Genomic DNA, 72,089 nt, shown 5'->3' with positions numbered 1-72,089 from the left:
TAAAACCTAAATCTAATTTAACCTAATTACTAAATTAAAACTAATAATCATTACTTACTCATTTAATTAAATTAGCTAAAAAATAAAATAAAAATAAAAACTAAAATTGATTAAAACCTATGTCTAAATATTTTTAACCTAAAAATAAACTAAATCCTAATTTTAATTAACCTAAACCCTATTAAAAAAAATCAATTTTTATTGTGTTTTTAAAATTAACTAATTAAAACAATTGTGAAAATTAATTTGTTATATATAAAAACCTAATTTCAATTATGTGTTAGTGTTTGATTGTATAAAAAACATAATTAGTGATTAATATTGAAAAAGAAAAGAGAAAATAAAAAACAAGTATAAGAAGATAATAATAATAATAACAATAATAATAAAAAATTTAGAAAGAACCAGGCGTTTGGTCTAGTGCGGAAGTGCTCTAAGTGTTTACGGTGGACTAGCGTCTAGGCGCCCTTGGATCTGGCTCAGGTGAGATCATGCGGTTGGTGATTGAGGGCGTCTTGTGGACTCATGTGCGCTGTAGGTACCTGATCTGCAACCAACGAAAAATATGAAGAAAAAACCCAAAATGTCTTTACTTGGAATCGACCCCAAGTCATGGTAGTCACCAAATATGGCCTGGCCAGCTGCACCAACACATTAATCCGTTAAAAATACGCTTGCAGAAAAATAAATACAAAATTTAAATCATATTGGAAAAGTCATACAATTCAAAACCGGGTCCCACATCTCCACACGTTCACCAATAAAAAGGAGAGAGAGAGATCACTGCATTGACTGGCCAATGGATATACGCCATGCAGCGAGTCAAAGATTCCAATCTCCACGTCGTCGTCATCTACCTCCGTACCTATGGAATTTGTTGCGAATTTTATTGCGGATTTACCTGCGGATTTTTCCGCAGGTAAATTGTTTTCCATGGCTGCCTTTTGGTACCTGCGAAATTACAACTAAACAAGGCCAAGGCTGCCCAGATCACATAAATAAGGTGCTACGAATTCATTAGCATCGTTGTTTTGGGCTGAAACGCACTGTAACGTGGGATACGAAGCAACATGAATAATATGCCCTAACAATGGCATGTGTTCGTTCCTACACCAAACCTTAACAACGATGATTCTAACAGACTCTAAACACCACGTTGATCATAATTACATGCATAAAACTCAATTATATTTCTTGGATTAAAGGTTTGAAGTTTGAAAAATGCATACCAACTTGTGACGGCTAAGGGAGGTGACTGAACGAGCTTCGGGCTTCAGTGGTGGTTGGGACAGATTCCTGGGATCTCCAGGAGGATAGCTGAATGCTTAGCTTTGGCTGAAACTTGCTGAAGTCCCTCTTGCGTTGTGCCCTAGTTTTAGAGAAATATTTGTCTTGTGGAACCCTATTCCTCTTGGCCTCCTCCTTGATTTTTTCGTGTCCCTTGGCTTCTGAGAATGTGAGTTTATATAGGGTGAGAATTAGGTCATTTGGTTTTAGAAAGAAATCATATGTTGGAGAGATTGGAATTTGATTAAAATGTGTGTTAAATCTTTCTATTATTGACTCAATATCATTCCAATATTTTTCACGTACTAGGGCCTCTTGGATTATGATTTTATTTTTGATTTAAATCAAGGAGAAAGATTGGAATAATCACCATATAATTATTTTGTGATTTTATTTGTTTTTTATTTGAATTTAAGTGAATAAAATCAAATATAAATCAAACAATATCATAAAAATAATTATGTTTGACTAATGGACCCCTTTTGGGCTTAATATCACGTGGGAAGTTCAAATATTGAGGCCCATTTGAAGAAAAATCAAGATTACTCAATGTTGGCTTCATGCAGTTTTCTCCAAAATCACTCAACTTCGACCCTGCGTATCTCTCTCAATTTTAACCCTATGAGGGTGTTTTTGACCATTTTAGAAAGCTCAAGATGTCCTTTAAAACCTCCTTTTAGTTTCATCTCAATTGAGTTTACCATGTTCATGTACCATTCTTCGAGAAAAAATAACTTTTTGTTGACTTTCAAAAGGACCTATAATGTTTTGATCCATATATCTCAAATGAAGCATTTTTAGCCTTGGCATGTGAGAGACAAAGTTGTAGAAAATTCAATTTCCTTCAAAATGAGCTTTCTATGGAGAATTTCTGATGTTCCATGTGAAAGTTATGGCTGGTCAAAGTTGGGTTGACTTTCTCCTTAAAAAGCCTAATTTAGAAACTCAGGCTCTTGATGACTTTGGAGCTTTTCTTGATGAATCATGATCAATCCTTGATCAAATGATGAATGATACTTCATAATGAGGATATTGACCAAAAATCAAAAGTTTTGACTGTGGTTTGACCATAGTTTTACGTTTAGGTCAACCAGTCGATTATTGATCGTTTGGGCCATTGGGCGAGCAATCTTTTTGAATCAGAGCTTGAAAATTGGCATGAGGATCCTTTGAGGCATATAAGAGGTTATGAGGTCCACTTGAATTGTCAGAACTTGATTTTTCTTGAAGAGGAGCAAAAACCCTAGTTGTGGGTTGTTTGTTTAGGAGAGTATGCATCCCCTTAGATCTTGACCTGTTGATACTTGGATGAGCTTGAGTATTAAATGTGGTGGGAAAATTTTGGGGTATGACAACTATGGAGAGAATTGCTTTAGGCACTACGGTTGCATGAACCCAGAATTCTTTCACTTAATCTGGATAGACTGGTCCACACATATCATAGAATAAAGGTCCCCAACCTAGAAAAACCATATTCTCTGTAAGATGAATATCATGTTTTTCCAGATTATCAAAATCTACCATCAACTCGCAGATAACTTCCAACTGATCCAACGGAATCAAACAGGTTTTCTGGGGAACAAGTGGTTGCTCTTGATCTTGTTCTTGTTGATGTTGTTGCTGAGAAGACGAACCAACATTTTGCTTTGAAGGGGAAGCCATTGTAGCACTTCTGAGATTACTGGGTTTCTTTTTAGGGTTTGAGAAGAGAAAAAAAATGAAAGAAACGCATAAAACTAGAGAATGATGAATGTGTGAAAAAGAGTAAAAAAGATTGTGAGAGGTGTTTAAATAGGCACGGATTTGAAACAAAATGTAATTAAATTCTGAGAATGAACAGTTACAGAATGCAGAGAATCAAATGCATTTAATGTTGAGTGACGTTAGAAGAAAACGTGAGATTTGAAGTGATTTGCACAGTTACCTAGGACGGCGTCTCATCAACTGCACGCATACTTGTCCCTTCAGAATGAACACGTGTTCATCATCTGGTATAGCTGGTGACAGCTGTTTTAGTTTAAAAGAAATTCTGAATCATCTTAGACATATGAAACGTTAGCAATAACAGAATCAGAATATCTAAATGATCAATAAATGCAGAATATCTGATAAGAAAAAAAATAAGCATTTCAAATCTAATCCATATATCAGATCTTCTCATCCTTTCATTCTGGGCATAAATCCATACTGATATTCTTTAGAATGAACTTAAACCTATCTTCAACAAGGGGTTTTGTGAAGATATCAGCCCACTGATGTTCTGTATCCACAAAGTTTAAAGAAAGAACACCCTTCTGAACATAGTCCCTAATGAAGTGATGTTTAATCTCAATATGTTTAGCTTTGAAATGTAAGATAGGATTCTTAGATAAACAAATAGCAGAAGTATTATCACATAATATAGGAATGTTACTCTCATATATCTGATAATCTTCTAGCTGACTCTTCATCCAGAGCATCTGTGTACTACATCCAGCAGCAGCAACATATTATGCTTCTGTTGTAGATAGGGCAATTGTGGCTTGTTTCTTGTTGTACCAATAGATCAGATGACTTCCCAGAAACTAACAGTTTCCAGAAGTACTTTTCCTTTCAACTCTATCTCCTGCGTAATCAGCATCACAAAATCCTACTAAGTTGTATTCTTCAGATATTCTGTAGACTAAACCAACATTAGTAGTACCTTTCAGATACCTTAGAATTCTCTTAACAGCAGTTAAGTGAGATTCTCTAGGATCTGATTGGAATCTAGCATACATGCATACACTGAATAAAATGTCAGGTCTAGAAGCAGTAAGATATAGAAGAGATCCAATCATACCTCTGTAGAGCTTCTGATCTACCTTCTTACTTACCTCATCCTTACCTAATACACACGTTGGATGCATAGGAGTCTTTGCTTCTTTGCTTTCTGAAAGATTAAACTTCTTCAGAAGTTCTTTCACATACTTGGTCTGATGAACATAAGTTCCTTCAGAAGTTTGATTGATCTGGATCCCCAAGGAAATACTTGAGTTCTCCCATCATGCTCATTTCAAACTCTGCCTGCATAGACTTAGCAAACTCCTTTCCAAGTGTAGCATTAGATGTTCCAAATATGATATCATCAACATAAATTTGGCAAATTAAAATATCTTTTTTAAAGGTTTTATAGAAGAGAGTTGTATCCACTTGCCCTCTAGTGAAACCATTATCCAGAAGGAAAGAACTTAATCTTTCATTCCAAGCTCTGGGAGCTTGTTTCTGGCCATATAATGATTTCTTTAATTTGAAAACATGTTCTGGAGACTTAGAGTCTTCAAAACCAGGAGGTTGGTGGACATATACTTCCTCATCTATATAATCATTTAAGAAGGCACTCTTAACATCCATCTGATACAGAGTGATGTTATGTTGAGTGGCAAAAGAAATTAATAAGCGAATAGATTCTAACCTTGCCACTGGTGCAAAGGTTTCTGTATAGTCAATGCCTTCTTGCTGACTATAGCCCTGAGCAACCAGTCTGGCTTTGTTTCTTACAACTTCTCCTTTTTCACTTAGCTTGTTTCTTAAGACCCACTTAGTTCCAATGATGTCAAATCCTTTTGGTCTTGGAAGCAGATCCCAAACATCATTCCTTGTAAACTGATTTAGTTCTTCTTGTATGGCAATTATCCAGTCAGCATCTTCCAGAGCTTGATCAACAGAAGTTTGCTCAATCAGAGATACTAGACCAAATTGACATTCTGCATTGTTCTTAAGGAATGCTCTTGTTCTGATTGGATCATCTTTCTTTCCAATGATAACATCTTCTGGATGAGTAGAGTTGAGTCTAGAAGATCTTCTGGGTGTTGGCTCTTCAGATATGTTGAGATTCTCTAAAGAGGCAGCAACTTGATCTTCTGAAACTTTGCTTCTGGTTTCTTCAAGATCTGAGTTAGAGATTTCTATATCTGCAAAATTCTCAAACTGCTTTGGCTTTTCAAGACCAAGCTTATCATCAAATCATATATTGATTGACTCTTCCACAACAAGAGTTTTAGTACTGTATACTCTGTAGCCTTTTGAGCGTTCAGAATATCCAAGTAGAAAACACTTCTGAGCTTTAGAGTCAAACTTATGCAGATGATCTTTAGTATTCATAATATAGCATACACATCCAAATGGATGGAAATAAGAAATGTTGGGCTTTCTGTTCTTCCACTATTCATAAGGAGTCTTATTTAGAATAGGTCTTATGGAGATTCTATTCTGAATATAACATGCAGTGTTAATTGCTTCTGCCAAGAAATGCTTAGCCATATTGGTTTCATTGATCATGGTTCTGGCCATTTCTTGTAGAGTCCTATTCTTTCATTCTACAACTCCATTTTGCTGTGGAGTTCTAGGACAAGAGAAATCATGGGCAATACCATTTTCTTTGAAATAAATTTCAAAGAATCTGTTCTCAAATTCACCACCATGATCACTTCTGACCTTTATGATTTTGAATTCCTTCTTAGATTGAATCAATGCATATGGTTCTAGAGCAAATGATCTTGCCCTTCTGGTTCCCTCCAAACTTAACTTCTCCATCAGATTTAAGCTCCAGGTCTTGGAACATAGACCTTCTTCCTGTCATATGTCGCGAGCACCCAGAGTCCAGGTACCATGACATGTTTTCCTTTGTCTTTTGAGCCTTGAAGGAGAACTGCAACAGGGATAATATTTTCCTTAGGTACCCACATTCTTTTGGGTCCTTTTGGGTTAGTTCTCCTCAAGTTCTAATTGAATTGAGGTTTAGCACAGGATTTATCATAAGATTTTCTGGTGTGTGCAACATATTTCTTGGTGTGTGTTATGTGGAAACTCTTAGCATGTGATGTGTGCCTAATATCATGAGAATGGCCAAACTTGAACTGATCATACTAGGGTTTATATGTAGTAACCATTTCATCAACTGGTTCAAGTTTATGTGGGGTTTCATCCTCATAGCCTATGCCAATTCTCTTGTTTCTACTTACACCATATATCATAGAGGCTAGCTGACTTTTGCCTATACCTCTAGATAGAAACTTCATGAAACTCAAGTCATATTCCTTAAGAATATTGTTTACACTTGGAATAGACTTTTCTGAACTTGAAGATGATTCAACATCTTTAGATAGTTTTAAAAAAATTCTTTAAGTTCAGCATTTTCTATTTCAAGCTTCTTAGTTTTAGATGCAAAGAGCTTCCTCAGCTTTTTGTATTTGATACTAAGTTTAGCCTTGATTTCCAGAAGTTCAGTTAAGTTGGAAACTAGCTCATCTCTAGAAAGTTCAGAAAATACTTCTTCAGAATATGAGTCTGATGTAGATTCTGATTCATCATCAACAGTGGCCATCAGTGCTATGTTTGCCTGCTCATCTTCAGAGTCTGACTCTTGATCAGAAGAATCTGAGTCATCCTAAGTAGCCATTAAGCCTTTCTTCTTTTCAAACTTTTTCTTGGGCTTTTCCCTCTGAAACTTTGGACATTCATTCTTGTAATGTCCAGTTTCCTTGCATTCATAGCATGTCACCTTCTTCTTGTCAGATCTTCTGTGTCCATAAGATTCTCCTCTTTCAGGCCTTTTGAAGTTCTTGAAGTTCTTGAACTTTCTCTGCTTGCTTTTCCAGAGTTGATTTACTCTTCTGAATATCAGAGATAGTTCATCTTCTTCTTCTTCTTCTGATTCTGACTCTTCAGAATCTTCTTCTTCAGCCTAAAAAGCGTTAGTGCATTTTTTACTATTAGATTTTAATGCAATTGACTTACCTTTCTTCTGAGGTTCATTTGCATCCAGCTCTATTTCATGACTCCTCAGGGCACTGATCAGCTCTTCAAGAGAAACTTCATTCAGATTCTTGGCAATCTTGAATGCAGTCACCATGGGTCCCCATCTTTTGGGTAAGCTTCTGATGATCTTCTTCACATGATCAGCTTTGGTGTAGCCTTTATCTAGCACTCTTAATCCAGCAGTCAGAGTCTGGAATCTTGAGAACATTGCTTCAATGTTTTCATCTTCCTCCATCTTGAATGCTTCATACTTCTGGATTAAAGCTAAGGCCTTTGTCTCCTTTACTTGAGCATTACCCTCATGAGTCATCTTTAAGGATTCAAAGATATCATGAGCAGTTTCTCTGTTTGTTATCTTCTCATATTCAGCATGAGAGATATCATTTAGCAATATAGTTCTAGAGTTGTGATGATTCTTGAAGTCTTTCTTTGGAGCATCACTCATGGCTTGTCTTGAAACCTTGACACCTTGAGCATTAACAGGATGTGTGTAACCATCCAGCAATAGATCCCATAAGTCACCATCTTGACAAAGAAAGTAACTTTTGAGTCTATCTTTCCAGTACTCAAAGTTTTCACCATCAAAAACTGGTGGTCTATTATAGCCATTAAAACTATTGCTTCCATTACCATTGTTGTTTTGTTAAGGAGTAGGAGTATATGAAGTTGTTTCAACCATTTTAACTTTGTGTTTTTCTCCCTGAATCTTTTGTCTAACACGGTTAAGTGCTTGCACCTAGAACCGGTGCTCTGATGCCAATTGAAGGATAGAAAAACGCTTAGAAAGGGGGGGATTGAATAAGTGTATCTCAAAAACTTAGAAGATAAAAACAATCAACATAATGATTTTTATCCTGGTTCGTTGTTAACCAAACTACTCCAGTCCACCCCCTTAGAGTGATTTACCTCAACTGAGGATTTAATCCACTAATCCAACTTATTACAATGGTTATCCACTTAGAAACACTCTAAGTCTTCTAGAGTATCCTGATCACAACTTGATCAATTTAGGAAATCTTTTACAATCAATGTAAAAATAAAGTTTACAAGAGTTTGAATGCTTCTAATAAAGCTGTAATCACAACTGTGATATTACTCTTAAGTTCTAAACTTAACACTCACTAAATATTACAAGAGTTTGTGAGGTTGAAGATGAAGTTCGTAAGCTTTTGAATTTGACATCAATTCTGTATGTTTGCCCAAGTGTTACTTTTGCTTCTGATCAGAACTTCTATTTATAGGCGTTGAGAGGAAATGACCGTTGGGAGTATTTAATGCTTTGCGTGAATAGTACAATGCTGCATTTAATGTTTCACACTTTTGTCAACTACCTCAAGCCTTGCTTTTGCTGCTTTTACTGACTTTGTCTTTTGTAGCTTCTAACGTTCCTTTTGTCAGTCAGAGATTAGACGTTACAACCTTTCATCTTGTACTTTCTTCTGGACTCGGATTTTGTAGATAATAACGTTTGAATATTAGAGCCATCACCTTTGGGGCAGAGCATCTTCTGTCTTCTGACTTTGAAAAGCTTTGAGCGTGATACCATCAGAACTTCAGAGCTTGTTCTTCTGACTTCCATTCTTCTGATGCTTTCCAGTTCATGTTCTGATTTTGCTTGACCATCTTCTGATGTCTAGCCAGAGCATGTTCTGATGAAGCCATCCTGAACCTTCTGAGTCAGTTGCTTCTGAGCGCTGATTTGTGCATACTCTTTATATATTTCCTGAAATGGAAAATGCAAAGGATTAGAGTAACACATTATCTTATACAAAATTCATATATAATGTTATCATCAAAACACAGAATATTGATAAGAACAATTCTTGTTCTAAATTTTTTTTGTCAGGAGCCATATCTTCAAGATAAAATCCTCAAATGCAAAAAAGGTTCCAAAGTGGCTTGTAGAAGACATCTTGGGCTTTCCAAAAAGTCCTATAAAACCTTCACATGATAAATATTGAAGGAGTTATGGTTTTCTAAAGTTGGACATTTTAGAGAAATGCACAAAAATTAACTTGAACAAAATTGTTTATTTTGACTAATGGGCCTAGGATTTTAATTTCAAACAGATCCATGACATGAATAGAAACTCATAAACCCATCCATTTATTTTTATAGTTCTTATTTAATTTATTTGAATTTTTTATTCATTTAAAGGCCAAATTAATTAAATAAAATATGAAAATAATGAGATTAAATCATGGGGTTTTATTTTAATCATGTGAAAGCCCAAATAACATCACAAAAAACATCCAAATTTCGTTGGTGCATGATGGAGAGATCTTGGCCAAAAATAGGAAGAAACACAAGAATTTTTACTCAAATATTTTGCAATTCAAATACTTGAAGCCCAAGACCAAAAACTAACCTAATTTCTCCCTCCATATATACTGAGCCAAAGCAGACCATTAGGGGACGGATTCTTGGAATAAAAAATAGGGTTTATAATTTGGAAAAAACAAAGAAAAGAGGACGATAGAATTTTGTTTATTTCAGCAAGTTCCGAGTGAAACTAGGGGGCTATTCATCATCCTGAGACCTCAAGGAATCGTCCCTAGCCATTCTTGAAGCTTATATCCTTCCCTACCGTCGCCACTCGAATTTCACCGTGAATGGTAAGAGTTCTGATATCAAACTTTTTTTACCGCATATAAATTGATTCCACGCGTATATTCATGCTTGTTATCGTGTTTAGGATTATTTTGAATCATTATTTTGAAGCTTTGGTACAGGAACGACCGACTGCCATGGTTAGGGCATGAAGGTCTTTATTGTTCGTATTTACGTATGCAGGCCGTTTCAGGGCAAACAAACACGTCCATGAGATTCGCAGCCCCTTAATTAGTAGGTATAGGTTATTCGCTTGTTGGCTTTCACGTTTTTTTTGCAGGTTTTGGAAATCTCCCTCGTCGGAGAAGGAGACCAGAAACTGTACAATTCCGGCGGTGAAAACTTTGACTGTTTGACTCGCCCAGGTGGCCTTTCCATAAAACGTGATTCACCAGTTCCAAGAAGCGGGACCACGCTGACTTAATTTCGTTTGAATTTTTAATTCCAAGTTTTTTCTATTATAATATGTTGAATGCGTTTTGTTAGAAGCAAAAACGATTGGCTCAATTGGTGGAGAAGGCGTGCAACCCAAAGGACCTGGGTTCGATCCCAGCGTCCTGCTTTTGTTTGTAATTTTTCTGCTTATTGATAGTTGTTGACAGATCCGGTACACCCAGTCTGCAAGTGTCCAAAGTATAGCCTCGTGTGCCAGCCCTCAGATCTATCAAGGGTCAGATCTAACGCCCAGGAAGCGCACGTCCATAATGCACACTCAAGGCTCTGCAACATACGATCCAACGCCCCAGTTTTTTTTCTTTTTCCCTTTCTTTCATCTTTTAGTTTTTATTTATTTGTTTATTGTTTGCAATTTTTTTATTTCTTTTAAACTAAACCATTGAAATTAACATGACAATTAGAGTTAGAACTAGGATTAGTTTTTTTATTTATTATTATCTAGTCAATTTAAATACAATAATTAGGATTTAAATTTAATAATAATAATTTGGATTTTTTAGAATAGTTTTAATTAATTAGTTAATCAGTATAACTTAGTTTTATTAATTTTAGTTAAATAATTTAGTAATTATAATTAGGATTTGATTTTAGGCCATATTTTTAATTAGGTTTTTAGGTTAGCCTTAATCAAACATAACCATAACCTTAGAAGTTATCAATAAAGTAAGAGTTGTCTATTAACTGTAGCTTTTTTAACCCTTAGGTTTTAACCTTTAGGATTGTCTAGATATTTTAGTCATAAGGTTTTTTAACCTTGATTTTTCATTTGTTATTTTTATTCGCAATTTCTGTCCTCGTCTCCTACTCCAGTGTATGTCGCATGCCTTTAATTTGTTTACTTATTTACTTTCTGCCATTTAAATTCTAGAAACAATGTATAGGTCGCAAAAAGTTTTCTTGTAATAGTAATTAGGGTTTATCTTTTCTGCATTTATATCCGCATTTTAATTTCTTTTTCTCGGGTTTTTTTTGGCTATGTATCCCCCATCCCGAAGCCTTGTAATAGCGTAGGATTTTACTTTCCGCATTTTATTTTTCGCAAATTATAACTGCTATTATACTGCATGGTTAGTAATTTAGGGAGTGACAACAGTTAATAAATTTAGTTTGCCTAATACAAGATAAATATCTTAATATAATCACGTGATTGTTGCACCCACACACCTTTAGGGTAATTCCTCTTATGCTGCCTTCGATCAAAAATAGTCAAGTCCCTCGGATACGAGGATGCCTTAGCAAATGTTGCCCTCAGTTCATTATCATCATCAAAGATCATAAGTCCCTTTGATGTTGCCTACAAATGTATATGATCTTGTCCTGCGAGGTTGCCTACGATAAGATGATGGTTGTCCCTTTCGAATGCTAAGGTATCCTCATTGGTTTCCTAAATGACTATTATATCCTTCCCTAAGACTTCCTGCCTTTCATATGGTATGGATAGACTTATGGCGAACGATAATTCTCGATGACCCTTTTCACATCCAATGAAAGGACTACCTGCCCTCTTTATGGTATGGATAGCCCTTTCAAACAAAAGACTTAAAGAACAAGAAAGACAAAATTAGGATAGGTGGTTATTAATTGCTTGCTCAAACATTCAAAAATACTTTTCATACCCCTCTTTTCAAATCAAATCAAAAAGTCTACGCTTATTTACAAGCCAAAGTCCTTATTCAAATCTTTTCAATTCACACACGACACTCTTTAAAACAATTCAAACAAATAAGTGAGCTAAGCAATTAAGAGCCCATGGATAGCCATGGATACAAAGGGTGCTTACACCTTCCCTTTGTATAACCTACCCCCCGAACTTAAAATCTTTTAAAAGGCCTTTCCTGTTCTTTTTGCCTTTCCAATTGGATAAAATAAAAGTCGGTGGCGACTCTTGCTATCCGCAACAATTCTCCCACCGTGTTACACTCAAGAATCCTTTTTCTCAAATCTGCAACATCCGGGACAGGAACTCGATCACGACACCTCATGACACCATTTTCATCAATCCGAAAGTCACCACCTTTGCCTTCATTAATCAATGTCATAATATCGACCAATCTCAAATCTGATTTCTGACCTTCTCTAATCTCATCAAGAATGCCACACGTAAGCTTCAACATACCAAGCTTAACACACGAAGACGTCGCTTCACAAACCAAACTTAAATCTCTAAATTGTTCCAACAATTCCAACTCTCAAATCATCAAAATAGATATATGCAATGATTTCCTACTCAATGGATCAGCTACAACATTCGCCTTTCCAGGATGGTAATTCAAACCAAAATCATAATCTTTCAAGAATTCCAACCATCTTCTTTGCCTCATATTCAACTCTTTCTGATCAAACAAGTACTTCAAACTCCTGTGATCACTATACATATCAAATCTCGATCCAAACAAATAATCCCTCCAAAGCTTCAACACAAATACAAAGGCGTCCAATTCTAAATCATATGTTGGATGATTCCTCTTATGAACTTTAGGTTTCCTTGAAACATAAGCTACCACTTGTCGATTCGGCATCAACACACCTCAACTCGAAATCACATATCCAAGGAAACTCACTTCCTTCACTAAACTCACACTTAATAAACTTAGAAAATAACTTCCTCTCTTTCAACACCGATAACACAACTCTCAATTACTCATCATGATCATCTTCACTCTTAGAATCAAGATATCCACAAGAAATGTTACCTCATAGAACCTTCTTTCTTCTTAATAGACAAACAAGTGCACCTTACGGCTAAACACTCAGGAGAATGAACCTCTTCTCAAATAACTCCTCAAATTAACTTTTCAACTCCTCCCTAGCTGCTTTACACACTACCAAGTTAGTAAGACAAGTCTATCTCGTCCAATACGATTCCGTCTCCTATCAACAATAGATTAAGGGTGATCAGTTCCTTAATTTGTTAATAGTAGTCGACAACCATGATGGAACATAAACCTCCAGTACTAAACTATAATAGTGTTCCTTCATGACTTGTACTCGAAATCACCTACATCACCAAGACCCAAAATCTCCCTTAAGATTGCAATTACTTGCTTTAACTCTAGACAGTTCATACCAAGATTTTCATCAAATTGGTCTAACGAAAACAAACTAAATCAATTCCCAAAATCTCTACCAAAAATACTCAACAAACAATTCAAACACACAAAAGAAGTAGAAGTAGAACCCATAGCAGGTGTATCAATAACCATACTTCTACGCATATCAGATAACACAAGATCCAATCTCATAGCGCAATCCAAAGAAATGAAACAATGTGTTGCACCAATATCAATAATAAAGCACGTACCTCAGATTAGTTTATCTTTAGCAGTGGTCTCAGCACCAGACAATGCAAACGCTTTTCCTTTCGCTTGCTCCTTCTTTGGGTTGTTGCATATGGCTCTAATATGTCCTTGCTCACCACAACTGTAGCAAATCCTACATGAACCAACTCCACAATCATCAGCTTTGTAATCCAGCTTGCCACACCTGTAGCACTTAATCAGAGTAGAAGCTCCTCCCCCACTTGGCTTCTTGCCAGAACCAGATTTCTGTTTTTTCTTATTATCATACGATTTCCCACGGTATTGTCCTTTTCCTCGTTTCAACTCTAGAAATCTCACTTCTTTCTTTCCACACACATCTTCTGGAAAATAGTTTTCCAAAAATGCATCACGGAAAAGAGTCCAAGTAACTTCAATACCTTCCTCATCAAATCTCTGCACAGTATTACTCCACCAATCCTCAGCCCCTTTCATCAGCATGTGAGTACCAAACCGTACCTTTTGTACATTAGTACAATTCATGACTTGAAAGATCTTCTCAATTTCTCTCATCCATACTTGTGCTTTGTCCGGTCCATACTATCCTTCAAAGATCGATGGATTGTACCTTCGGAAGTCTCCAAAAGCACGAAACTCATCCTTTCCTCCATTACTAGCACTCTCGTGCGGCGCTTGTCCAATTGTGCCATCCAACCTCGTTACTGCCTCGACATTAATGTCACCATTCCTTCCTGAAACCATTATCCCAAGACATACAATAGCCAAAACAGATAAAACAATATTGATCGTGTCACATATGTGGTGTCGTTTTTTTTACCTCCCCGTTTCACTTGGGAGGATGGCACGCTAGACCCTTCACGCAAAATTTGGAAGGAGAATGCGCCCGGGATGGGATGAATTTTGTTTCAGTTCTTCCTACGATATCACCCGAACTTTCTTATTGTCCTACGAGTAGGAAAGGGAAAAAAAGATCTCAACTAAATCCTAGGAGTTTGCTAAGTGTGGGGATTTCACCTAGACTAGAAATTCTAGAGTTCGGGGGGTCGGTTATACATAGGGAAGAGTTTAAGCACCCTACATATCCGTAGTACTCTACGGGAACCTTCTCTGTGTCATTGTGATTGTGTTTACTGCTAATGATTGGGAAAGTTTCTCCTTTGTGTCAGGAGAGAGAATTGAATTGATAAAAAAAAGATAGACAGACAAACAAACTGACTATTTTTGGTATTTTATTAGCTCGTTGAGATTCCTTGTGAACCTCATGCCTACATATCCCTAATGGAAGTCAGAGCTTAATGTAGTTCGGGGAACTAATTAGGGAAATTAATTATTTTTGGTGCCTTGCTTGAAGCTCAAGGTTGAAGCTTTAAATTAAATCTCTGTTTACAGTAAAGAGACATGAAGTCATCTTTATAGAGATGTATTTCTAATATTCCACCACAAACATTTTAGAGTGACAGAAAAGCTGAATTCATTTCATTAAGATAGGGACCTTACTTGTATGTTTGCAAGTATGCCAGTCGCGTTCTCTTAAATGAAAGAAGGATTCTCATCCAAATTAGGGAAATTGTACAAGTCTGGGTTTGTTTGCCTCAGAACATGCCTTTCAGAGTCCTAAATGGGAGAATGTTTGAAATTGAAATTGAAATTGAAATTGAAATGTTTGTTTGAATGTGGTGAGATAGGAGAAAGATCTCTTTATAGAGATAAGCTATGTTTATCTATTGTTTGAAAGATTTGATTTTTAGCTGGCTTGTATGAGGCCCAAGCTTGAGGCTTTTTATTATTTTATTTTGACTCTGGGAGATAACTCTACTGGGGATTAACTATAGGGAATTTGTGTTCTGTACAAAGCCCAGAATTGAGGCTGACTTTAGTTGGAGAGTGTTTATTTGATGGATTTTATTTGGTGTTCTGTACAAAGCCCAGAATTGTGGCTGACTCTTTTTAGGGAGACTCTATTTGTGTGTGCCTTGTACAAAGCCCAAGGTTGTGGCTAACTGCTGAGGATAACTGAGTTTTTTAAGACTATGAATGACTCTATTTTGTGTGCCTTGTACAAAGCCCAAGGTTGTGGCTAACTGCTGAGGATAACTGAGTTTTTTAAGACTATGAATGACTCTATTTTGTGTGCCTTGTACAAAGCCCAAGGTTGTGGCTGACTCTTAACTGTGGAAGTTATTAATTTGTGCCTTGTTTGAAGCCCAAGGTTGTGGCTACTCTAGCTAGGGAAAGATTATTTTCTGCCTTGTACAAAGCCCAAGGTTGTGGCGGACTTTTAAGGAAACTGAGTATGGAAGACTCTATGGGGAAAAGATCCTAGAGATTAGGAATCTTTGACACAGGGAAAATATGGTTTATCTGCCTTGTACAAAGCCCAAGGTTGTGGCTACTAAAAATGAAAGACTCACTGGGGGAGTTTTATTCTGCTAGAGGATTTAACAAACTAATTTATTTTTATGTTTTTTTGGAAGCTAACCCTTTCCAGGGATTTTGACTCAGCTGGAGAAATAGTCTATTAAAAGACTGGATTTTTATCATGTTTTTGGAGGCTAACCCTTTCCAGGGGTTTTGATTCTTTTGGGGAATTTATCTTTTAAAAGAGTGAATCTTTGGATTTGAAGAAGTGATTTTGGAGGCTGACCCTTTCCAGGGGTTTTTGTTAAAATGAAGGAATGTGTGGAGGCTAACCCTTTCCAGGGGTTTTTGTTATGGCAGAAAGATTAACTAATGGAGACTTCTTGTTTAAAGCCCAAGATTAAGGCTGACACTTGCTGAGAATAAGCAAATAAAGATCCTAGACTCTGCTAAGGAAGATTGATGAAGATAAGGGTGACAGAGACTGTCCATGTCTCTCATTCCAAAAAGTGTACTCAATATGAGATTGAGACAATCTTAGCTTGTTTAAAGTCTGGTTTAAAGAATGGAAGAAACTCACCAGGATAGGCTAAAAGGTAACTAAAGACCTGTTCTTATGTTTATAAGAAACCTGATGGGTCCTTGTATACAAGCTCAAGAGGAAGCTGGAAATGCTTTTAAGAAGCCTGTGAGTCCTTGTACAAAGCCCAAGAGGAGGCTAGTCGAGGGTCATCGAGGGTTCTTGTTATAGCACAAGAGAAAGCTATGTGGTTTTGAACTTATTTTGGCTTTAAGCAAATGGGTAAGAGGTTTCACCGGGAATAATTCCTCTTTGGGTGGATGTGTCCTATTTTGGGTTCTAAGGCTTTTGCCAAGATGTTTCACCGAGAATAATTCATCTTGGGGGGTTTGAACTAAAGATCTCTAATTAGGAAAGAGCCTTCACCGGGAAGACATTCTCAATCCTAGGCCATATTCCTATAATATATATATAGTTTAACTGTCCTAAGGTTTATACTCAGACGTAGTTCTAAACAATATATAAACAGTTCTATATTTGACAGTAATTTAAATAAAGACTGTAAATTGAAAGCTATAAAGCCTAACCTGGATGGAGTGAAGGCCTTTGAAGAAGTATGTACAAAGCCTTACCAGCAATTTTTGTTGTTTTATTGATGACAGTTGAATATTTATTATAAACAATTAATGGTTTTAAAAATAGAAGAAGTGAAGATGGACAAAGGTCACATAGGTATCTGAAGAGTTTCACCGGGAATAATGCCCTTCAAATACCAGAAGAATGTTTTGAAAACAGAAAGGAGATTTTGTAAATACAGTTTTTGAAAACAAACTAAGAAAAGAAAAAGGTGCTGGGACTTACACTCTATTAGAGGCCCACTTGAAAATGATTTACTGTTTATGAAAACAGTTGGAAAAAGATTGAAATGATATAAGGTTTTGTTGTTTGAAAACCTTAATCACTTGTTTAATCGGAGATTGAAAACGGTTTTAAAAATTGACAAAAGTCAACTTAATTAAGGTAAAGATAAAAATCTATACCTAATTAAGACCTACATGGTTAGGGTTTTATCATAAAATTATTCACAAAGTAGTTAGGTCAAAACAAAATGAAAATGTATATTTAAAGTATTTAAGAAAACACTTAAAACATACTATTTTAAACCTAATAAAAACACATGAAATAAATAATATTTTTTTGATTTTTTTGATTATTCACAAAATAGATATATTAAATGACAAGTGTATAAAAAATGAAGTGAAAATGATTTAATTTAATAGGTTAAATAATCAAGAGAAGTTGTGAAGAAAATAAGTGAGAAAAGTGATAAAAAAAATAAGGATTTGTCTCCACCAAGGCTTGAACCCACGCTCCCATGGTTACCACACAAAACAAAGCCAACTGAGCTACACGCTGAGTGTGACTAAAGAGGGATTCCATTTGATTATATGTGAAACACGCGGGGGGATCGAACCCCAGACCTAAGGCATGAGAATGTGAGAGGCGCATGAAACCAAGTGAGCTGAACGATTTAGTCGTTCAAAACACACTTCCATATAATTATATTTTAAACTTGCTTCTGAGAATTCAAAAAAACGCGCGCAAAGCAACTTCATCTTCAACCTCACGATTTCAATTTCTGGAAATCCTATCTCCCTCAATTCTCAACTAAATTCAAAGATGTAAAGATGGGTTTTGCTCGTTTTTGGACGAGGATCATGATGGTGTCCTTCAATTTCATTAATTCTAAGTGTAACATAAAATTCGCAAGCATGAACACTAAGAACCCTAAAACTGAAATTAAACATGAAATACTATATATGCATGATTTGATGCAATTGATTGAGGGTTAATGATCTATGAAGGTGCAGAAACCAACTGGTAACTTCATTTTAGATTTATCATGCGTGAATCATAGAGTTTGAAGCTTTTGAAACTTACCTGAAAAATGAAGATTTGGCTCTGATCAAAGTGTGTTGCAGAGTTGTTGCAACGATCCAGATAGCTTCAGTGATCCTCCTGGAAGGTGTTGAGATGCTTAACTTGGATTGAAAGTGCCCAGAACCTCTTGCTCGACCCCAACTGCAACAGCTCCAAGTGAGAGGTGAAGATGATGATTCTCCACGTACAGAAGTGTTTCAGAGGTTTGGATCACCTCTAAATGACTCCCCTAAGGTGTTTGAATACTTAATTCCAAAGGAAGAGCTCTGGTTTGAAGAATCCGAGTCTTCTTGCCAAAGAACCTTTGAAAACCTTAAGTATGAAGAAAGAAGAGAGAAAGCAAGAATTCTGTTGCTTTGGTCTGTTTTATTACTGAGGTATGCACTTGTATTTATAGGTAAATGAATGCAGAGCAATTGGACATCGTGAGCTTGCTTAGTGAAGGAAGTTTGGTTTCTTAAGCATGAAGGAATTCAAAGAATATCCCAAGTGCAATGATGAGCTCTTTGATACCACTCCCTAGCCATCGGTTTTGCTTGATCTTAGGGGACAATTCTGATGCAGAAGTGAGCTCCAATTGGTTGGGAAAAGATTCCTTTGGTGATTCATCAATTTGCCATAAATTCCTAAATGTAATCATTACATGATCACATGCCTTTGTTTTTGGGAATATTCTTCAATCCTTATGCAATGATGGAAATTGATGTATGGCATGCTTGGAGATGTATTAGAGGTCGTGTAGCATCACTTAGTGAAGCTAATTGCACAAAATTGCAAAGTTCCAAATTGTACATGACCTATAATTTCACTTCATGAGGCCAACTTTGAACAAGCATAACTACTAGCTCAAAATGAATTTGGAGAAGGTTGAGCACAATTTGGAAAGCCCTAAACATCTACTTCAAATCATTAGTTTGGGGTTTCTTCAGAATCATTTGGGAAAATTGTGAAAAATGAGCCCAAAGTTGGATGAAAACTAGGTTTCTTCAGAATCTCTTAAATTTGAGAAAAGTTGCATTGTAAGATGTTGTTTTATTTTGCAAGATCTACAACTTTCATGTTGGAAGTCTTTTTGAGTTGTGTAGGTGAGATTTTGAGTTCCCACAATTAGGGGTGGCAAAACGGGCCGTGGCCCGCCGGGCCGGCCCGCCACCCGCCAAAAAATGGCGGGTTGGGTTGGGATTTTAGGCCCGCCGCTCGCTAAAGCTCGCCCCGCAAAAACCCGCCGCCCGCCATACCCGCCCCGTCAAAGCCCGCCGCCCGCCAAAACCCGCCTCTCCTCCAAAATTCACTCTTTTTTTAGTTAATTCTAGTAATTTTAATTCTTGATTGTTTATTTTATACATTTATTTATAAATATATGTAATATTTTTTTAAGTAAATTTGTTAAAAAGTTGCTTTTATAAAAAATTGTTTTAAAAAATAAGTGAAAAGTTTAATTAAAAGGTAAAAAAAGCCTATTAATCTATTAAAAAAATATAAATAAAAATAGGCGGGTAAGCCCGCCGCCCGCCAACCCGCCATCTTGGCGGGGCGGGCATGACTTTTATGCCCATTTTACTTGGCGGGCATGCCCGCCCCGCTCATTTTTTGGCGGGCATAAGGCGGGGCGGGGCAGGCGGCCCGTTTTGCCACCCCTACCCACAATGCCCTCAAAAACCCTAATTCCCGACATTTTGCTCCTTGATGAATCCTCTTGAATTTCTTTGGTCAAATGACTTTAATAACCATATATTGATGATATTGATCTTTAAAAGTCATGGTTTGACCAAAAATCTTAAAAGTCAAAGGTGATCTTATATAGTTGACTTTTTCCAGATAAAGTGAGATTTTGGACTTTTGTGTGGAATCAAGATCTTCTCCTCAAATGAGTGATGTAAATGGATTATATTGAGGTAATAGAAGTCCTTGAACCATGCCTTGAGTTTTGGATCCATGTCCTGATTAAAAGTCAACCATCTAGGTGAATTAGGTCAAAAACCCTAATTGTCGACCAGGTGAAATTGATGACTGTGGATCTTGAATTGGAGTGTAATGCCTAATGGATATTGTTATATGGATCATTTGAAGATGAGTGAAGTCTTTGATAGATGCCTTGGACCCTTTTAGGGTTTACCAAAGGTAATCCCTGATTTTAGTCCTTTGTGGGCTCAAAACCCTAGATTGGTGAGGTAGGCAATCCTTAGTCCAGGTGATGGGTATCTAATAAATCATAGGTGTATAGAATGAAGCTTTTGGAGTCCTATGATTGTGTTAGAGACTAATTCTTCTATTGATTGATCCTTTGCCTGAGTTCTTTTACTTCTGACCATCCTCGATTAAATGCCAGATGAAGAAGTAACTGCTCTTGGGTATTTGTTCTGATCTGATGAAAAGCCTGAAGATATGACATCTCAGGGGGGTCAAAAATTAGGGTATGACAACATACAAAAATTAAATACAATGGGAATAATGACATTAATGACTTTGACCAACTGGTCGACCATGCTCTGATACCACTAATGTAACACCCATTTCTAAAACCATAAATATTTAAACATATAATTAGAGTAAATAAGTATGCATATAAACAAAGGGCGTCACGTCTACGTTTTCAAAAACCAACATCATTCGTCATCAAATATAAAATTATATTTAGTCATCAAGGTAACACCTTTTACTTGTCATAATTCATCAAGAATATGCATTCACAGCGGAAATAATAAATACTCATGTATATCATAAATGATCATGTGTCATACCATAATCATATCTCAATAATAATCCACAAGATAATATAATGTCATATCAAAGATATTCGGCACTATGGCCTCTCAACAACAAATAACAAAACATACTTGTTCACAAGATAATATCATAATACATATCCAAAACAAAACATGAGTTTAATACTACTAATCCTAACCCAGTGTTACATGACCAGAGCATTGACTCACTACCTTATCACTCAACAAACGCGGACGCTCACCGGCTAAGCCTCGCACAAGCTACTAATCATCAGAACCTACACGTTACCAACAAAGGGCAACATTCAAACAGAAAGGTGAGAATTCAAATCATTATGAAGGAAGTATAATAAAGTACAATGATTTAATTAGCAATTATAGGAATTCATCACACCTCGCATAATCATGTAATTAGTATTATCCAATATATTTCACATGTTCAAGTATGAACAAAGTTCAATAGTATAATATTCAAAAGGATCCAATAGTATTATTCCAAATATACACATAAACCATAATTATCACATTTTCACATTTATTACCAAATCATGTATCCACTATCACCAAATTCAATTATCACATCTCATACACACATCACAATCACATAAATGTATATATTCAAACATCACATAACACCAATGTGACTCAATGCAAGACATGTGACTCTATGCATGTGGTACCAAATGTGAACCCAACGTTTCACCGCTTTCCGATTCAATGTCTAGAATCCAAGCCACGCTTCCGATCCAGACAAGATCAAAGCCAATACGCCTATCTCCAATTAAGGATCACGTCTTCTATGCCTATTTTCATTTAAGGATCAACGTATCTTACCATGTGAACCCACAATTTCACCGCTTCCATCATAAAGCCGACCATGTTAAGATTATCTCATCAATCTTAACTTACCGCATACCACACTAATCCAATTCTATGAATTATCCGCCAATTGTACACAACATTCACAACACATATATATCATTCACATAAATAATCAATTATGAATCACAAAATTCCAAACAATGTTATTCTCATTAATCACCAATTCTCAACATATATATACACACACATACATGTCATTTTACATAATCACATAATGATTAAATCACCTACTGCCAACAAAACTATTTTTATTGAAAAGAATGTCACGCTAGCTTTCTAATGGTTCGAACGGTACTCAAAACGGATTCACAGTTTGAACGTTATGAATTTGTAAAGTTTTAACGAGAATGTAAACACCGACATCATAAACTGACAACTCTAAACATGTCAAAGTTACGCAAAATAATGAAAAGTAAGACTCTTAATAAATCAAAACAACTCTGACAACTCTATCGAAATTGAAACCAACTTAAATTAACTCGTTAATCTAATTGTTTATCTCTAATTTCAGAACTCCTAAAATATTATTCTAATAATACTAAATCATTATTATTAATATTATTACTATAATTATTATTCTAAACCATTGACATATCTATATATATTAGTAGAACTGGAAAAAAAATCATACATGATCCAACTAGTTTCATCTACTGTGCAATACATATATACTAGGAATGAACCGCTACACTAACATACCAAACCAATTCAATGCTACAGTAAGTGGCAATTGTTTTTATAGTGTTTTTATGTATCACTGAGTGCCAATAATTAATTCTAGGAAGTGCCGCTACAGTATCGATTGGTATTCTCAAATTAACTCCTGGATGTACCTCGTACAGTATGCACTAATATTAAATTGAATTCTCAATAATCTCTTAATTTCACCAATATACCAATTACTAACATCAAAACATGTTTTTAACCTCAATTTCATGGATTCTCAACAAAACCTAACATGTGAAGAACCTAAAATTGAAGAACAAAATCTCTAAATCATGTTAATCTACCCATTGACCCAATCATACTACCCCTAATAATAAGGATTCTCCCCCTTACCTCTTGTTGATTTTTTAAAACCCTAGCTCTTGTTCTTCTCCTCTCTTAGTCTCTTTTCTCCTCTTTCTCTTCTCTTGAAATTGAACAAATGAAATGATGTCTCTACTCTCTCCAAACCCTTACTATCTTATGTCTTAATGAGCTTAAGAAAATAACGCCCCCAATTTACTTCTACTTCTAATAATTAGGCCCAATAGATATAAACCTCTAATAACTCAATATCTCATATTTCTGGTATAATCTTAATCACTCGAAAAATTCCCAACACGCTAAATATTAACTCATTAATAATTCTGATACTAAAAATATTAAAATTTTTGATTAAATATCGATCCGCTATCCCGAATTAATACCGACTAAATCGTTCCAAAACGCAAAAGTTTCAATAAACATTACAAATGACTAAATTAAGAAAATAATTATTTTTGCGGGCGTTACATTCCCAACATTGACAACTTTGTTGATGTTAACGTTATTCGGATTTTCTTGATTGGGAACCATGTCCCAACCTTGCTAGGTGACACTTACTTTTTCATTCACTTCAGGACTTATAAAGGCCATGGACTATTGTGTGTTGTGCACCCCTGCTATACAAGTGGTTTATTTTTTACTTGCCTCAGTCTCTTGCTTTAAAAGTAAGCAAAAAGTGTTTGAGATGGTCTTAGAGACTAATGTCTCTCACTAATGCTGAAATTTCCTAGTATCCTTCAATATTCTATGATGCTAAGATTATTGATAGTTGCGGGGAATCCTCTAATGTACCTTTTCTTAGTAAACAAGGAGGAAGCAACTATAATTCAATCTTAGTCATACGTCAGATGGGATATGCCTTGAAGGACAAGACTAACAACCTCTTGGTGGAGAGTCTCTTCTTTCTAGAAGGGAAGGATGAACAAGGGTTGAAGAACATATTTATGCATGTTTGGCACAATATTCATAGGAAAGGGAGAGATGAGCTTTGAAGGAAGAACTGTGTAGCCTTGGATCCTTACACAAAATGGGTGAAGGAGAGAGCAACTGAGTTGAAGATGCCCTATGCCTTAGAGAGAACTTTGTTTCCCACATCATTTAGTATTCCTATTAATCATGTTGTTCCTTGTGTTCTTGTTGAAGACTCAGTTGATCCATAGATTGCTTTAGGCCAGATAAAGTATGAGAGAGATGATTGGATGAGGAAACTACATACTTCTGATGCTAAAAAGATGGAATTACTAAAGCAATTGAAGGATAAGGATGAGTTACTTCTTCAGAAAGATGTTTTACTTCTCCATAAGGATGATCAGCTTCGTTAGAAGGATGCTCTAGCTGAGCAAGCAAGCAAGCAAGAAGAGAAGAGTGCAAGAGGATTTATTTTCCTCTAGCATTGTACCACTTCATGAGTATTCATATGTTCCTCCCACATTTGGAACTTGGAAGGGTGTTGTTGATAAGTTGGTGCTAGAGAAAGCTCAGATGCAGATGGATTATTAGGCCAAGATTAGGAAGCTTAAGAAGATGTTATAGCATAGTGTTAGGACTTCTTCATATCTGATTCCTCAGAACCCTGGGATTTAGATTTTTATTTCGCTTTTGTATTAGGATTATTGAAACTATGTAACCTGGTTGTAATCCTTCTTCCATTAATAAAATGATTTATTCAGTTATTCCAAATGCGTTCTTTATGATGTTTGTAATTTGTTTATAATTATCTTAAAAGTTCCTTGAAACTTGAATAATAAAAACAATCATTTGCATTGCATTTCATGTATCATTCTCCATCTTGGTCTTGCTTTCAAGATTTTTCCAAGGTCTTATCCATTGCTCTTCATTCAGAGGCAAACTATCGCACTGGTACAACACCCGAGCCACCTGCAAGAAAAGAACTGAAGGTCTTGAACAAGAAAATAGGGAACTCTGTGAAGAGGTCACTACTCTTATAATAGGTATGGAGCGTCTCACTGCTCTAGTTGAATCTCTGGTTGCTGTTCAAACTTAGACTCAAGCTCCACCTCCAGCTCCTCTTCATTCTCAGGCTCAGACTCAACCACACCTTACACTAATTTCTGAAATTATCTCTACTACAATTCCTAATCTCCCAGTCAGTGCTGCTACTCAACATCATATGCCCAATGTTTATCCTTAGGGCATGCCCTACAACTTCACTCCTGAGGGTTATCAACCAGCTACTGAGTTGCCCCCTCCTATTCCATTTGTCAAGATCAATGCACCTTCTGTTATGCATACCATCTCTTATGCTGAGGAACCTATCTACCATGTTGTTGCGCCAAATGAGAGCCTTGGTATTTATGATAGGATGGAAGCTTTTCATGATCAATTTGAAGAGCTCCGAAAAGAGATGGTGGCTCTACGTGGAAAACAAATTATTCGGGAAGAAAGTGCATAATCTCTGCCTTGTCCCCAATGTCAAGGTGCCTTCTAAGTTTAAGTTGACTGAGTTCGAGAAGTACAAAGGAAATTCTTGTCCTCAAGCTCATCTGGTTATGTACGCCAGGAAGATGTCAACTCACACCGATGATCAGCACCTACTGATTTATTACTTTCAAAATAGTTTAATTGGGGCTGGTTTGAAGTGGTATATGGGCCTTGATAGCACCCATATTCATACTTTCAACGACCTTGGTGAAGCAATTGTTAGGAAGTACAAGTATAATGTAGACACGACACCTGATTGTGATCAGCTCAAGGCTATGACTCAGAAAGATAAGGAATCATTTAAAGAATATGCTCAGAGATGGCGTGAAGTGGCCGCCCAAGTGACTCCTCCAATGGAAGATAAGGAAATGACTAAGGTGTTCTTGAAGACTCTCGGTCCATTTTATTACGAGAAGATGGTTGCAAGTGTGCCAACTGATTTCACTGAAATGGTAGGGATGGGTATCTGGTTATAAGAAGCAGTTTGTGAGGGTCGTCTGACCAAGAATGATAGTTTCTCTAGTGGTGGGATGTAATACAGTGTGTCTTTTCAAAAGAAGAAAGAGTGGGATGCTAGCGGAGTCTCTCATGGAAGACATAATAGATCTAGGGAAAAAGGTGTTTATCAACAATAACAAGTTGCCTCTATTACTCATGTAGTCAATGCAACTCTAGCAGCTCCTGCTTATCAGCCACAATAGCACACTTATCGTTAATAGGCTTCACAACTTAATCAACAGGGTCAATTTCAGAGGAAATCTAATTTTGGCCCCATACTTATGCCGTATACAGAACTATATCTTGCTTTGATGCAAAAGAGCTTGATTTAAACCAGGTTTCCTCCCGCTTTTCTTGAAAAGATCCCTTGGTGGTATAAGGCTGATGCCTCATGTGCTTTTCATCAGGGTGCCCTGGGTCATAGCCTAGAAGATTGTTGGGCTTTGAAAACAGAAGTTCAAAGATTGACCCGTGTTGGTATTCTGTCTTTTAGAGATGATGGTCCTAATGTTCAAAAGAATCCTTTGCCCGCCCATGGGGCAACTACGGTTAACATGGTGGATGGTTGTCGTAGCAACTATTGTGTGTTTGATATGAATCAGATAAGAAGATCTTTGGTGGAAATGCATGCCACTCTATGTGAACTCAACTATTACAAGCATGATTATGTTGCTTGTAGAATCTGCTCTAGAAGCCCTCGTGGATGTTATGTTGTGAAGAAAGACTTGCAAGAGATGTTAGATAAAGGGCTTATCTATGTCACTAAGGCTTTATTTAGATTGATGGGATCAAATGGATCAAAATGGAATGGAATGGAATAAAATGATATTTCATTGTTTGGATAATTTAAAAACGGATGGAGCGGAGCGGAAAGGAGTGGTATGGATTCCATTCCATCACTTACCACCAAATTTATTCCTCTCCGATTTTGGCAGAATGACAATTTATCTTATTCAGCCTTAAAATTTCCAAACAATGGAATGATATTTTCGTTCCGCTCTGTTCCATTCCGCTCCATCACACTCTGCTCCGCTCCATTCCACTCTGTTCATTTTGTGATATCACAATATAGCCTAAGGAAAGAGCTGTTAATGATGAGGTTAATGTATAGTTCCTTTTTTTGACATTCAATAACTTTTTGAAGTTGTTTACCATGGTAAATTTGCTATAACTTCTCTTGTGATCTGCCTGCCGGGACCTGTCTCGTACATTTCTGACAAGGTCGTACCTTACAAATAAAACACAACCATGCTAGAGGACGGTAAATGTAACATCCTGAATATTTTATTAATTATTTAACCGACTGATTATGCATTATTGGTGAATATATGTGATTTTTGTGGAATAATGGGTGTCGAAGCAATATATTGTGGGGTAGTGGTGATATTGCAGGATGATTAGAAATTATTATTTTACTTAAATAATTGAGTTGAGGTTATTTAGAATTGAAAATAATTATCTACAGGTTTATTAATAATCATTTTAGATTAAAAAAAAAGGAGTGGGAATAATAAGGATTAGTAAGGGTAAATGAGGAATATCATATGAGGAGTCTAAGGACTACTTAGTAAAAAGGGGAAAAGAGAGAAAGAGAATCGTCACATTTTGAACGATTTCTCAGAGAGAAAGAGGAAGCGAAGAAGTGAGAAGAAAGAGCTAGAGCTTTGAAGAATCTGTTGTGGGAAGCTTAGGAACCGTCAATCCAAGGTAAGGGTGGGGTTCCAACTTTCTAAGGGTTTGTATAATGATTTGTATGTGGGGAATTGGATTTCCATGGTTATTGTATGTCTTTGTTCATGATATTACATACTGGGTATGTGTGAATCTCTATATGATAACTTGTTGACAGGTTTGTGGTTATATCGATGTAACTGATGTTATGGAATGCATAGAAACATTGGGTAAAATGTGTGTTGGTGATTGGTAGTGAGAAACCTATTTTTGGGATTGAAATTGGGGTTGGAAGGGATTTAGGTTTCTGAAACGCAGTTTTTTTAATTCTCTACTTTGGTAATCGATTACCACATATTTGTAATCGATTACTGGAATATGCATTTTTCGCATAGGTTCTGTGGTAATCAATTACCACATATTGGTAATCAAATACTAGCTTTAAAAATCACTTTTTCTGAAACTTCGAGGATGGTAATTGATTACCATATATGGGTAATTGATTATTACAGTCTAGCAGGAAATGTTTTACTTCGAAAATTCATAACTTTCAAATTGTAACTCTATTTGGGTTCCCTTCGAAGCATTAGAAAGCTAGCACGATATTATTTTAAATAAAAATATTTTCATGTTCTAGACATAAATTTAATTGGTGTGTTATGAGGTGTTGTGGTATTAGTTTATGACGTTGGTGTTTGTAGTTGTGTTAAAACTTTAAAAATTCGTAACTTTTTACTCGGGTGTCCGTTTGACGCGCCGTTTGAACCTACAGGAAGCTAAAAATATTTTCTATCATATAAAAATACTTTTGAAACTAAAGGATGAATATTTATCGAGAACTGACACTTTTTCGTGCGAGACTATGTGTATTGTGTTGATATGTGCATATGCTTTATGTGTATTGATGTTGTGTGTTGTTGTTGAGCTACATGGATTATATGTTGTATGCGTGAACTGTGTAGGAAATCCACCAATATCTATGATGAATTTCTATCAATATTGATTAACAAGATTGTTATCACTCACACAATAATGATGAAAAGAAGAAAGGAAATTTAAAGAAGAAAAGAGATTAGGGTTTCTGCAGAGTAACTCTCTGCTCACAAACTGTGGAAAACTTTGTTATTCACTTGCAACTGCAAATTCTGTGAATACAATTCAATTAACTTTATTACAAAATAATGAGGGTTACTCCCTATTTATAGATTTAGGTTATCTTTCTCCCTAAGCCAAAGCCCAAAACTATAAAAGCCCAAAATACTTATTTTGGAACTAAATCAAATTTAATCTATTTTAAATCTAAATTAAATCTATTTAGATCTAAAACAAATATGTGTGTAACAAACTATTCCCACACAAACAAATCTTTTCGACACTCCCTTGTCTCTGTCGAGCAACCTGCTTCGACACAAGGAATTACTTTCAACACACCTCCTAATTCATTGTGTCTAAGCTATCTATATTCATCATAGCTCTTAGTCTTCTGAATATTTCGGCCTGCACTCCCTTCGTCGTGATGTCTCCAATCTGATTCCCAGTTCTGCAATGTTCCAAATTCATCTTCGCTTTAGCTACCTGCTCTCGAAGATAGTGGAACCTCATTTCGATGTGCTTACTTCGACCATGCGTTATTGGATTCTTCACCAGGTTGATAGCTGACATGCTGCCGATCTTCATGGTAATTGCTCCCTGATTATTACCTGTAATCTCTTCGACCAAATGCACCATCCATGTTGCTTGACATTCACAAAGAGAAGCAGCTATGTACTCTGCTTCGCATGATGATAATGCCACTACTGGTTCCTTTATTGAACTCCAAGCAACTGGTGTACCACCTAACATAAACACATAACCTGCTATGGATTTTCGATCCTCAGCATCACTACACCAAATCGAATCAGTGTACCCAACTAACTTGCATTCTTTTCCTTTATAAGCTACAGGAAATAAAATGCCATAGTTGAGCGTTCCTTTTAGATACCTCAATATCCTCTTCGCCGTTGCTAGGTGTGATACCTTTGGCTTCTACATGAATCTATTTACCATACCTACACTGTATGCTAAGTCAGGCCTTGTATGATAAAGGTATCTTAATGACCCAATAAGTCTTTTGTACTGGGTTGGGTCGACATCATCTTCATTTGGGTTCTTCGACAGTTGCAGTCTTGTTTCAGAAGGTGTCGAAGTCAAGTTGCATTCTTCCATCTCAAAACTCTTGAGAATTTCACTTGCATATCTTTGTTGATGCATCATTAAGCCTATACTACTCTTGTAGAATTTGATGCCAAGGAAATATGAAATGTCACCCAGATAAGACATTTCAAACTCCTTGCTAAGATCTCCTTTGAATTCTTCGACCTCTTTCTTGCAGCTACCTGTTATCAACAAGTCATTGGCATAGAGACATAGTATAAGCAATTCACTATTGCTTCTTCTTATATATACTCCATGTTCAGTTGTGCACTTCACAAATTCCTTCTCCCTTAGGAAATCGTCGATCTTCTTATTCCAAGCTCTTGGTGCTTGCTTCAGTCCATATAGGACTTTATGAAGCCTGTACACCTTTCTCTCTTTGCTATGTTTCACAAACCCAATTGGTTGTGCAACATAGACTTCTTCGTCTAAGGGTCCATTTAGGAATGCACACTTTACATCCATCTGACATATGTGCCAACTGTTTATTTCTTCTAGACCAACAACCAACCTAATTGTTTTGATTCTGGCTATAGGTGCAAAAACTTCATCGAAGTTAATTCCTTCTTTCTGAAGAAATCCTTTCGCCACAAGCCTTGCCTTGTGTCGAGTCACTTCTCCTTTGGGATTACACTACACTTTGTATACCCACTTCACATCAATTGCCTTCTTGCCTTGAGGAAATTCAACAAGTGACCAAGTATTGTTGTCTTCGATGGACTCCATTTCATCATTCATAGCTTTCACCCACTTTGAATCCTTCAATGCCTCATTTGCATTAACGGGTTCGACATCTGCGTAGAAAGCGTAATGTATCAGCTCACCTTCATCATTGACCACATCATATGATGTAATCACATAATATCGCAACCTTGCAGGCACGTGTCTTCTTCTCGAAGGTCTGCTTGTACTTTGTTGATCTCTAACCTCTTCCCATCGAACTTCTCTTTCAACTTGAGTTTCTGGTTCTTCGAGTAAGATTCCCACTGAGACTTACTTGATATTTTCCGTCAAATCCCATTCTTTAAGTTCATCTATGATCACGTCTCTGCTGATCACAACTTTCTTATTCACTGGGTCGAATAGCTTGTAAACTCTAGTCGAATGATATCGTATTAGGATCATCAGACTCGACATGTCATCAGGTTTTCTTCTCAACTGATCTGGCACATGTCTATATGCTATAGATCCAAATACCTTCAGATGACTCAAGCTAGGCTTCACATCAGACCAACATGAAAATTCTAGTAACTCACATGCGATGTCATGTTGGATGTTATGACATCCACAATTACACAGTACAAAACGTTAAAACAGAAACGCATAAAAACAGTAAAGAACACAGCAAATTGTTCACCCAGTTCGGTATACAACAATACCTACTCTGGGGGCTACCAAGCCAAGGAGGGAATCCAATATAAGAAGAATTAATTCGGAGTTAAACTCCCCCGTTTACAACTCCTCACTTAAAACCTACCCAATGTAATTCCAATCGATTCCTAGACCTGAGTATCTCCACTCGCTCCCCCTCAATCATAGCAGTGATTACAAACAAACATTAACAAATTGAGAGAGAAGACACACTTTAAAAACACACCTTGATCTACTTAAAAGCTATCAGATGACGAAACAGAAAGATTCTCAAGGTGCAGAGCCTCGTTGACGGGAACTTGAATAGTGTTTCTAACATTTTGATTCAAAGGAACCTCTTGGGTAAGATTGACACGCTGCCTTAACTCTCCTTGTCCACGGGTAACGGTTCAGATGGCTTCCAAAAATTGACCCATATTAGTCCCTATCTGGACTCTAATCTCTGTCATGTCTGCCTGAATTTGTTCCATGATAAACCTCGAATGTCGTAAAATCAATTTTGCGGTCTCTGATTCCAAATACGAGTTAAGATGCGAATGAGCTCCTTGTAGACATGCATGCCATGTATGAATGATAAACTCATATGATGCTTAATGCAATGGTTTACGAATATATTTTATTTTTATTTGTTGAGGATGCTACAATTTTCATGGTCATGCAATGCAATGTGGCATAGAGTGGGGATTACCATAAGGATGCCTCACACAATTAAGGGATAAACACAGGGAAATCCCCTAAGGGCTTTGGATAATGATAGATAGATGGAAATCCCTACAGGCTAGGGAATGCGTAGAAGAGAGCACATGGTGACTGTTCAAGACAGTCACTATGTCTCATGGCCATCGAGAGGCCAATCAACGTGCGTAAACGAAGATGTCTTTTGTGGGAAGGACACGTAGTTGTAAAAATACAAAGATATAAAAAGAAAATCCCTACAGGCTAGGGAGTGCGTAGATGCAGGCGCAGGGTGACTGTTCAAGACAGTCACTAGGTCTCATGGCCATCAAGAGGGCAATTGACGTGCATAAATGGAGGTGCCCTTCGTGGGGAGGACATGGTTTTGGAAATAGAGTCCCTACAGGCCAGGGAACGCGTAGGAATGTCTGCAAAATTAATACGCAAGACATTCGCAGGATATAAATTGCACACATATAATAAGCACATAAGCCCATAAGCCCTAGGTTCATAGGTTTGACGTAACGGCTTAGGGTGCCTACCCTTCCCACTGGTATGTTCTAACAAGGGTCTCATGGGGTCATTCGTAGCCTCCGAGACTTTTTGTCTCTTTGGCTTTTAGAACAACTCATTTATCCATGAGGTTCGAGTTTTAGGGGTAGGTTCCCAGAGAGATCAGCTAAATACAAAGTCCTGCCCTCAACAAAGTCAAGCCTCGTTTTAGACATTTCTGGATATTCAACCCACTCTGAGTGGAATTATCAATAAGACTCGTAGGCGATTCAAGTCCCCCTGGTCTTAAGGATAATTCCCACACTTAGGTTTTAACGCAATTCATATAACCCAACAAATGCAATAGAAATAACAAATATTCAAATAAATAAATATTTAATTAAATTGCGGTAAATAAATGAAATTGCAAAGGAAATAAATAAATAAATAAAATTTAAATATTTATAAAAAACATAAACCTTAAGATGGCGAATTAGCCAAACCCTAAAAAAAATTTGCCAAAAAACCTAAATAATTTGCCAAAACCTAAACCCTGCCAAAACCTATAGGAGCATAATAATTTACAATTTTGTCGTCCCCAGCAGAGTCGCCAGCTGTAGCAACCTGCCCTAAAAATTAAAGGTTTTAGAGTCGCCACCTATTCTACCAGGGCGAATAGGAAACCCTACGAAGTTATGAGAATATGGGTAAGATACTATATTCGGGTCGAGGGAAGGTGTTAGGCACCCTCAACCCTTTTCTAAGGTTTGCATTCTAAGGTAAGGGTTTGTGGCTAAAATAAAGAAAGGTGACAGAAAGTTAATAGGGTTAAAGGGAAAAGTTTGAACCTGATTAGAGTTTTGAGGAAGGGGACTCGCCTTGTTGCCAAGTGCCTACGTGTGTCTTAGGGAGAATCAGAGTCAACGTAGTTCGGGGAAGGGTTGTACGACTTAGAATTTGATATGAAGTGGTTTGAAGGTATTTTGAGTTACCTTATCGTAGTTTTGAAATGCGAAGTTCGCAAGGTATTTTGAATTACCTTATCGTAGTTTAGAAAATCGCAGTATTGAAGAGACGAGTTTTGAGTGTTTTAAATGGCGTACAACCCTGGTTTAATATGCTACCTTTAATCGCGATGATCAATAGGTTTGATCACCATAATTAACAGATCGAATGAAGGATTGCTAACCATTCTAATTGATAGATTCAATTATCACGAATAGCAAATGAATGTATTTTAAATAATTATTAATTTATCGTTATCCCTCATAATCAATAGGTTTGATTACAAATAATAACGAATTTAGTATGCTAATCATCGTAACTAATAGATTTGGTTAAAACCGTTTAGCAAAATAAATGTATTTTAATTTGATTAAATAGATTTATTGTTAATCGTCGCAACTAATAGGTTTAGTTAAAACAAATAACAAATTAAACATAACCTTATTATTATTCCAAAAAATATCATTAATTAACGCGATCAATAGATATAATCGAATCAATTAACTATTACGTGATCATAATAAGAATAAGGTCATTAATCCCAAAAAAATTATTGTTAATTGTCACAATTATTAAATATAATTAGAACAAATAACAAATTAAAAATTAATTAAAAATTAATTAAAAAATTTTAATTAAGTTTAATTGCAAGGGGTGTATTTTAGTAAGAGGTAGTAAAATTGGGGTGGAGATAGCAATGAACTAGGCCCAAACATGTTTCCAATCCACTGGATTGTGCGTGGTGCAGGCGCATGGCCTTGGATTTGCGCTCAGGTTAGTGTATGGTCAGGATTTGTTAGGTCTAATCTCAATGGCCTGGATGCGTTCTTAGTTGAGTGTCTACGTTAAGTACATGCACCGGATCAAGGTCCCTTGTGCCCACCATGTGGCCAACATGAGGCCACATGGCACCGATCCAAGTGTTGGGGGGTGAATTAAATCAACACTTCTCCTTTTCATTTTTTCACATTTTTCTTCTCCCTCCTCACGTTTTCTCTCTCGCTCTTGCTCTCTCCCACCAGCCCAGAAACCGCCCCTTTCCGCCACCGTAAACCACCGCCCATTCCAGTTTTCCAGTTGACATTCAACCAGAAAATTCATACTTTCATGCGACCAAAACCCAGAAACCCCCAAATTGAACCCTAACCCTCAATTATCATTCAGATTCACATAATAAATCACCAATCAAGCATACAGATCAAGAACATTTAAGCTACATGGTTCAATTTTTAGTACCTTGTGTCTTGAATGTTGGATCGTGTGAGCTCCTTTCGCTAATCCCTTTCTTCTTCTTGGCTTTGCAGGTTCGGAGATGAGAGTTCGTGTTCACGGAGTTCTCAAGTCCTCCTCTCTGAATCCTCCCCCTCTCATCTAATTTTCTCTTTAAATTTATACCATTAGGGTTTAAATTGTTTAGGAAATTTTAGATTGTTAGATTCAATTAGTTTTAGGATTTGATTGATTTTCATATTCAATGTAAGATTCTTCCAGTTGTAATATATTGTTTTGATTGAATAAAATCTTTTATTTTTGTTTAAGTTTGATTTAGATCTGTTGATTTGATTTCGTTGGATCTGGGCTTGGGCAGAAACGAAAATTTAGGGTTTGTGTGACATTGTAGATGCGGCGGCCGTTGGGTGAAGGTTAGGGGAGATGAATAGTACCTCCAAAACCCTAGTTGACCTTCGGTCAACCCTTCTTCTCTTAATTAATAAAATAGCACATTAATAATCACATTATCAAAAAACTATAAATTGTACGATAACTAAAATATTAGTTAACCAATAATCTCAATTAACTAAAAAACGAGAAAATTAGTTTAATAAAACCTAAATAAATAAATTAGTAAAATAAAAACAATACTTAGTAAAACTTAACAGATTAATTAAAAACAACACTAATAATTATACTAATTAATGGTTTAAAATTAGTTACTAATAACCTTAATTTAAAAAAATAAATACAACTTAGATAAATGATAAACTACTACTTATTTAGTAATAAAAACTAAAAAAAAAATCTTGAACAAAACTCTAAATGGGCCTAAAAATCATAATGGGCTCAAAAAGAAATCCTATAAAATACACCCCACTATTTTGACTTTGGATACACCCTTATAAGAGGTCGGATTTAACGAATACAGTATTAAACCCCATGACCCTTATTTTTTATAATCCTGATGAATCGAATATACGTAGATGTATCGGGTAAATTTTGGGGTATGACACTTTGAACATTCATATGATACAATTTCATCTTATGCAATTTCATCTTAGACAAGTTCAAGTTTTATTTGATTCATACTTGATTGGATTGTTATTTTGAACTTTTGGCTTTGGTTATTCATATGCTCAAGTGCTTTGGTTCATCTTATTTTATGCTTTAAGGTTAATCCAAAGGAAGGGAATCCTTGTGTTAAATTTTTTGAATTCTCCTTGGTTAGATCTTTCTTTTCCTTAGCTTTTACTTTGTGTTTTAGGACAGTCCCTTCATCTCTTGCCCATCTTCTTAAATTTTAATACCTTCTCCCTCTTTTCAAAAATCTCCTTGATTTCAAACGTAAACTTTTTGCAATAAACCTTGACTTTGTCAAGTGATCATCAAATATTTTCTTAAATAAATATTAATCATATCAAAACTCTTTAAAAATTAAAGGAGGAAAGGTTCAAGTATCTCTTGCCTAAGAGGACAACTTGAGAGTGTTCTCCTAACAAAACACAAAACTCATTTAAATATTTTGCCATTTGGCTTTTCCTTTTAAAATATTTTCTTAAATATTAGACATGAGTAATTATCATAGTTGAGATGTAATTCTCCTATCCCTATGATATTAATTGATATGGTGTTGATTCTCTTTCACTTGAAAAAGTTAGTGACATACTTGTTAATCTCTATCCAAGTTAGAACCCTTCTTTAATTTGTGACACAAAGATCCATCTGTTCTCATGTTAATGGTTTATCATTTGAGTTTTCTCCTTTGAGATGATAAAGTGTCTCTTTATTTAAAATCAATCAAAAAAATCATCGTGTGTTCTTTGTGAGCATCATTATAAATGCTCTGACCTCCCTATTGCACTCAAGGGGTGTGTAGGCACAAGATGCAACATCTTGCCAAGAATAAAAAAAACCATAAAATTGTTCTTTTCTCTCGCCATCGATCTTTTTGCACACAACTCTTTTATTTCATAACTCATATCTTCAATAAAGTTTCCATGGAGTGCCATGGATGTGAGGGGTGTTAATACCTTCCCCTTGCATAACCAATTCCCGTACCATTTTATCTTTGTTTTATTAGTTTTGTTTTAAAAAACTTCTTTTGGTTTTATTCGCTTTTTTCCCATTCCTTTGGTAACAATATAGATCGGTGACAACTCTTGCTTTTTTTTCTAAGTTAAGTTAATCAATAGCCTAATCTCAATTTTCCTGCAGCGGCAGCATCATTGACAAAGGATTGTGACGACTCTCTAATGGCAAACCTCGTGTAGGCTATTGGTTTGAGTTTTCTTATGAGAAATCATATGATTACTTTAAACTTTTAGGTTTTCTCACATGTTGATCAGTGTATTTTGATACACGATCCTCTATGTTTATACTTTTACATTTCCATGTTTTTATTTTGGTTATTTTCCCCTTTTAATGTGTTTTTATAATTTAGTTTATTTTTATACTTATTTGATTTTCGTATTTTATTTTCAGCTTTCACAGAAACGATCATAACTGGAGTTCGAGGAATCCGATTGAGGCGTTGTAATAATCGCCAGAAAGCTAAGAGAGAGCTACGACTTTCATGTTGGAGTCGAAGATAGTTTCGGAGCCTATAATTCCCATATTTGCGTTTGAAGCTGCAGCACTATTTTATTTTCAGTTTTTGGGTCGTTAAGTAGTGGGCCTGGGTTTTGTAATTTGACCTAGTTGGGTCGAACACATTTTTGGTTGATGTACCTAGGGCTGGCGACTACTGTTCATGACGTTTCATTATTCACAAAATTTTTCTGAAGTTTGTACGAATTCATGGAGAACTAAACACCTTCTTACGGATTCACTGTACTCAGGTTTCAAACTTTGAGATTGTTATAATATTTACAAATTGATTTCAATTCCTTTCAGTTATGTTATAAGATTGTTGTTTGCTTAATTCGATTATCATATAAAGTTGTTGATTTAATTTGATTGATATGTGTTCCCAATTTTAATCGCTGTAACTTTGCTTAATTGTTAATTTGCGTTATTCATAACCGTATGCTTAATACGACAATAGGAACATGTTTCTCATAGTGTCAATCACGCTTGTTGACTGATATTGTAATCAAATAGGATAGAAAATCCGCTTACGGAATTGTAATATTAGCAATCGATGATAAGTAAGAACCGAGTCAGTGGATCTGTTTGCTCTATAATCACTTATTTCATAACAGCTTATTTTATAATCACTTTTTCTATAAATCGAACCTGGACAAAACCCCTCATCGATTTTGATTAGTTGATAATAAACAAGAATCTTTGAGAACGATATTCAAGTCACTTGTCGCTATCTACGGTCTTTTCAAAATAACTCGTTTTTGATCCGCGCGCGACAGGGGATCATATATATCTCTATAAAAGTAGAGATATCATTAGATATCAATCTATACACAAAAAAGTAAGGACTGGTATGTATTTAAGTTGTATTATAGTGATGTTTAGATGAGATTTTGAGGGGATTTGAGTGGGAACCCGAGAGATGTTCGCATGCAAAATGCGGGATTTTTGTAAAACTTCAAAAATTCATAACTTGAGTTTCAGGTGTCCGTTTGAACCACCGTTCAAACCTGGAGAAACCTAGTACAGTGGAATTTTTTGTAAAAAATGTTTCATATTCTGGAAATACATCTATTTGGTGTGTAACGAGGTTTTGTGGTGTCAGTGCATGATGTTAGTGTTTGCATTTTCTTTGAAACTATAACAATTCATATCTTTTGAACCGTAACTGCGTTTGAGTCTCCGTTTGAAGTGTTAGGAATCTAATGCCATATTCTTAACAATAATAATGGTCTTGTTGGTAAAAAATGATTTAATAATAATGTGATAAGGTAAATGACTTATAACTATGTTGTTTGATTTAAGAATGGGTGTTGAATGTGAATAACATTGTTTGACTATGTGTAATTTGTAATGTATTGAGATGGTTAATGCTATGTGAATGCATTGTTGGTGATGATAACATCATACATGTATGTTTGTGCAAGTGGTGTGATAATTCATATGTGATGGATTATTGTGATATGCTTGTATGATTAAGATTGAATGGATAATCTTAATTACATATGTTTGTTGGTATTTGCACATGCATTCATGGGGAGCTTATACTCCAAGTTTTGGTGGTTCTGGTCCTATGGTGCGGATCTGGAACGGTGAACTATATGTTCATATTGGTGGCTCTGATCCTAGTGAGGATCTAGAGCAAGGTGAACCTGATGTACCACATGCATATTGCATTGAGTTGCATTTAAGTCAGGTGAGTCGATGTGAAGGTTGTGTTTTGATATGAAATATGTGATAATGGATTTAATTGTTACATTGTGTTATTGTGGTTGATTATCTTTGGTATCTTGAATTGTGGAGCAATGTTGCATATGTGAATATATGAAATGTATTGGAAAATGTTGAATACATGAATATGTGAAGTGTGATGAATTCGGTTGGTGATTGTATGTTATGCATTACTTATTATTATATATTTTCATGATGATATGAGTTCCCACCCTTCTGTTGGAATGATGTTTTGTATGACATCGCTCAGGTACTCAAGATAGCGGTGCTTCTCGCGAGGACTAGTTGGAGGAGTTAGCTTTTTCTTAGATTTATCTTAGGTAGTTAGTCATGCTCTGATCATGTAACACAGATGTTACTTGAACTCATGTTGTTATTTTGAGAGATACTTGTGATACTCTCTTTTATTTGGTATTGTATTTTGAGATTATATGATGACGTGACTTTAGTGCTAAGTCTTGATACATGGTTCATTTTATGAGATGAAATGATTGGTATCAATTGAGAAAAGAATTATTCCACTGTGATATGCATATGAAACATGAAGTTTAAATAAGTGTTATGATTATGACCAGGTGTATGTTTTTTTGTTTTTGAAAATAAGTGTGACGCCCTTTAAGATATGTATGCTAATTTTACTCTGATCTTGCTACATAATTATAGTATTTCTTTGGGGTTAGAAGAGGGTGTTACATTAGTGGCATCAGAGCATGGTCGACCAGTTGGCGAGGTTATTAATACATTTATTCCCTTTTGTATTTGATTTGTGTATCTGACACAATCTATATTGTTTGTCTATTGGTTGTTTGGAATTTTAGGACGATGGTTGCAGGAAGGAATGATGATGATATTGCCAAGCGTTGACATTGTTGGATGGTACTATTGGACAACCTCTGTAACACCCCCAAATCTATACTACTCAATAAAGCATACATTTGCATAATTCAGAGTAAATAAGCATGTATGACATGAGGGCATTACACACACTTTTACCAAATAACACTTTAACATGCAATGATCACATTCAAATAACATGGAAATGAAGATTCAAAACAAACATGCAAATCCACAACGGAATAATTGTCTCATAAATAAAATGGTAAACTCAGATGATTCCCATACATCATCCGCCATATCACAATATCTCGACTTAAAGGCCACTCATCAACAACATAACGTATTCAAATAGGAAAATACATAAGAGTAAAATAGATGTCTCATGTACATCAAGTCAAAGACAATAAACCCAAAATCCCATGTGTTACATTGACCAGAGCACGAAAAGACTACCTAGTCAAGACACACTAAAAGATTTCTAAGCTTCCAAGCTAACTCTCCTCTGAAGTACCACTATCCTCGGTACCTGAGCGATATCGCAATAGAACATCATTTCAACAGAACGGTGGGAATTCAAATCATTATAAGTAAACATAAGGATAGGAAATGTATAACATAACAACAATACATTTCAAGAATTCATCACGCTTCATATAAACATGCATCATATTTTCTTTAGCAAGAATCACATGTTTATCTCATACGGCAATGATCTCAAATCAAGTAATCATGTTCAATTACTACAATCATCTATCATATCACGAACATATGTCACAACAAGTTTATGTTCACTCATTATCACCAAGATTCACATATATGCATACCCACAACATCATTTCACACAATCATATCACGTAAATCACACAACATTAACAATTCACACCGACACGTGCGACTCAAGTGTGACTCAATGCAATATGCATGTAAATTCCTCCGTTATCATTTCCGGCAAGCCGATTGTCCATCTCTCGAATTAGATAACCACCTCTAAAGCTTCATTTGACGTTAAGCTTTCAAACCCCGTTTCGGCGTTAGGTTTGGGACAAGCAAATAATCTTTGAAATATTACCCGACGTTGCCTCTTTCAAAGACTCATGCTAGTGTAAGTGTGCAACAAAATAAGACTCATGCAAATAAGACAATAACAACCTCTTAAAATACATAGGCATATCACATCCAACATTGCACAACATACACAAACATAACTTTAATCTCAAACAGTGCATCAATTAGCATACATCATCTCCACATCATTCCATTACATGTATTCAAACATAGTATAACATGTATTACATCATCATTCATCAATTCACATCATAGCACATACATATTTCAAGTATTATGTTTCTCATATGAATTCATCCATAAAACATCTGATACATGCCAAATAATTAATCAAAACTCATGATAATTATTCATAAATCAATAGCATGCAAATACATAAGCCAATCCAAGAAAACAAAAAAATTTGTTTTTCAGCACAGGTCGCGTTGCGCGCCCTAGCACCCGCGCGACACGCGCTACCTATTGTAATGTGGTTTACGTGTTTTCCAACAGCGTGCTAAGCGCCCTATACCGCGCAACGCGCGCATTGCGTTTTCTGCAAAAACGCTTTTGCGATAACAACAAACCCTTTTCCTCCATTTTCACCCAAAATCTGTTCCAGTTCAGATTTTACCACGAATTTCATGTTTATATCACATATACAACACATATATTCCATCATAAACACCAAAACATAATTCATCAATCAATTCCATGGATTCTAAGTAATCTCTAAAGTTAGGGTTTTTCCAATTCAACATACATACACTAAATCACATGTTATTCACATACCCATTCATAGAATCACATATAGAAACATCTTAACATGTTATATTTCATATAAATTATGGATTAACATGCCAAATTCAAGACAAAACTCATGAAATAGTAAACTCCCAATTCTAAATCATACAAATCTAACCCCACATACATTACCCAATTATATCCACTTTTAATCATTGGATTCACACCCTTACTTTAGATTAGATGGAATATCTAGTCCTCCCTCTTCAAGAATTTCCTATCTTTTTCTTCTCTTCTCTTCTAGCCTCTTTTCTTCCTTTTCTTTCTAACTTAGGTTTTCTCACATAACCTCTCTTACTATCTCTATTCTTGTTAGACTTAACCCGCCTAATTCCATATTCTAATTAATTAGGCCCATTACTAGGTATTTACTACTCCTCCCATATTTACTTAATTACTTAAATACCACACATATTCAAATAATCACAAAACACACCAAATAATTAATTATGACATAAATAGTAATTAATAAAAATAAACGCCTAATAAATAAATACGGAACTAAAAAAATCGGACTGTTACAACCTCCACATGTGAATGCTGTTAATTGGAATGGTGAAGAGGATGAGTTTCGTGCTTTGGGAAAGTTCCAGAGTAACAATCCTCGAATCTTTGAGGGAGAGCATAAACCTGACAAGGCGCAAGCATGGCTGAAAGCGATTGAGAAGATCGTTCGAGTCATGAATTGTATGAATGTGTAGAAGGTGCAGTTTGATACCCATATGCTTGAGAAGGAAGTTGAGGATTGGTGGGGTAACATTGTTCAGAGGTTTCATGAAGATGGTATTGAGGTTACTTGGGATCTTTTCTTTCATGCATTTTTAGAGAACTATTTTCTACAAGATGCTCGTGGAAAGAAAGAGGTGAAATTTCTTGAGCTGAAGTAAGGTAATGGAACCGTAGCAGAGTATGCTACAAGATTTTAAGAGTTGATTATGTATTGTCCTTATTACAATACTGCAAATACTGAGAGGTATAAGTGTCTTAATTTTTTGAATGGTTTGAGACCTGATATCAATAAGGCTATTGGTTATCAACAAATTGCAAGATTTTTTAGTTGGTTAACAAGAGTAGGATCTATGACAAGGATAGTAGGGAGAGTGCTGCCTAATATAAGAGTTTGAATGAGAGGAAAGGGAAATGTCAATTCTGAAAAAGGGAAACAGAAAGCTGGTTATGACAGGAGCCAAGGGAGGAGCTACTACTCCGATTAAGTGCTTCAAGTGTGGTATCAAAGGACATCAATCTTCTAAGTGCATAAAAGATGATAGGAAGTGTTTCAAGTATGGCAGAAAGGGTCACAACGCTAATGATTATAGAGTTGGTTCGAATGTGACTTGCTACAATTATGGTGAGAAAGGGCACATTAGTACCAAGTGTGACAAGCCAAAGAAGTAGCAAGCTAAGGGGAAAGTGTTTGCACTATCTGGTTTTGAGACTACTGTTGAGGATAGAGTAATTCGAGGTACGTGATTTATTAATGGTACACCTTTGATTGCTATTATTGATACTGGTGTGACGCGTTATTTCTCTTCTTTAGATTGTGTTAAGAGATTGAATCTTAAATTGTTTGATATGCATGGAAGTATGATTATTGATACGCCTATTATGGGATATGTGTCTACTTCTTTTGTGTGTTTAAGTTGTACATTGAGTATCTTTGGTAGAGATTTTGGGATTGATTTAGTGTGTCTCCCGTTAGATCAAATTGATGTTATTCTTGGTATGAACTGGTTTGAGTACAATCATGTTTATATTAACTGTTTTGATAAGACAGTTATCTTTCTTGATTTTGGTGTTGAGAAGGATTTGTTTTTGTTTGCTAAGCAAGTGAATGAGTCTGAGCATGATGATGTTGTGTTGTTGGCTTTGATGGCAACATTGGACGTTTGTGAGAAGCGAGTGATGGGTGATTTACCTATTTTCCGTGATTTTCCTGAGGTGTTTCCCGACATGTAATTGATTTGCCACCAGAACGTGAGGTGGAGTTTACGATCGACTTAGTTCCTGGAACTAGTCTGGTACCGATGGCTCCATATCGGATGTCAGTTTCTATGTTGAAAGAGTTGAAGATTCAACTTGAGGATTTTCTTGAGAAGAGGTTTATATGTTCGAGTGTGTCACCGTGGGGTGCACTTGTTTTGTTGGTTAAGAAGAAGGAAGGTTCTTTGAGGTTGTGTGTTGATTATAGACAACTGAATAAGGAACTATCAAGAATAAGTATCCACTTCCGATGATTAATGATTTGATGGATCAGTTGGTTGGTGCAAGCGTGTTCAATAAGATAGACTTGAGGTCTGGGTATCATCAGATTCGTGTGAAGGATGAGGATATTCAGAAGACCGCTTTTAGGACGAGTTATGGTCACTATGAGTATTCTGTGATGTCGTTCGGTGTGACCAATGCACCTGTTGCATTTACGGAATATATGAACAGGATTTTTCATGAGTATTTGGATCTATTTGCGGTTGTTTTCATTAATGATATTTTGATCTATTCAGAGAGTAAAGAGGATCATGCTGAGCATTTGAAGGTTGTGTTATCTGTGTTGAAAGATAAGAAGTTGTATGCTAAACTTTCTAAGTGTGAGTTTTGGTTGAAGGAAGTGAGTTTCCTTGGTCAAGTGATTTCGAGTGGTGGTATTTATGTTGATCCATCTAAGATTGAGGTTGTGTCTCAATGGGAAGCTGTCGCGACCGAATTTAAAAAAATTACGTTTAAATAGAAGAGTCTCCTCCCACTACTTGTTTTATCCTAATGAAAGGATGTGGAAAGTGGAAAACCCTAAAAATTGAGATATCTCGATAAGAAGGTTAATTAGGTAAAGGGAAGTTGTTAATCACCCTTTACCTCCCTTGTACGCAAGGGGGTCCATTTAGTCTTTAGGTTTGAAAAGAATGGGGTTTTCAAAGTTTTATTGCATGATCAAGATAACTGCTCTAATATCATGTTAGATGCCAAAAGGGAAACAATCACATAAATAAACACATATGAACAAATAGATAAAATTATAAAAGAGGGAGGAGGCCTCATATCAAAGGTTTAATCATCGGCCAAAAAGAAAGGTAAAACCAAAGGATTTTGAAAACAAGGTTTTGATAAATAAAAGGGGGGCCTCATATGAAAATCATCGGCCAAAAATAAAAAACGTAGAGGTTGTAAAGATTTGGAAAAATAGGACTAAGGGTCCGTTCAAGACAAAACCCTAGAATAAACAAAAAAAATAATGCTTGTAAAAGGGAGAGATTGAAAATTGTGAGAGATTATGTGTATTTCGTCGATGAAAAATTATGATGGACAAGAGTCCTATTTATAGATTTAAAATTAGGTTAAAAACACCAAAAAGGAAATTACCCAATATAAAAAGCCCAAAGTTTGATATTTTGAAAAAGGAAAGAAAATTAGTAAAAAATATAAAACGTGGGATAATGGGATTCAAACCCGTGACTCTTACTTGCAAGCTTTATTCCTTACCAATTGTTCCATGTTATTTATTCAAAATAAAAAGCCAATTGAAAGTATATAAGAGTGAACAAGCATTTGTTATTTTTAAAATACAAATAATTTAAAAGTAAACTATTATATTTTTAAATTGACTTGAAAACAAATATTTGTAAAACCCAAAATGTTAGTGTAATAAACCAAAGAAATTTATAAAATCCAATTTGAAAATCGTTAGAATTCTTTTCGAAATGGGGCGGGCAAATTTGGGGTATGACAGCTGCCCCCTGATCGCACCAAAACACACCGTATAACTGACTTGATTTTCACATGTTTTTCATTTGTTTTTAGGTTATTTTTCTATATTATACGTGTTCTTGGTTCATTTGCAGGTAATGTCCTATTTATTCCTATTCTGAAGAAAACGAGCGAAAAAGCCAGAAAAATCAGGATTTTTAGTAGATTTGCACACATGGCGTCCAGCTCAGCGTCTGCTGAAGTGAGCGCGTTGACGTGTCTCGCTTCCACCAGGAGGACAACTTCCACGTCCCCATGATCTCCATGTTGGCCTGGCTTCGTGGCCGCGGACCCCCCTCCGCGGGCACGGTCTTCACATTTTCTTTCCCGCTCATAAGGAGTTGAGGGGCATTCCTGTCTTTACGCATCTTCAAGAACCTCTATAAATAGCAACTTCATTTCATTTTCATTTTTTCATCCAAGCTTAGTTACTACTTAAGCCATATAACATCAGTATCTGTAAAGTGACAATCCCTTCATATCGAAGAGTTGTCACGGTGTAGATTGAGTCTGTAATCGGGTTTGGAGCACTTTGGTTGAAGTTTATCATACCTCATTTTTATTTCCGCTGTACCAGAACCAAAGACTCCAATTGGAGCAGGTTTTATTTAATTGCTTTACTTTATTTATTTCTCGCTCTTACCATAGCCTACAAGTTTTATAGGCTCGCATTTATTTCTCACTCTTACCATAGCCTACACGTGTTATAGGCTCGCATTTATTTCTCGCTCTTAACATAGCCTACATGTTTTATAGGCTCGCATTTATTTCTCGCTCTTACCTCAGGTTTATATCAGATACCATGCAGCGGAAAAAAACAAGCTCCTCACCTGTATTTAGACACAATGCTTATACCATCATTCAAGTATAACCATGGCAACATAAGATTGAAAATAAATTAACCATACATACAACAGCTTTCCATCAAGCTACAGGCCTAAAGGCAACACATAGGAACAACTTCTGCTCTAGATAACCAATGATCATTGCCAGGATCTCATCCAGAGACTGAACAGGATGCCTGCTCTGATACCATTTGAAATTCTGGTATAGCAGACTCAGATGTCCTATAAGAATGTCGAGACATCCAATCTGACATTGATGATCCAAGCAAGGTATAACTTACTGAAAAGATAAATAACACCAGAAATTATTTACCCAGTTCGGTGACAAACACACTTACTCTGGGGGCATACCAAGCCATGAATGAAGTTCACTATCAGTAGTATTAATTCAAAGCTAAACTCCCTCGTTTACAACTCTTCACTTAATCCCCACCCAATGAACCTTCTACCTAGATCCTCTCTAGATATGGAATATCTTCATCCCACTTCCAATCACCTCAGTGATGTTGCACAGGTTTCCAGTTCCAAGATCTGTAACAACGACCTAATCACCAACATTCTGATCACAAAACAAACAGTTTTGGAAGACATAAACCTAGTCAAGACTCTTGACTAAGAACAATAACTTGGAGTTACTTCAAAGCTTCCTCCAAGAATAATACACCTTTTTCCTACGGGCTTCAAGGTGAACATTATGTCTCTTGCTTCATAGCATTGAGACAGACATGGTGACCTTCCCACAACCTGGGAGGTTCACACTTCCAAACCCTAGGATTCTACTGAAGGATAGAAAAACACTTAGAAAGGGGGGGGATTGAATAAGTGTGACTTAAAATCTTGAGCGATAAAAATAAAATGCACAATTATTTTTATCCTGGTTCGCTGTTAACGAAGCTACTCCAGTCCACCCCCGCAGAGATGATTTACCTCAACTGAGGATTTAATCCACTAATCGCACGGATTACAATGGTTTTCCACTTAGCCGCAACTAAGTCTTCCAGAGTCTTCTGATCACAACCTGATCACTCCAGGAACAACTGCTTAGTTCACTCCTAAGACTTTTCTAGAGTCTACTGATCAACACGATCACTCTAGGCTTAGTTCACTCCTAAGACTTTCTGCTCAGCCAACTGCCAAGACTTCCTGCTCAGCCAACTGCCAAGACTTCCTGCTCAGCTAACTGCTAAGACTTCCTAGAGTATACTGATCAACTGATCACTCTAGTTCCTTACAACTTAATGTAATCTATTCAAGAGTTTACAAATGCTTCTTAAAAGCGATAATCACAACTGTGATATTTCTCTTACAATTTAAGCTTAATCTCACTAAGATATTACAACAGCAATGTAGTGAGCTTTGATGAAGATGAAGATTCTGAGTTTTGATTTGAACAGCGTTTCAGCAAGTTTGATATGAGTTGTTTTGGTGCAGAATCGTTCTACTTGCTTCTCATCAGAACTTCATATTTATAGGCGTTGAGAAGATGACCGTTGAATGCATTTAATGCTTTGCGTGTTCCGTACAGCTTTGCATTTAATGTTATACGCTTTTGTCAACTACCTCGAGCCTTGTTCACGCTGTGTCTACTGACGTAGCCTTTAGTAGCTTTAACGTTCCTTTTGTCAGTCAGCGTAGTCTGCCACGTGTACTTCCTTCTGATCTGATGTTTGTGAATACGACGTTTGAATATCATCAGAGTCAAACAGCTTGGTGCACAGCATCTTCTGATCTTCTGACCTTGAAGTGCTTCTGAGCGTGATACCATCTTCTGATCTTCAGTGCTTCTGATCTCATGTTCTTCTGATGCTTCCATAGACCCATGTTCTGATTCTGCTTCGACCATCTTCTGATGTCTTGCCAGACCATGTTCTGATGTTGCATGCTGAACCATTTGAGACACATCTTCTGAGCGCTGAATTATGCGTACTCTTTACATATATTTCCTGAAAGGGAAATTGCATTGGATTAGAGTACCATATTATCTTGAGCAAAATTCATATTATTGTTATCATCAAAACTAAGATAATTGATAAGAACAAATCTTGTTCTAACAATCTCCCCCTTTTTGATGATGACAAAAACATATATAAATGATATGAATTTGCGATCAGAAAGAGTAGACGGCAAAAGACAAATTACACAGCTATAGCATAAGCATATGAATATGTCTCCCCCTGAGATTAACAATCTCCCCCTGAGATAAATAATCTCCCCCTGAAATAAATACTCGAAGAACTTTAATAAAAGACTTCCCTGATTATTTCGGTAGAGACGATCATATGAGCTTCTGCCTTCAGAGAATCCATAGCTTCTGACTTCTGCTTCCATTGGACAGCTTCAGAACTTGAATTTCTTTGATCTTCAGAACATTCACAGCTTCTGACTTCTGCTTCCATTCAGGACAGCTTCAGAACTTGAATTTCTTTGATCTTCAGAACATTCACAGCTTCTGACTTCTGCTTCCATTCAGGACAGCTTCAGAACTTGAATTTCTGGATCTTTTAGAACATTCACATCTTCTGATTTCTGCTTCCCTCGGATAGCTTCAGAACTTTGAATGTCTACTAACATCACTTCATGCTAGATTTGTATTAGAACATTGTTGAATGTACCAGAGCATCATTTGAGCATCTCTACATCCTGAAATGTTACAGAACAAAAACTAAACGACAAAAGTCAGCATGAACGAGTTAGAACATAAAATGTATATTCAAATACATGATATGTATCAGAGCCAAATGTATCAGAGCATTTTTAGGCTAAAAACATGTATCAGAGCAAATAATGTATCAAAGCCATAACATTATGTGTATCAGGGCAAATAGAATTTTGTTAGAACAGGAATGTTCAAATTCTATTATCAGTGCTTCTGATTCATTCTTCTTTCTTGCTTCTGATCTCTGAAGCTTGACAGCACTCAGCTTGCTTCAGTTTCAATGGTTTTGCTTCTAGTGTTTGCTTTGAAGATTCACTTCACTTCTTTGTACCTGCAAAACACTTAAACCATATAGAACTTGCAGTTCATGTTAGTGAATGTGTGGGAGCCTTTACCCAGCAACTGATAGATTTAATCAAATCATTTATCATTTATCTTTCTCCCCCTTTTTGTCATATCATCAAAAAAAATAGAAAAGATTCAGATGAATAAAACAGAACACATGGAGGAAGAAGATGATTTCATTAAGGTTCAACCAAAGGGTACAGAAGTACAAGATGAAAAAATCAGATGCACAGAAACAAAACAGATGCAAAGAAAAGAAAGAAACAACATAGACTCAATCTAAGATGGCCCTAGTCTTGACAAGATCTTGGCCAGCATCTGTTTGACATCATTGTTGTGTTCTTCTTGCCTCTCAATGAAAGCATCATACTTCTCATTGAGTGAACTTTGCTCATCCTGTCTCCTCTGAATCGCTTCTAGAGTCCTTGCCAGACGAGAAGGTTCATCAAGAGAAGTTTCACCGCTTTCAACCACAGGAATGACATGTTGATCTGCAGCTTCCATAGAAGTATCATTTGCTGGGATATCCTCAACAGGGTCTGATTTAGCAACATGATCTTCAGCATCTGCTTCTTGCATAGAAGCATCTCCATACTCTGCAGCAGGAATTTCAGAGTCTCCATTCTCTAGAGCCTGAAGAATGGCAGCTAAATTCCTTGGAGCAGAGGGACCTTCCACTTCTGGTGGGTCAACAACTTCTGGAATGACCAAGCTAGGGTCTTTCTTAGAAGGGTTTTCCCTTAGAAAGTCAAATAAGGTCTTGAAGTCTCCAAGCAGAACAGGATACTCAGGAATCCAGATAACCATGTCCCTGCATGGGTTTGCTTCCATTGCAGCAGCCAGTCTCAATACTTCCAATTCATCCACAAAGGGCTTCTCCTCAGCAGCAACACAATTTCTGAGAGGATGATAGTAGATACCATTATCTTCCTCCAGAAGGTAACCAGGGTAACCAGGGGCAGCAGCCACTAGTCTTTTCTGAACACCCATTGCTTCTACTTGAAAATCCTTGCGAAATCTTCTCCAGAGATTTCTTGTAGAAACATCATCCAGACCATTTAGGAATGCATCCTTCAGAAGATCTAGACTGTTAATCACCTCATGTCTGAAGAGTTCCAGGTATGTAGAAGGTTCAGGTTCAGGCGGATTGAAGGTAAATTTGTAGTCTGGGTAGAGAAGGCAGTAGGGTTGGGATTTTCTGGTAGGTAATGGATGAGATATAGAAGATGGAGGTATGGTGGATGAGGAGGAGGGAATATCTGAGAGAATGATTGATGAGGTTGGAGTGTCAGATGGAATGACTTGAGGAGAGGGTGAAGTATTTGTAAAGGAAATTTGTGAGGGGAAATTATCAGAAGGAGTTGGTGGAAGAATGCTCAACGGTGTGGGGTTTAGAATGGGAGAGGAGGAGGATGATGGAGAAGGATTTGGTAGAGTGAAGTTTACTTTTGGTTCAGATGGAGGTGGTTGGAAAGATGGTTTAGGGACAGAAGGAGGTGGAGTAAGGACATCTCTGAAGATTTGTACAGAAGAAGAGGAAGAAGATCTGGTTCTGCGAAAGGAATCTCTGATCCTTTTATCTCTTCGTTCTTTAGATTCCACCTTGTCAGGATCATAGGTGACCCTCAACTTCTTGGCTCTTTCAGCCTCATCTTCTTCAGCCTTTCTTTTTAACCTTGCCTGTCGTTCCTTCTTATCCTTCTTCAGAATATCCTCTTTAGACGGAAGTACTCTGCCACGGATCCAAGCAGGATCAACATCTGATTGCTTCCTCACGCAATCTTCCAAGTAAAACTTGACAACTTGATCAAGTTCTTTATGAAACAGAGAGATGAACCCTTTAACAGCAATTCTTCTGGACAGAATGTCAGAAAAGCTTGTGCACATAACAGGTACATTCTTAATGACTTCCAGTCCGAACAGATCAACGCCATTGAAGATGGGACCTTGAGTTACTCCAAGAAAATGCGAGGCATTACGATCTCTGATGGAGTCCACCACTTTGCTTTCAATCAGAATGTCTGAAATCATCCTTCCGAAAGGAATGGTTGTTCTTGGAATATGAGGGTACTTCGCCCTTTCATCTTCTCTTGACTCAAGGATAGAGGTTTTCAGATTCTCAAATAGAATATGAGAGATGTTGATCTCTATCTTTTTGCCAATGCAGAAAAGAGTATACTTGTGAGTCGGGCTGATGTAGGAGGAGCAGCGCATCTTTTTTCTATGGTGAAGAGAACCCAGGATAATCTCAGCCCATACTTTATAAAAATGCTTTAAGTTGCCCGTGAAAGCAGAGTCAGTTCCAGCAACCGTAGAGATTTGTTTTGCAACTAAAGTCCAGTCAACTGTATGGGGTTGAAACTCAGACCAACCTTCTTCATCATTAAGATTGTACAGCTTTCTGATGAGTTTCTCAGTGATAGTCACTTCATGCCCTAGCACGAAAGAAATGATGGCAGTTGGGGTCACTGTTGCATGTACCCAAAAATCCTTTACAAGTTCTGGATAAATTGGACCAACCAATCTATCAAGATATTTAGACCATCCTTGCTCAAGGATTCTTGCATCACACTGAAAGCCATTTGCTTTAAGGTTGTTGATATCCACAGCCGATTCACATAAAACTTCCAGTTCTTTCGTGGGTATTAAGCAAGTTTTCAACGGAGCATCATTTTTGTTTAAACGGTTTTGTGTGGAAGTGATGCTATCTTTAGAGATTGAAGAACGAGAAGATGAATTCATTGTGATAATGCTTTGAGATCAAATCAAGAACTAGGGTTTGAAGAGAGATGTAACGAGATGAATGCACAAAAGAGAAAAAAAATTTGGAATGAAGATGAAGCGGGTTAAATAAAAAATTATGCATTTAATGAGAAATGACATTAGGAGAGAGAACACAGTAAATGAAATGATTTAATACAGTTACCTAGGTCGGCGTCTTTTCAACTGCACGCTTTGTACAAACCGTACAGACACGTGTTCATCATTAGATAATAGATGACAGCTGTATTAAGAACAGACTTTACGCCTTCAGATTCTGATCACTGCTTCTGAGTTGATCAAGTTTCACTTCTGGAAATACTCCTTCTGAAGTGTGCAGATATAAGACTGAATGATCTTCTGATCCATTACTTCTGATATACACAGCTTCTGGAGGTTTACTTCTTTGTTCTGCAGCTTCTGATAGGACACAACTGTATCTGCAGAAATTCTTAAGCTCTTTGTTTCATCAGAAACAAGTTTATCATCAAAACAGATGCTTACTGATTTGTCCACAATTAATGTTTCAATGTTTTGTATATTCTGTAGTATCAAGAATGAAACATCAATGCTTCAGAGACAGACAAAAACAGATGGTTCCAAGACTAATAAACTTTCTTTTCTGAAATCCTACAAACAAAGTTTCTTCAACAGATTTAAGAACCAAAACTTGAGAGACAATCTTTCTTCCCTTCAAGTGTTGAGACCAACTTGAATCCAGGTGTCAAGTCATGTTGAATGTTGTCTTCTTTGATATCAAGAGAATCTGCAAAAGAAATAATCTTTTTCTTTGGTACCCACATCTTCTTGGGTCCTTTCTTGTTAGATTTTCTCAAGTTCTGATTGAACTTGGGTTTAACATTGTAAGCAATAGGAGGAACAACATGATAATTCTTAATGTGAGTTTCATGATATTTCCTAGGTTGTGTCACATGCTTCTTAGTGTGTGTACTGTGAAAACTTTGTGCATGTGAAGTGTGCCTAATATCATGTGAGTGGCCATACTTGAACTGATCATACAATGGCTTGTATGTAATTTTCATTTCATCAACAGGTTCAAGTTTGTATGGGGTTTCACCCTCATAACCAATGCCAACTCTTTTGTTTCCAGACACAGCATATATCATAGAAGCTAGCTGACTTCTGCCAATACTTCTAGATAGGAACTTCCTGAAACTTAAATCATATTCTTTCAGAATATGGTTCAGACTGGGAGTGGATTTTTCTGAATCAGAAGGAGATCCAACATTATTGGATAATTTTAAAAGTTTTTTCTTTAATTCAGAATTCTCCAACTCAAGCTTCTTTGTTTCAAATTCAAATTGCTTTTTTAGCTTTTTGTATTTGAGACTGATCTGAGACTTGAGTTCCAGAAGTTCAGTTAGACCGGAAACTAACTCATCTCTAGTAAGTTCAGAAAATACCTCTTCAGAATCTGATTCTGATGTAGATTCTGATCCGTCATCTTCTGTCGCCATCAGCGCACAGTTGGCCTGCTCATCTTCTGAATCATCTTCTGACTCATCCCAGGTTGCCATAAGACCTTTCTTCTTATGAAACTTTTTCTTGGGACTTTCCTTCTGAAGATTTGGACATTCATTCTTGTAGTGTCCAGGCTCATTGCATTCATAGCACATGACCTTCTTCTTGTCAAATCTTCTTTCATCTGAAGATTCTCCACGTTCAAATTTCCTTGAACTTCTGAAGCCTCTGAACTTCCTTTGCTTGGTCTTCCAGAGTTGATTTAGCCTTCTGGAAATCATGGACAGTTCATCTTCTTCTTCAGATTCTGATTCTTCAGGATCTTCTTCTCTAGCCTGAAAAGCGTTAGTGCATTTCTTGATATTAGATTTTAATGCAATAGACTTACCTTTCTTTTGAGGCTCATTTGCGTCCAGCTCAATCTCATGGCTTCTCAAGGCACTGATAAGCTCTTCCAGAGAAACTTCATTCAGATTCTTCGCAATCTTGAATGCAGTCACCATCGGACCCCATCTTCTGGGTAAGCTTCTGATGATCTTCTTTACATGATCAGCCTTGGTGTATCCTTTGTCAAGAACTCTCAATCCAGCAGTCAGAGTTTGAAATCTCGAAAACATCTTTTCAATGTCTTCATCATCCTCCATCTTGAAGGCTTCATACTTCTGGATTAAGGCAAGAGCTTTTGTCTCCTTGACTTGAGCATTTCCTTCATGAGTCATTTTCAAGGACTCATATATGTCATAGGCCGTTTCCCTGTTAGATATCTTCTCATACTCAGCATGAGAGATAGCATTCAGCAAAACAGTTCTACATTTATGATGATTCCTGAAAAGCTTCTTTTGGTCATCATTCATTTCTTGCCTTGACAGCTTCACGCCTCTGGCATTTACTGGATGTTTGTAACCATCCATCAGAAGATCCCATAGATCACCATCTAGACCCAGAAAGTAACTCTCCAGTTTATCTTTCCAGTATTCAAAGTTTTCACCATCAAATACCGGCGGTCTAGTATAACCATTGTTACCGTTGTATTGCTCAGCAGAGCCAGATGTAGATGCAGGTGTAGGTATAGTCCTTTCACTTTCATCAACCATCTTTTAAATGAAGCGTTTTTCTCTTCCTGAATCTTTTCTAAACACGGTTAAGTGCTTGCACCTTAGAACCGGCGCTCTGATACCAATTGAAGGATAGAAAAACACTTAGAAAGGGGGGGGATTGAATAAGTGTGACTTAAAATCTTGAGCGATAAAAATAAAATGCACAATTATTTTTATCCTGGTTCGCTGTTAACGAAGCTACTCCAGTCCACCCCCGCAGAGATGATTTACCTCAACTGAGGATTTAATCCACTAATCGCACGGATTACAATGGTTTTCCACTTAGCCGCAACTAAGTCTTCCAGAGTCTTCTGATCACAACCTGATCACTCCAGGAACAACTGCTTAGTTCACTCCTAAGACTTTTCTAGAGTCTACTGATCAACACGATCACTCTAGGCTTAGTTCACTCCTAAGACTTTCTGCTCAGCCAACTGCCAAGACTTCCTGCTCAGCCAACTGCCAAGACTTCCTGCTCAGCTAACTGCTAAGACTTCCTAGAGTATACTGATCAACTGATCACTCTAGTTCCTTACAACTTAATGTAATCTATTCAAGAGTTTACAAATGCTTCTTAAAAGCGATAATCACAACTGTGATATTTCTCTTACAATTTAAGCTTAATCTCACTAAGATATTACAACAGCAATGTAGTGAGCTTTGATGAAGATGAAGATTCTGAGTTTTGATTTGAACAGCGTTTCAGCAAGTTTGATATGAGTTGTTTTGGTGCAGAATCGTTCTACTTGCTTCTCATCAGAACTTCATATTTATAGGCGTTGAGAAGATGACCGTTGAATGCATTTAATGCTTTGCGTGTTCCGTACAGCTTTGCATTTAATGTTATACGCTTTTGTCAACTACCTCGAGCCTTGTTCACGCTGTGTCTACTGACGTAGCCTTTAGTAGCTTTAACGTTCCTTTTGTCAGTCAGCGTAGTCTGCCACGTGTACTTCCTTCTGATCTGATGTTTGTGAATACGACGTTTGAATATCATCAGAGTCAAACAGCTTGGTGCACAGCATCTTCTGATCTTCTGACCTTGAAGTGCTTCTGAGCGTGATACCATCTTCTGATCTTCAGTGCTTCTGATCTCATGTTCTTCTGATGCTTCCATAGACCCATGTTCTGATTCTGCTTCGACCATCTTCTGATGTCTTGCCAGACCATGTTCTGATGTTGCATGCTGAACCATTTGAGACACATCTTCTGAGCGCTGAATTATGCGTACTCTTTACATATATTTCCTGAAAGGGAAATTGCATTGGATTAGAGTACCATATTATCTTGAGCAAAATTCATATTATTGTTATCATCAAAACTAAGATAATTGATAAGAACAAATCTTGTTCTAACATCTACATCTTTAATCCTTATCGACCTAGGTTACAAAATGTTATATTTATAGCTTAAACATAACCTATACCCAACTGGACTTGGGCTTCTAATCGCAGCATATTTGCTGTTACAAATAAGCAGTAACTTCTGCTACAAACAAGGCCTTCAATCTTTAGCTTCCTAAAATGTCTCCATATTTAGAAACTATATATTCTTCAAATATTCTGATTGATTCTTCAGACCTTTTAAACATATAACACCTTATATGATTTGCATAATATTCAGAGAATATTCTGCATCTGTTAAATTGAAACTGCATCACATTAATCCAACTCAGCAGGAGCGATGTCAACAGCTATTCCATAGGACATGTTATTCCAGAACATGTTCCAACATCTCATAGGAGATCTTCTTGATGTACATGTTGTGTTTTGTACCTGTTTTCTACTAGAAAGTTTTACATCCTATGATACATATTGTTGTTGCTATTTGTTTTTACAAAAATTAAGCCAACCCTAAAAATAGAGAACTTACAAAGAGTAGCAACAAATCTTTTTCTAACAAGAAAGACGATCAAGAATGTGCGGTTCACTTGGTTTTTAAAAAGATGCTAGAGAATTTTGACAGGTAGAATATGTTTTTTTTAGTACACGTGTTCATTTGTTGAGACTATTCTCTTTTACTATCCATTTTCTTGGAGAAATCGTAAACTTCCTTTTGTTGAGTATCCATAGAGAACGTTTGCATAGAAGTGTTTTAGGGTTTTAAGTTTGAAGAAGAGAAACTGTGGGAAGTGAAGTAGCATAGTGTGTGACAATGAGAAAGTGAGTTTAAATAGCCGTAAAAAGAGAGTAAGTTACTGAGCACGAAGCAAAACAAAATGGGAAAATAATTATGACTTTTACCTAATCTCAAGAAATCTCATCGCTTGAAGTGTCACTCAAGCGACGCTTTAAAGACAAGTGTCCAAGCGAATTACAACCACACAATTTGAGCGGACACGAGTTACTGTTTTCAACGTCATGAATACAAAACGTTTTATGACTTGACACATTTCTGACAAAGATAACTTTTAACTAGTAGGAGTATATTTGAAAGAAAAAATAATAAAAACTTTAGATAGAAACCTAACCTGATGCACTTTAGTTTCTGACGACTTCACCTTTCTCATTTAGTTTGTTTATGAATATCCGCTTGGTTCCAATAACATGAATTCCTTTGGGCTTAGGTACCAGATCCCAAACATCCTTTAGGCTTATGAATATCTCTATTTGTAATTTTCTCATACTCATTATAAGATATAGCATTGAGAATGATGGTTGTATTAGAGTACAAAATTGCTGCAGATAAAATATATGTATTGTTATCATCAAAATTAAAGATTGAATGCAAAACCAAATCTTGTTCTAATAGGCAGAACTGGTTGTTAATGGCTATAAGGAAATTCCCGGTGAAGACTATGATGAAACATTTTCTCCAGTTGCAATGCTCAAATCTATTTAGATTTTATTTCCTATCGCTGCATATCATGATTATGAAATATGGCATGGAATGTTAAGACTTATTTCCTTAATGGAACTCTTCTTAAGGGTGTGTACATGAAACAACATGAAGGAGCCAACAAGATATGAAAACTATAGCGATCAACATATGGTTTAAAGCAAGCTTCTAGAAACTAGAATCTTTGCTTTAACGAAAATATAAAACAAGATGGAGTCATTAACAATGAAGATGAGCCTTATTTCTACAAGAAGGTTAGTGGGAGCTTGATTGTCTTTCTAATATTATATGTAGATGACATATTACTCATTGGTAATGATGTCCATACTTTGCCGCAGGTGAAAAATGGGATAAGTAAATGTTTTTCTATGTAGGACTTGGATGAAATAGCCTATATATCGAGAATCATGATCTATAGAGATAAATTACACAAAATGCTTGGCGTAGGTCAGAGTACATATAAAGATAAAGTGTTTAGACACTTTACTATGCATGATTTCAAGAAAGGATTTATACTATGCAACGTGACTTATGTCTTTTAAAACACAACCCCTTCAAGTATGAAGAAATGGATCACATGAATAAGATCCCATATGCATCTCCAATAGGATCTATCATGTATATCATGTTATGTACTAAACCAGTTGTCTTGTATGCTTTAAGTGTAATGAGTAGGTATTAGTATGATCCTGATGATGCTTATTAAGTTGTTGTCAAAAATATTCTTAAGTACTTGAAAAAGACTAAGGAATCATTCTTGATATATGAAATTCAGGAAGAGGTCGATGTGATAGGATAAACCGATGCTAGCTTCAAGATAAATAATGATGATTTTAGATCGCAATATGGTTATGTATTTTGCTAAAACCGCGGTGCAATGAGATAAACAAGTTCAAAGCATGATACAATTTCTAATTCTACAATTGAGTTTGATTTTATTTCTAATAATGCAATAACATGAACACAAAATTAGTAATCAAGCAAAATATTTTCAAAAATAGTGCACTAGTGGAAAACAAAGCTCATATGTCTCAATAACTTCTGTGATATCTTGCTTAAGATTTTGTTGATAAAATAAACCAATCAATAAGTAATAACAACATAACACTATGTAGTTTATTTATTTAGATGAGGGTGCCCCTTTGCTTTCTTGTCTGAATCAATAATCCTCTTTAGCTTTGCCTCTCTTCTTATTTCCTTGCTTGGTTTTTTTCATTTCTCCTTCTACTCGTCCCTGCCTTTCTTGTAGGATGGTGAAGGTTTAAGGGGTCGTGATTCAAATACTCTCAGCGAATTCGTACCTCATTTTAAAGTTTGAGATTTAACTGGTATTTCTTCATCTCGTCGTCAACATTCTTGATTAATAATGATTCTTCGCTGAACCTCTTAATGTAGGATCGTAATGGCTCGTCTTTTCCATGTCCGATAGATCCCAAGCTCTCCACATACTTGAGTTGTCTTCAGAATGATGTGAAATGTGTGGAAAACACATATGGAATTCTCCTTAGGAATCAATCAAATTGTTTCTCAAGCCTCTAAACCTAGCCATGACCCCACTTTTAGAATGAGGACGACCAACTTGTATTTTTCAAAGCACGTGCTTTCCAAAAATTAAAAAAACATCATTTAATTCTACATGTTCTTATTTTTATTTTTAAAATACTTTGAAAGTGTATATGTTTTATCATAAGATACAAACTATTACTAAATGTGCTAATTTTTGCAAAAGAAAAACAATGAATATAAAAATATTTATACAAATATATTTTAAATTATTTTCTTAAGCACAATAATTATCAACATAAATAAACTAAAACCTTCTGTTTTTTTTTTACTTTTACATTAAACTTTTTTCTATACATTGATTTTATTTCATTGAATATTTTAGATAAAAAAAATCAAAACAACAGTCTTAAGTCTTTGTTTTCTTAAATTTTGATATAATATATTAAAATTTGTTATTTTATTCTATAATATATATTAAAGAACTACAAAAAAATAATTTATTCGAAATATTATATATATATATATATATATTGCATTTTATTTATAATGTAATCTTTTTATATTTTAACTTTGGTTAAAAATATCTTTTTAGTGTCTATATTAATGAAAGTAACTGTTAATATAATTAAAAATATTTAAAAGAAACATAACATAATAAATAAAAGAAATAATTAATTTGGAAATTGTCATACCCTAAAATTTGCCCATCATATTTCAAAATATTTTTTGGCTCAAGCATTGAGAAATAAGCCTGACTATCTATCTCCTAAACAACAAGCCCCCGACTAGGGTTTTCTTCCTCTCAAAGTAAAATCAGTTTCTGATATCTCAAATGGACTTCAAAACCTCTCATATGCCTCAAAGCATCCTCATGCCAACTTTCAAGCTCTGATTCACAAGATTGCTCAATCAACAGCTCAAATAGTCAACAGTCGACTAGTTTGACCTAAAAGTCAACTATGGCCAAATTATAGTCAAAACTCCTGATTTTTTGTCAACATCCATATTTTGAAGTAACATTCATCATTTGATCAAGGGTTAATCATGATTCATCAAGGAAAGTTCAGAAATCAGCAAAACTCAAAGTTTCTAAATTAGGGTTTTTTGACCAAAAGTCAACTGAACTTTGACCAGTCATAACTTTCTCATACTTCATCATAAATTCCTAAACCAAAGCTCATTTTGAAGGAAATCCAATTTCGTACAACTTTGTGTCTCACATGGCAAGGCCAAAAATGCATCAGTTGGAAGATATGAGCCAAAACATTACAAGTCCTCCAAAAAGTAAACAAAAAGTCATCTTTTTCAAAAGCTCATAACTTGAACATGGAAGATTCAATTGAGGTGAAACCAAAAGGAGCCTTTAGAGGACACATTAAGATTTCTAAAAAGTCTTATAGAACCCTCATATGATTGAAATTGAAAGAGTTATGGTTGGTGTGAGTTGGGTAAAATTTGGAAACATCCATGAAACTCTAATGGAGAAATTTGGAGTTTTTGAGTATTGGGCCTCTAATTTCAAGTTAACCACATGAATTCAAGTTCATAAGAGGCCCATTGGTCATATATTGTTTGTTTTATGATTTTAGTTTATTTATCTTTGATTTTATTTATTAAAATGCAAAATAAATCAAATAAAATCACATTTCAATGAAACAAAATTATATGATTCACTCATTGAGTATTCAATCAATCCAAAATCAATATTGAAAGGAAAATAACACGTGAAAAGAGTTTGGGAGGAGATTGATCCAAAAATAGAAAAGATTTGATTTCTTTTAATCAAAGTTTAATCTCTCCAATTACATGATTTATTTCCTAAACTATTGACCTAATAAGTTCCATATAAAGAGGCTAATTCATTCAGAAAGAGGGGACGAGTTTGGCAGCCAAAAAGAAGGGTTTCTAAGGTGCAAAAAGTCCAAAGAACTAGGGCACGATCCATAGCTCTCTTCTGCAAGTTTCAGCGAGTTCTAATCAGTCCCTCCTGTAATTTAAAATTCTAGAAGGTGTATAGGTTGCCTATTCAATTTTTGATGTAATAGTAATTAGGTTTTATTTTCTGCCTTTACTTTTCGCATTTTATAACCGTACTATAACTGCTATTTCCTGTAAATATATTAACTGCGTGGTTAGTAAAATAGGGAATGACAACGATTAATTGAATATAACTCACCTAATACAAGATAAATATCTGAATCAAATTCACGTGATTGTTGCACCCACACACCTTTAGGGTAATCCCTCTTATGCTGCCTTTCGATCAAAAATAGTCAAAGTCCCTCGGACGTAGGGATATCTTAGCTTGTTGCCTACGAATAAAATCATCATCAAAAGATCATAGTCCCTTCGAGTTGCCTAAGATTAAAAATGATCTTGTCCCTCGATGTTGCCTCGATAAATGATGATCGTCCCATCGAATGCTAAGGTATCCTTAGTTGTTGCCTTTTATGACTATTCTCAGCAACGCATAGGACTTCCTACCCTCCTTATGGTATGGATAGCCCTATGACAAAACGATGACCCTCGATGACCCTTCACATCCAATGAAAGGATTACTTGCCTAACAATTGGTAGGATAGCCCCTTCAAACGAAAGACTTAAAGAACAAGAAAGACGAACTTAGGGTAGGTGGTTCTTAATTGCTTGCTCAGTACAAATACTTCAAAATACTTTTCACACCTCTTTTCAAAACAATTTCCAAAAGGCTACACTTATTTACAAGTTAAAGTCCTTATTCAAAAATCTTTTCTAAACACACACGACACTTTTCAAACAATTCAAACAAAAAGTGAGCTAAGCAATTAAGAGCTCATGGATAACCATGGATACAAAGGGTGCTCATACCTTCCCTTTGTATAACCTACCCCCCGAACTCAATCTCTTTCAAAGGTCTTTCATGTTCTTTTTGCCTTTCCAATTGGATAAAATAAAAGTCGGTGGCGACTCTTGCTACCCGCACATTTTTTAAAAGTCAGTTCTCTCACCGTATTACAGTAATCCTTATCTTACTCTTTTTCTATGAAAGAGTAAGTTTTTCTTTGGCAAAACAAAAAACACACCAGATACTCCTTATTTTTGGCATTTAATATAAAAGTTGATAAAGAAAAAAATATTAAAAAAAGTAATAAAATTGTGGAAACACCAAAGTTATATTTTAGAGGTCTATCTTTTCATATGCTAAAAGGCTCGGAGAAGGAAGAAGTCGCTTACGCACTCTTAGAAGTAAACGAAAGGATAAACGGGTAGCATTTATGGGCCAAAGCATTGGAAAAAAAATTAAGATTAGAATATTACTAGCTGACTATGGTTCAAGACTTGAAGGAATACGTGAAGAAATGCGACCAATGTCAGCGACATGGAGACATCTTTAATGCCCTGTCCACATAGCTACATGTTTTGACGTCACCTTGGTCTTTCTTACAACGGGGTTATACATTCTAGGTCCATTTGTTCCAGCTCCACGCCAACTTAAATACCTAATAGTAGTTGTGGATTACTTCACCAAATGGGTAAACGCAGAAGCATTGGCAAACATCACGACAAACAAATGTCTTGGAGTTTTCAAAATGAAACGTCCTGGCTAGAAGTGGAGTACCTCAAGCCATTGTTATGAATAATAGAATGCAGTTTATAAATAAGAAATCAAAAAAATGTGTTGGAGGAATAGAAGAGCAAGCAACATTTGACCTTAGTATAACACCTTTAGATGAATGGGCAAGTAGAAGCAGCTAACCAGATGTTGTTGAGGGGTTTGAAACGGGGACTCTAAGAAGCCAGGGGAAACTAGGCCAATGAAGTTACACACGTTTTATGGGCATATCGTATGACCCCCTAGTCGACAACCAATGAAACCCTTTTTTGTCTTACCTACAGTATTGAAGGCATTATTTTGGTGAAGGTTGAGGAGCTAAGTTGGAGGACGACTCATCATTTTCCAAAAGAGCAAAACAGATGTGTAATTAGATAAGAAATAGATCTCTATGAAGAAAAAAGGATATCCTCCACTTTCACTAGCACCGTCATCTAGCAGACCACGAGCTCCACATACAATTGGCGTGTCCGGCCAAGAGAATTCCAGACAAGAGACTTGGTGATGCGAACAATTGATATTAGAGGGAAAAATGCTCAGGATGACAAGTTGGCAACAAACTTGGAAAGACTATATAAGGTACAAGCCGACACTGAGAAATGAGCCTACATCCTGGAAACTCTTGCAAGGGGGCAAATACCAAAGACCTAGAATTTTACCAAATTGAAGCGGTTCAACAACTGAAAAAAGGTTGTTCCTTTTGTTTTATTTTAACCCATGAATATATTCATGAATATAATGATATTTTCCCACTATCATGTCACTTGCATTCATATCCTTTCTTTCTTGATGGGAAATAAGAGGCCAGAAAGACTATACACATTTCTGCACAATTGACGCACCTCCCTCTTAGAAGATAGTCACTCCAATGGCATAGGCGGTGGAGCCTAGGAGACGTCCACCTCGATCTGGGTCATTATCCAGAGGCATGGACGAGGGCCCAACCATTGGCGAGAACGATCCTCTATGACACGACAAAATTGCCAGACACAAATTTTAAAGTCCTCCCTACCAGACTATGTTTATTCCCCCATAAAGGGAATAAGCCAAGGTGATAAAAGAGAGGACATGCCCAACCACAAAGCAACTGTTATACAAAGAAAATAAATCTAAGTACGACAAGTAAAACATTACAATGAACATCCTTCAATTTACTAAACGAAGGATAATGACAAATTACAACGAAGATTTTCCAGGAACAAACTTCAAAGAGTCACAGAGTGCTTGAATGTCAGGAATAGACAACTCCAACTGTGAATGGGCAACCATCTCCTCTTCAAGCTATATTCCAGCAACCAATGCACCTTAAGGATGAGCTATCCAGGGAAAGCTCTGTGAGCGCACTGTCCTTTAGATGGTTTGAACGATTTCAAAACTAGAACTTAGCATTTGTGTACATTGGACTTGTCTTCCTATGTCTAGATGTGTCACTTTTCTTTAGGAAACTTAAAATCATGTTAGAGATTCTTTACATGTTGAAAATTAAGTGTTTTTGTGAAAAAGTTATGCATAGGTCAACACACACGATCTTTAGGTCGACCTATACTAAAGCATTTTTGAAAATGTACATTTTGTTCAGTATATGTCGACACATAGAGTCCATAGGTCGACATATACTGAAACATTTTTGAAAAATTAGTATGTGTTTAGTATGTATGGACACATACATGTCATAGGTTGACACATGCTGAATGTTTTCAAAACCAAAAGTTTTTGTTCAGCACTTATCGTAACATATGACTTTCAGGTCGACACATAACAGAAAAATTTCTACTATGCATCGACACATAACTGGCTCAGGTCAATACATACTATTATTTTTCAAAAACGTGTAAAAGTCTCTAATTTGTTTTTTCTATTTTATTTCTCACTTAACACACTGTTGGCTGGAGATTTCGTTTAGAGGAAATATTCTTTGAAAGGTTAGAATTCGAAGAAAGATGGTTACTGATGACCATTTCTAAGATTGAATATGGCTACTGATGGCCATGTATCGAGGATGTTGTTTAAGTTGAAGTAAAGATGGTTAGAATCAAAGCTAATTCGAAGTGTATTGTCTTTAAGACTTAAACATTTTGCGAAATATGAAGGGTACTGAAGCTTGACGTGTTTTCGTGGCATTCTCGGTTCTGACCATGTTGCCACGTATCGAAAGAGGATTCAGGCGGGAGGATTTGAATTTCGAAATAGTATGTGTAACCGAACAAGGATAGATGGCATCCCAAGGATTCATGTAGGCAACGTGGCATCAAATTAGTGTAGGACCGTTAGGGTCGAAATTAGTATAAATAAGGGTCTTAATGTTAGGATTCGGTGTGTTCATTTTGAACAAATCACTCACAAATCACTCAAGTATCAAGTGTTTAGAGAACGAGTTCGCTGAGAAATGTACGTATGACACCAACACCACTTTAAATACATTTGTATCTTTCTTTATTCAAGTATCTTTTCAATTCCTTTATCTTTTCGTTTAACTTTCATTTCGAAGCATTTTTACGTTTCTGCACTTAACATTCTTGCACGTTATTTTCTTGTACTTTACATTTATGCAATTTACATGTTTCTTATGTTTTCTTTGTCGAAGTTATAACAAGTGTTGTTTCACATGAGTAAGTAGTACGATCATATCACAAACAAGTTTTCGAAGCAAGAACAAACAAGCATGAACCAAATCATATCAAAAGACAATTGTTTGACTGTGTCCTAGGATCAATCTAGTCGATCCTGCGAGTAACCAAAGTATATTTTATAGTTTGGAGGACTGGCGGTTGTTTACCGGAAATCACCGTTGATTGGTCACCATTTTACACTTAATTTCATCATGTATTCGACACACAATCGTCATGTTTGGTAACACTTTGTGTCTGTTTTCAAATGTTTTCTTTAATTTATGTAGTTGTAGTTTATTTGGTCGCAATTTGTTTTTGTGCCATTTTCATTGTCAATTAGGTGTGTTTGATCTCGTTTGGTAATGGTTTCAGGTTAGCTTCGGATTGATGAAAGATCGCATGTCCAAGAGGTGCGCAAAAAGGAAGCAAGGAACAAAAATGAGTAAAGAGGCAGAGGCGGACACGGTCTGACCGTGTCACCTGACACGGCCGTGTCAGGCCTCCTGAAGAACTTTCCTCCCAAGACCAGAAGCTGACACGGTCTGCCCGTGTCAAGTGACACGGCCGTGTCAGCTGTGCGAACAGAATTTCTGAATTTTATGTTTTTACGAATTTTAAGTCCCGCGGCAATTTGGGTATTCTGGCTGGGATCTGAAAACCTAGAGAGGTTAAAAGTGATTTGAGAGACATGGAGAAGGCACTTTGGAGATCGTACGATAGAATTCCAGAGAAGAGAAGATAGCTTCATCAATAGTTTTGAAGACGAAGAGATTCAACGGTGGACACCATTGAAGATCAGAGTTTTCATTAATATTTGTAATGTCTAAACTCTTTAATTTGTGTTTCTTGAATACTATGAGAGGCTAAACCCCCCAATGCTAGGGGGTGTCCCTGATTTGAATTGTAATGACTCTGAATATCGTATTTCGTTAATCCTATGTTCGTATTATGCAATTTGATTGTTTAATGTTTTTTATGCTTTCTTTGTCGGCAAAACAAGGATTGATCTCCGGTTAACAATCTGTAGGACTACGGTTGTTAAGGTTTTTAGACAATTAAATCTTATAGTTATCACCTAGGACTAGGGATACCGTAAGGTTATTTGAATATTCTTGATTAATCACAGCTTTGGTTTAATCCTTTGTTTCTAAGGACTTAGGCAATAGGATTGTAAACCAAAAGGTTTTCACTAAGGACTTAGGAAAACACCCTTAAGAACAAATAATTGCAGTATATGAACTTGTTAAAGAGATCTTGATTCAGAGGAGTTATAAGACAAATCATACACCTACCTTGGCATTACTCTAAAAGTTATTAAAAAGTCCATTTTAATTTCAACTTATTTATTTTAATTCAGTTATTTCAATATAACAAAAACACCCATATGCTATTTTCTTTAATTGACTAGTTACAATAATTTATATTTCCTACGTAATCCTCGTGATCGATACTTGGGGTAAAACCCATAATAACTACACCGGTGAAAATAGTACACTTGCTATTTTTCCGATCAAGTTTTTGGCGCCGTTGTCGGGGATTGCCCAAATATAAGTCATTAATTAGTCAATTAAAATTTTATTGCTCTGCAATTAAAATTTTATTTCTTCTGAAATTTGTATTTTGTTTATTTTTATATTTTTTTACTCCCAACTAATCATTGTCTAATCTTGTATGCGAGGTAAGGCCTCAGCTGAACTTCTTTTGACGCAGAACCAGAAAGATTATTGCGAGCACGACTCCGAGAAGTTAAGCGGAAAAGAATGGCATCGAAAGAAGAATCACCTATAGTTTCAGAATCGGAAGACGAAGAAGTACTATCTATTCCATCCGAACAGTCAGAATCTGAATCTGAAACTATGGCAGCTGATCCACCTCCTCTAGAGAGGCTTTTAGGTGATTATGGAAGGGCTAATGCACCGCTTGGAAGAATGACCATAGTAAATCAACCGGTTAACGTGGCACATTTCCAACTACATCCTTCCACTATCCGCCAGTTAGAAAGCAAGCCCTTTGCTGGAAGAATTAACGAAGATGTGAATAAGCATTTACAGAGATTCCTCAGCACAACAACATCATTGAAGATAGAAGGCCATTCTTAAGAAGCCAAGAGACTCGTGATGTTCCCATTCACTTTATTCGAAGATGCGGAAGAATGGTTTTACTCACTTCCAGCTGGAAGTATCACAACATGGCAACAGATGGAAACTGCTTTTCTTAATGAGTACTTCCCTGCTTCAGTCTTCATTCGGAAAAGATATGATATTGTAAATTTCAAGCAGAAAGAAGGGGAATCGCTGGGAGATGCTTATAAAAGGTTTAAGACGTGTTTGGTTGCATGTCCTACTCATAATATGGACCCAACCGAGCAAATGCAGACTTTTGTTAATGGTCTACGAGTCAAGACAAAACAGCTTATAGATACTGCTGCCGGTGGCTCAACTAATTTTTCAACAGCCACTGGTATCAAGAGGATCATAGAAGCAATTGCCGCTAATGAGCATATTGAGTTATATAATCGTGCAATGAGTCAACCAGAGGGAAAAATTGATTTGAAGCTTGCTGATCGGGTGGTTAAAATGGAAGAACAAATTGCGGCTGAAGTAGAAAGAAGATTGAAGAAGATGGATATTGGTGAACAGAAAGTAGCACAAGTTGAGCCAGTCGCCTCAGTTGTATGTGAAATATGTAGTGGACCGCATTTTTCTATGCATTGTGTGGCAACGCAAGAACAGGTGGAACAGATTCATATGTTGAGGCAAAATAATCCATACGCCAATACATATAATCCTGGTTGGAAAAATCATCCTAATTTCGCTTGGAAGGACCAACAAGGAAACTTTCAAAAGCAAGGACCAACCCAATTTCAATCTCCAGCTCAGTCACAACAATATAGACCTCCACAACAACAACTTCTATACCAGCAACAATTTCTACACCATCCACAACAGTTCCAATCTCAAGCACCACAACAATTTCAACAACAGGCGCCGAAGAAGGCAGAATGGGAGATAGCTATTGAAAAAATGGCAGCTCAAAACTCTCAATTTCAGGAAGAAACTAGGAGCATCTTGAGGAACACAGGGGCCTCAATCAAAAATCTAGAAATTCAAATGAGTCAGATTGCACAGCAAATGATTAACTCTCGACCACAGGGTGCTTTACCCAGTGCTACGGTTACTAATCCCAGAGACAATAATCATGTGAACGCTGTGACAACCAGAAGCAAGAAGTCTAATGACACCCCTGAGAAGAATCATGATGAAGAAGATATGTTGATTGAAGTTGATGTAGAGATTAAAGAAAATGAGGTTGCAAGTCAAGAGGTCATGGGTGATGAAAGGGTGATAAAAGAAAAAGTAGTTACACCTAAACCGGCGGTGAAACTCCCTTTCCCCACAAGAAATAAGAAGAAAGAACAACATGAAAAAAAAATTTGAGAAGTTCTTGGAGATGTTCAAGAAACTTGAGCTGAACATTCCTTTCTTGGAGGCACTTGAGCAAATGCCTACTTATGCGAAATTCATGAAGGACATAATTTCAAAGAAGCGGACCGTTGACAATGATCTGATTATTCTAACTGAAAGGTGTAGTGCCATTTTGCTGGGTATGAAGATACCGGCTAAAAAGAAAGATCGAGGTTCAGTAACCATTCCATGTACCATTGGGGATAGGTCATTCAAGAAAGCTCTTATCGACTTGGGAGCCAGTGTAAGTCTCATGCCATTCTCCATTTACAAAAGATTGGGAATAGGTAAAGTACAAGATACACGAATGACGCTTCAATTTGCTGACCAATCAGTGAAAAGACCTTATGGGGTAGTAGAAGATGTGCTAGTAAAGATCGATAAGTTCGTATTCCCTGTAGATTTTGTCATTCTAGAAATGCCTGAAGATGACGAGATACCAATCATTTTAGGGAGACCATTTTTAGAGACAGGGAGATGCTTAATCGATATAGAAGAAGGCACGATGACTTTGAAAGTCTATGATGAGGAACTAAAGATTGATGTGCGAAACACCATGAAATACAAAGATGACATTGCCACAAGTCAACACATTGAGGTAATTAATCGAATTTGTGATGAAGGAAATTCGTTGACAACACAAAAGTTACCTTTGGAGAGAGTTTTGAGCTTCTCAATCTTTAGAGAAGAGGAGGTAGTTGATGAAAAAGATAGTGAAGTTTTAGCCATGATGGAAACAACATCATTTGTCAAAAATTCTCGCCACAACCGATGGGAGGAGCTAAGGCAACCGTTAGTAGAAGGAAGTAAAGATGAACCAAAGAAGGGGGCTGAAATAAAACAATTACCGGAAAACCTCAAATATGTCTTTTTAGACACTGAGAGAAAGTGCCCGACCATCATAAGTTCTCACCTTGAATTCCTTCAAGAAGATAAGCTTGTCAAAGTTCTTAAAAAGCATAAGAGTGCTTTAGGATGGTCCATTGAAGACTTGAAAGGAATAAGTCCAACAATTTGCATGCACAAAATCCTAATGGAAGACGATCACAAACCGGTTCTCCAACCTCAACGACGACTCAATCCAGCAATGAAGGAAGTAGTTAGAAAGGAGGTGGTAAAACTTTTGGACGCAGGGATGATCTATCCAATATCTGACAGTTCATGGGTGAGTCCAGTTCATGTGGTACCAAATAAAGGTGGAACTACCGTGATTAAGAATGAAAAGAATGAGTTGATTCCCACGAGGACAGTTACAGGATGGAGAGTCTGTATAGATTACCGAAGATTAAATCTGGCAACAAGAAAAGATCACTTCTCGTTGCCTTTCATCGGCCAGATGTTAGAATGGTTAGCGGGTCATGACTATTATTGTTTCCTCGATGGCTACTCGGGGTACAATCAGATAGCTGTTGCACCAGAAGACCAAGAGAAGACCGCGTTTACATGCCCTTTTGGTATTTTTGCTTACAGAAGAATGCCATTCGGGTTATGTAATGCCCCGGCCACATTTCAAAGATGCATGCAATCTATTTTTGCCGATATGCTTGAGAAGCATATGGAAGTATTCATGGATGACTTCTCGGTTTTTGGTAAGTCTTTTGATAATTGCTTAACTAACCTTGCTCGTGTTTTAGAAAGATGCCAACATACCAACTTAATCCTCAACTGGGAGAAGTGTCACTTCATGGTGCGTGAAGGTATAGTTTTGGGCCATAAAATTTCTCATAAGGGAATAGAAGTTAACCAAGCAAAGATAGAAGTCATAGCAAAATTTCCTCCTCCCATGAATGAAAAAGGTATCCGAAGTTTCTTAGGGCAATGCGGGTTTTTACCGTAGGTTCATAAGAGACTTCTCAAAAATATCAAAACCTTTAACTGCACTTTTAGTTAAGGACAAAGCTTTTATTTTCGACAAAGAATGTGCCATAGCATTTAACACAATAAAACAAAAATTAGTGTCAGCACCAATTGTTGTAGCCCCAGATTGGTCTCTACCTTTTGAGATCATGTGTGATGCAAGTGATATTGCAGTAGGGGCGGTTCTAGGACAGCCTAGAGAAAAATTATTACATGTTATTTACTACGCTAGTCATGTGTTGAACCCTGCACAGATGAACTATGCAACTACCGAAAAGGAGTTGTTAGCGGTTGTTTATGCCTTTGATAAATTCAGGCAATATCTGTTGGGTTCTAGAGTCATTGTTTATACTGACCATGCTGCCTTGAAGTATCTTTTTGCTAAACAGGACTCTAAACCAAGACTGCTAAGATGGATCTTACTCCTTCAAGAGTTTGATGTGGAAATTCGTGACAAGAAAGGGTCTGAAAACACTATGGCCGATCACTTGTCTCGAATGTCACCTATTGAAGAGACAGAAGATACGCGCCCAATAAAGGACGAGTTCGCAGATGAACATATCCTCGCTGTTATTGGTGTGCCTTGGTTCGCCGACTATGCGAACTATCTGGTAGGTGGTATTATCCCTGATGATTTTGACTATAACCGAAGAAAAAAGTTTTTACATGATTGCAGGTTCTACTTGTGGGATGATCCTTTCTTATACAAGAAGGGACTCGATGGCTTGATTAGTAGATGTGTACCCGAGGAGGAACAACGGGATGTGCTAAAAGCATGCCATGACTCAAAATATGGAGGATATTTCAGTGGTGATAGAACGGCTGCAAAGGTCTTACAATCTGGTTTATATTGGCCCACATTATTCAAAGACGCTCAAAGCATCGTGAAAGAATGCGACAGGTGTCAAAGAACAGGGAATATTTCAAAAAGAAATCAGATGCCTCAGAAGGGTATACTGTGGAATTGTTTGATGTGTGGGGTATTGATTTCATGGGACCTTTTCCACCATCCTTTGGGAAGAACTACATTCTTGTAGTTGTGGACTACGTCTCTAAGTGGGTTGAAGCAGTTGCTCTACCTACAAATGATTCTAAGGCGGTAGTGAACTTCCTCAGGAACAACATTTTCTCAAGATTCGGTGTACCCAGAACACTCATAAGCGATGAAGGTACTCATTTCTTAAATAAGTTGATGGAGAATCTGCTGAAGAAGTATAATGTGAAGCACAAGTTTGCAACAGCTTATCAACCTCAGACTAGTGGTCAGGTAGAGGTATCGAACAGGCAAATCAAGCAGATTCTCGAAAAGACTGTTAGCGCCTCAAGAAAAGATTGGGCTATGAAGCTTGAAGATGCATTATGGGCATACAAGACTGCATTCAAAACGCCCATAGGCATGTCACCCTATCAGTTGGTTTATGGTAAAGCTTGTCATTTGCCACTCGAGCTTAGCACAAGGCGTTTTGGGCTTCTAAATTCCTTAACTACGATATTGTAAAAGCAGGTGAGTCTCGTATTCTTCAACTACATGAGTTAGAGGAATTTCGAGATCAAGCTTATGAAAATGCAAAGATGTACAAAGAACAAACAAGGAAGTGGCATGATCAAAGAATCATCAAGAAGGACTTTTGGGAAGGATAACTAGTGTTGTTGTTTAATTCGAGGATGAAGTTGTTTCCTGGAAAATTGAAGTCACGATGGTCAGAGCCGTTTATAGTGCACAAGGTATCCCCATATGGTGCGATTGAAATTAAAAACCAAGCCAATGGGGACATATTCAAAGTAAATGGGCAGAGGTTGAAGCCTTATTATGCTGGGCAGGAAGCCTAATGAGGTGGACGTCCGTCGAGCCATGCGACGTTAAACGAAGCGCT

The 72,089-nt window shown here is 36.5% G+C and overlaps 1 protein-coding gene across 1 annotated transcript; it reads left to right on the top strand.

Moving 5' to 3' along the window:
• The first annotated feature begins 42,566 nt into the window (after positions 1–42,566).
• On the top strand, positions 42,567–43,385 carry LOC131648941 (uncharacterized). Its single transcript, XM_058918679.1, has 2 exons — positions 42,567–42,777; positions 42,967–43,385. Exons 1-2 carry the CDS (start codon positions 42,567–42,569, stop codon positions 43,383–43,385), a joined length of 630 nt encoding a protein of 209 aa, XP_058774662.1.
• Positions 43,386–72,089: the final 28,704 nt, after the last annotated feature.

The sequence above is a fragment of the Vicia villosa genome, linkage group LG2 (assembly GCF_029867415.1).
Source record: "Vicia villosa cultivar HV-30 ecotype Madison, WI linkage group LG2, Vvil1.0, whole genome shotgun sequence".
In the NCBI taxonomy this organism is placed as follows: Eukaryota; Viridiplantae; Streptophyta; class Magnoliopsida; order Fabales; family Fabaceae; genus Vicia; species Vicia villosa.
The sequence above is the reverse complement of the archived record's forward strand: the minus strand, read 5'-3'. Positions and strand labels throughout refer to the sequence as shown.

Coding starts and splice junctions, on each gene's coding strand:
- LOC131648941 (XM_058918679.1), top strand. CDS start 42,567: ATGTCAATTCTGAAAAAGGGAAACAGAAAGCTGGTTATGACAGGAGCC. Junction 42,778..42,966: donor TGTGACTTGCTACAATTATG/GTGAGAAAGGGC, acceptor TCTCTTCTTTAG/ATTGTGTTAAGAGATTGAAT.